The 72,089-nt window shown below is 48.2% G+C and overlaps 4 protein-coding genes across 4 annotated transcripts in view; all 4 read right to left on the bottom strand.

The window, feature by feature from the left end:
- LOC136463666 (heavy metal-associated isoprenylated plant protein 47-like) overlaps positions 1-551 on the bottom strand; it is a 582-nt gene extending 31 nt beyond the window's left edge. Inside the window, exons 1-2 of the mRNA XM_066462644.1 lie at positions 458-551; positions 1-351 (exon numbers count right to left, since the gene is read on the bottom strand). The exon at positions 1-351 is cut by the window's left edge and continues 31 nt beyond it. Coding sequence (XP_066318741.1) covers positions 1-351; positions 458-463 — 357 coding nt within the window. The 5' untranslated portion in view covers positions 464-551. The remainder of the gene's footprint in view (positions 352-457) is intronic.
- Positions 552-25,092: 24,541 nt separating this feature from the next.
- LOC136465794 (uncharacterized) lies at positions 25,093-26,847 on the bottom strand. The gene is made up of 5 exons (XM_066464390.1): positions 26,581-26,847; positions 25,936-26,047; positions 25,614-25,676; positions 25,397-25,535; positions 25,093-25,252 (listed from the first exon to the last, which is right to left on the bottom strand). The coding sequence occupies exons 1-5, from the start codon at positions 26,845-26,847 to the stop codon at positions 25,093-25,095; spliced, it is 741 nt and encodes a 246-aa protein (XP_066320487.1).
- Positions 26,848-27,170: 323 nt separating this feature from the next.
- Positions 27,171-27,512, bottom strand: LOC136465795 (predicted GPI-anchored protein 58). The gene has a single exon (XM_066464391.1). It carries the CDS (start codon positions 27,510-27,512, stop codon positions 27,171-27,173), a length of 342 nt encoding a protein of 113 aa, XP_066320488.1.
- A 21,738-nt stretch (positions 27,513-49,250) lies between these two features.
- On the bottom strand, positions 49,251-50,058 carry LOC136463667 (heavy metal-associated isoprenylated plant protein 46-like). Its single transcript, XM_066462645.1, has 2 exons — positions 49,956-50,058; positions 49,251-49,833 (listed from the first exon to the last, which is right to left on the bottom strand). Exons 1-2 carry the CDS (start codon positions 49,959-49,961, stop codon positions 49,423-49,425), a joined length of 417 nt encoding a protein of 138 aa, XP_066318742.1. The 5' UTR covers positions 49,962-50,058; the 3' UTR covers positions 49,251-49,422.
- Between the last annotated feature and the right edge of the window lie 22,031 nt (positions 50,059-72,089).

A 72,089-nucleotide genomic window follows, 5' to 3' on the forward strand; every position in this document is an offset into this window, starting at 1 on the left:
GCCGTAGCAGTAGCACCGGTAGCCGACAGGGTGGCAGCAGTGGTGGTAGAACATAGTGACCGGCTGCGGCTGCGGGTTGGATGGCGCCGCGGCGGCCGCCGCCGCCGCCGGCGGCTTCTTGTCGTCCTTCTTGATCACCTCGCCGACGTGCAGGAGGTCCGCGTGCCCCACCTTCTTGCGCAGCGCGCTGGTGAGCTTGATGGAGTCGACGCCCTCGCCCATGACGACGACCTTGTCCCTGCCTTCGCCGTCGAGCGCCATGGAGTCGACGCCGCCCGTGGCCGCCGCCAGCGCCATGGCCTTGGACCGGCACTTGTCGCAGCACATGCACACCCTGATCACGATCTTTTGCTGCGCGGATCGACGACGACGTTAGCGTTTGAGCCAAAGAACAGATCAGATCAATACCTGCTGCAAATGCCAAACAATCGGTGCGGTGCGGCTATGGTATGCGTACCTTCATTTTGCTGAGCTCAAGGTAATCGAGGATTTCTTGTGAGACCTGTACCTACGTTGCTGCACGTAGAAAGAGACCTGAGAGCAGGAGTCTGCTGTGCTGCGACCTGAGAGCAGAGCCCGTGCTGTGGTGTAGTACTATTATATAGTACTCCAGCAGTAGTCCAGCTGTGTAATGTAACGCTGGGTGACTTATCTCGGCATTGTTGAGTTCTTTTCCATCGAATATTTGATATATGTACGAAGTATCAAATATAGAAAAAAAACTAATTATATAGTTTGTGATTAATTTACGAGATAAATCTTTAAGCCTAATTAGTCCATGATTTGATAATATGGTGCTACCGTAACACATGTGCTAATAATGGATTAATTAGGCTTAATAGATTCGTCTCGCGGATTACTGACGGATACTGTAATTTATAATATCCGAATACCCCATACAACACCTCCATGTGACACCGATGTGATACCTAAAACTGCTCGATTTACATAAGTCCCTAATTTGTCTGGGTGCGATGCTGGAGAGGTTAAATCGTACGGTGGGGCAGGGGCATCTTTGACGTGACCTGAGTCCGCGGCGAGGCGAGTACGCATGCACGTGGCTCATAGAGTGAAGACACGCTTCTTCCTCCGATCCGGCGAACGGCGAAACCACATGTTCCTTTCCTTCCTTCCTTCCTCTGGAACGCGAATGATCATCTGCTAATCCTCAAACTCCGCTGTGTGAGTGCTTAGTTTTTCTCTAATGCTAGCTCTCAGAACTCTATATATCTCAAGTCGTAATTCTGTTAGTAGTAATCACGTCTTAGGTCAGTACTCAGTAGCCGGACGATCGACGACCTGCTTGCTAATGCTAAACTCTCCTGACGTATCTACGTTTCTTGTTCAACAGCTGGTGGGATGGGATGGGATGCCTCTCTGGCTTGCGGATACTACCAAGGTCGTCCTGTGCTCCTTTTCCAGATGATTTGTCTGTGGTTGGTGCCCGCTTGGTGGCCTTATTATTATCAGTGCTTTTCAATGATTCATGAGGGCGGTCGTTGGTCCACAGATTGTACTCTCTTTGTTCCTCTCGATCTGAATAATTAATGTTACTACGTGGGAGCTGACCTGAGCTTGACCTGGCTCCAAGTCAAGTCAACCATTGGATTGATTTCATTTAGCGCGTGGGCTGTTAGGAAATACAGTAAGTGACATGTTCATCTTCCTATTAGTTGTCCTAAACTAAAAACACCTGCGTCTGGCTTTGCCGCGCCAATGTCGAGCTAGCCATGTATATATACAGAGGGTTAACTAAAATCCGTTGAATTTTCCACCTTTGGATTCAACATCGCGGCATCTTTCTACCATGGTCAGCGGCACATCTTCGCTAACAAGTTGACCATGAACTCTAGGTTCAAACAAGGTTTCAGGTTCAAATTATTAGGAGTGAGGGGTTTTGTGGGGAACTTTTGGTTCAAATTAAGGCTATAGAGCAATGGTCGAGGGAGGCCACCGACCGAGTCGCAGGGGCACTGGCCTAGTGAATAACATGGTGGTGGAAGCCACCAAGGCCAAATTTGAAAGCAATGGGGGAGCAAAACCAAAGGACCAAAAATGTGTTATGAAAATTTAAGGTGTTAACTAAAACGGTAATGCTTGGTTGACGGCGTCCGGACCGACCCCACGTGTGTTACGCTCAATAAAAAAAGGACGAGGCGGGGTCCCGCACCTTGGGAGTGCATGCGGCTACTCATTCGGGGTGTATGCGGCACATGGGGCTGTGCATGCACGTGGAGGATTGGCTGCCTGCTGTGTCCGCTGTTGGCTGGACTAGCCGGTCAAACCTAGGGCCGGCCCTGAGGGCGGGCAAGCGGGGCAACCGCCCTAACCCCCGCCCCAGGTGTATACACTCAGTACATAGTTGTATCGGTTTATGGCTTGGTTGGCTCGTTAAGGCCTATGACAGCCTAGCAAGGAAGAGCTGGAGATTGGCGTTCCCAATTTGTCGACTCTATGACTGCGACTCCTCGATGCCTACGGTCCACGCGAGCGACGCCGATGGAACCCTCGCGAGTCATGACTCGTCATCTCGGAACCAACTCGGCAAATCCCCGAACGCGATGCAGCAAATGCTTCGTGCAGTGTGAGAAAAGAATTATTTGAGATCTACAATGTCTCAAGAGAGGTTCAACGTTACAAATTGCATTCATCAGTGTGATCAACAATACAGAGCAATTATTTTCTAAAGATTTTAGCAAAATTTATTGGGGTCGGTGGACCTCGTAAAAGAGGCCGAGCTCTGTCTTGATCAGAAGAAATTTTTAGGTAATTTAATATATATGAGTTGTTTTTTATGAATATTTAAGTGTTTAGTAGTAACATTTTGTCGTTCATGGTCTCAAAACAAAACATTTCGTGTTCATGTATTTTTTTTCTCGAATATGCAAAAGAGTTTCATCGTTCATGTATATATAAGGGCCCCGAATCTTGGGTTCGCCCCGGGCCCTGAAAACTCAAGAATGACCCTGGTTGCAAGTGTATGTTTTAAATGTTTCAACTGTTTTAAACGTATATTGCAAGTATTTTATCTAAATGTTGCATATCTTGCACTTACATGTATGTTGCAAGTATATGTTTTAAATGTTTCAGCTGTTTCAAACGTATGTTGCAAGTGTTTTATCTGGATGTTGCAGTGGCCATACACATATATTGCAAGCGTATGTTTGTAAATACTTTAGTTGTTTCGGACATATATTGTAGCAAATGCTTTATGTTGCAAGTGTTGCATGACCAAGCGCGGAAAGTGGGAGCAGGTGGAGGTGGTCCTCTCGTGCGTGTGGGAAGCGAAGCGGGTGCGGCGGCCCCCACATGCATGCACAGGTGCACGCGTACCGTAGTAGCAGACGAGGCCAGACCGGTAGGCGCAGCAGCGCGCGGACAGGTGCGGCAGCAGCATGTCGACGGGCAAGCAGGAACTGCATGTATGCGCTATGGGGCCTGCCCAGGCAAAGTGGGAGGCGGAGGCGCATGTCCCTTCCGTTGGCCGCATGCATCTAGGTAAGTGCGTCTCCTGTGTCATTTCCTGCCGCATGTAGAGGGAGCGCGTCAGGTGCGTGGGCTGGCAGTAGGCGAGGGCATCCGGATGTCCGAGCGCTAGTTATTCTTTTTTATTGCCTTCAAGATTCCTATGGAATTGTTGGAGTTAAATTTGTCTCGATTTTGTTGCCTTTTTCTCAGAGGAAAAATGTGATCGTAATGTAAACTTGGCGGCAATACAAAAAAAGGACCAGAATACATGATGGAATTTGGCCCATTAAGCTAGTGGCTACAAACAAAAATAAAGCCCATCTGACTCTATATTCATCGTCGGCTCCTCGCCAAGAAACCACGTCCACGTCGCCCAAAATAGCCACGACCGTCCGATCTTCCATCGTGTGGCCCGGATTGCTTGCGGCCGCTTCGTTTAGAATCTGCTTTTTTCCAGCTCCTTGTTGCTCTCAGTGGATTCTACCAGCTTCTATTGTTGAAAGCTCTAGTTTGGTTTTGGTGAATTGATAAAACCCTAAGTGCTAACCTAGTTTATCAAAGTGATTATGAGATAGGTAGCACTACTGTGGGGGTATGGCCCCCAAGACATGGACTGCGCCCCCAGGGGTGGCCCGGCCCACAAGGTTAAGGCGTGCACGGCGCTGCTCGGCGTGCACCGCAAGACATTGTATAGTACCAAATATGCTACTTTACTTGTAACCCTACCTCCTCCAGAGTATATAAGGAGAGGTAGGGGTCCCCTAGCGGATAGGCTACATCAAGCTACTTGGTCATCCAGATCAATACAATACACCAAAGACACATGACGTAGGGTATTACGTCGATCAGACGACCCGAACCTGTCTAAATCGTTGTCTCTGCGCCTTGTGTCACCATCCGGTTCCTGATTACACGCACCCCCACCGACAAATCTACCATCGTGGGATACCCCTTGGTGGACTGCCGAGCGTATTCTGTCGACAATTGGCGTGCTAGGTAGGGGTGTGCACTTGATCCATGGCGAGCCAGATGGACCTCAAATCAACAACGCGTTTTCGTCATCAATCTCGTGGAGATCCATGCCGGTCGACGACGATGATTCATCGCTGCTACACCAGCCTCCGCGACAGCAGATCCGATCTTAGAACCACCTCCGAGGTCGCCTTCACCAACAACTCACCGCCCACCGGGTGTTCACCGTCAACGCCGACCAGATAACGCCATATGCCGCCGACCAGATGCTCCGTCCAAAGCTAAGTCACGCTTTAATATTCTCCTAAATATTCTCCAATCTCCGTATATCGCCATGATGTTTCTTCGAACGGTTTTCTCCATGTTTGCTCTCCAAACGATTTTCTGAACCCTCTAACAGTCATGTTGATGCTCGGATGCCTCTAGAAACGGCCCTGTCTCCGGCTCCTCCCTACACGTGCTATGGGCTCCACGCTCTGCGTTATGGGTGGTCGGCAGCGGCTCCTTGGTCACGCTTGTTCCTCCTACACGTGCACGGTCTCCGCACTCGACGTTATGGACTATGGGCTAGCTAGGGCTGGAGACTCAGCTACACACTAACTGTTCGGGCGGTTTATATTAAACATAAATATATTTTCACGCCAACTGATCGCCGAACTGCATAAGCCGTTTCATCATCATTGCTGATTTTTCTCCGGAGTTTATTTATTTGTACATCATGTACTACCCGTTCTAAATGTTTGTATTGCAGGATCATCGTCTAGGTGATCGGACCACCTGGTGCTCGGACTTCTCCACCGATCAACTGGTTGGCTCACTTGGTTCATGGACTCCGTCGCCGACCAGTTGATCGGACTGTTCGTCGATCGTTTCTACTCAATGTTCACTTCGCCGCCGACTAGTCGACCAGACTATTCATCGCTCGTGCTTCATCGCTAGCGACGCCAGTTACTCCTCGGCCCTCGGATTCTTCGTGCTCGAGGACTAAGTGGGCACACTTCACCGCACGGACGTCGTCAGCTACGTCGGTGCTCAGACCTCACCGCCTATGCCGGGCACTCCTCGGTGCTCGGACCTCGCCGCCTACGCCAAGGACTCCTTGGTGCTCGGACATCGCCGCCTACGCCGGGGACTCCTCGGTGCTTGGACCTCGCCGCCTACGCTGGAGACTCCTCGCTCCTCGGTGCTCGGACATCGCCAGCGATGCCGGGGACTTCTCACTCCTTGATGCTCGGTCATCGCCAGCGACGCCGAGGACTCCTTGCTCCTCGGTGCTCGGTCATCGCCAGCGACATCGGGGACACCTCGCTCCTCGGTGCTTGAACATCACCAGCGACGCCGAGGACTCCTCGCTCCTCGATGCTCGGTCATCGCCAACGACGCCGGGGACTCCTTGCTCCTCGGTGCTCGGTCATCACCAGCGACGCCGGGGACTCCTTGCTCCTCGGTGCTCGGTCATTGCCGCCTACGCCGGGGACTCCTCGCTCCTCGGTGCTCGGTCATCGCTGCCGACGCCGGGGACTCCTCGCTCCTCGGTGCTCGGTCATAGCCGCCTACGCTGGGGACTCCTCGCTCCTCGCTCCTCAGTGCTCGGTCATCACCGCCGACGTCGGGGACTCCTCACTCCTCGATGCTCGGTCATCGCCACCTACGCCGGGGACTCCTCGCTCCTCGCTCCTTGGTGCTCGGTCATCCCCGCCTATGCCAGGGACTCCTCGGTGCTCGGTCATCGCTAGTGATGTCGGGGACTTCTCGCTCCTTGGTGCTCGGTCATCGCCGCCTATGCTGGGGACTCCTCGGTGCTCGGTCATCGTCAGCGATGCCGAAGACTCCTCGCTCCTCGGTGCTTGGTCATCGCCGCCTACGCCAGGGACTCCTCGCTCCTTGGTGCTCGGTCATCGCCGGCTATGCCGGGGACTCCTTGCTCCTCGCTCCTCGGTGCTCGGTCATCGCCAGCTACGCCGGGGACTCCTCGCTCCTCGGTGCTCGGTCATCGCTGCCGACGCCAGGGAGTCCTCGCTCCTCTGTGCTCGGTCATCGCCGCCTACGTTGGGGACTCCTCGCTCCTCGCTCATCAGTGCTCGGTCATCGCCGTTGACGTCGGGGACTGCTCGCTCCTCGATGCTTGGTCATCGCCACCTATGCCGGGGACTCCTTGCTCCTCGGTGCTCGGTCATCACCGCCTACGCCGGGGACTCCTCGGTGCTCGGTCATCGCCAGCGACGTCGGGGACTCCTCGCTTCTCAGTGCTCGGTCATCGCCGCCTACGCTGGGGACTCCTCATTCCTCGCTCCTCGGTGCTCGGTCATCACCGCCTATGCCGGGGACTCCTCAGTGCTCGGTCATCGCCAGCGACGTCGGAGACTCCTCGCTCCTCGGTGCTCGGTCATCACCGCCTACGCCAGGGACTCCTCACTCCTCGGTGCTCAGTCATCGCCGCCTAAGCTAGGGACTCCTCGCTCCTCGGTTCTCGATCATCGCCAGCTACGCCGGGAACTCCTTGGTTGGTCGGACATCGCCGGCTATGCCGGGGACTCCTCGGTGCTCGGATCTTGTTACGTCTCATAGGTGTGCTATCAAGCTGCTCCATGCTGTTCGGATCAGGGTGCTGATCTTGGGTAGCACGTCTGGGGTCTTGATACGCACATGTCGGATGATGTTGGCAAGCTTTTAGACTTCTTTTTCTTTGACCCTATTACAAGATTCATTCTTCATCTTCTAGCAGGCTCAGGGACTAAGTGGGCACACTTCACCTTGTGGTGAATGTGCTTGTTCTCATCTCGAGGCTATGCCCGAGGACTGGTTGCCTACTCGGCTGGTTTTCTACTTTCTGACCCTGGCACCACGTGACTACGTCACCTACTGTCAGGCTCAGGGACTAGCTGTGGGGGTATGGCCCCCAAGACATGGGCTGCGGCCCTAGGGGTGGCCCATCCCACAAGGTTAAGGCATGCACGGCGCTGCTCGGTGTTCACCACAAGACATTGTATAGTACCAAATAGGCTACTTTACTTGTAACCCTACCTCCTCCAGAGTATATAAGGAGAGGTAGGGGTCCCCTAGCGAATAGGCTACATCAAGCTACTTGGTCATCCAGATCAATACAATACACCAAAGACACAGGACGTAGGGTATTATGTCAATCAGATGGCCCGAACCTGTCTAAATCGCTATCTCTGCGCCTTGTGTCACCATTCGGTTCCTAATTACGCGCACCCCCACCGACAAATCTACCATCGTGGGATACCCCTCGGTGGACTGCTGAGCATATTCTGTCGACAACTACTCCAAGTGATGAAGCAAATAAAGATCATGACATGATGATGGTGATGGCATGGTGATGATCAAATGCTTGGACTTGGAAAAGAAGAAGGAAAAACAAAAACCACAAGGCAAAGGTGAAATTAATAGAAGCTTTTCGGTTTAGTGATTGAGACACTTAGAGAGTGTGATCACATTTAAGATCGACAGCCATACTATTAAGAGGAGTGAAACTTGTATCAAAATGCGGTTATCAAAGTGCCACTAGATGCTCTAACTCATTGCATATACATTTAAGATCTAGTGGAGTGCTAACACCCTTGAAAATATTTATGAAAATATGCTAACACATGTGCACAAGGTGATACACTTGGTGATTGGCACATTTGATCAAGGGTGGTGAAGTTACGGGTCAAAAGGAGCTATTTCATATTGACCGGACTCTGCCTTAGGCAGTGACCAGACTCTGACCCTGTGTCTGGTTAGTGGCGTGCAGTGAATGCTACCCTCGGTCCCTTGACCGGACGTTGAAGATATAGAAGGACCGAAAGCACAGGAGGTGCGTCCGGTCACCTAGTGACGTATGCTGACGCAAGCAACATAGAGAGGCTGAGTTGACCGAACGCTGGCCTAGGTCCGATCATGAGCCACCAGATGCATACGGTCGTAAAAAAGTCTCTGGAACCTTACTGGAAACGACCAGACTCCAGTGATGGAGCGTCCATTGAACCTAAGAAGGTAGATCTAAATTGGCATCATTTTGTGAACATTTCTCATTTGTGTCATCCATTGAACCTAAGAAGATAGATGAAGCTTTGAAGGATGTTGATTGGGTCAATGCTATGCATGAAGAACTAAACAACTTCAAGAGAAATAAAGTATGAGAGTTAGTTGAGAGGCCTATGGATCATAATGTAATTGGAACCAAGTGGGTCTTTTGGAACAAGCAAGATCAAAATGGGATAGTAATAAAGAACAAAGCAAGATTAGTGGCTCAATGTTACACTCAAGTTGAAGGTCTTGACTTTGGAGAAATATATGCCCCGGTTGCAAGATTGGAAGTAGTTAGGATCTTGTTAGCCTATGCTTGTGCCCACAACATCAAGTTGTACTAAATGGATGTCAAGAGTGCATGGTTACATCAATGAAGAAGTATATGTTAAGCAACCTCCCGGTTTTAAAGATGACAAGAAGCCCAACCATGTGTACAAGTTGAGAAAGGCTTTATATGAATTGAAATAAGCACCAAGAGCATGGTATGAGAGATTAAGGGATTTCCTACTCTCTAAGGAATTCAAGATGGGTAAGGTTGACACTACTCTCTTCACCAAGAAGCTTGGAAATGACTTGTTTGTATTGCAAATCTATGTTGATGATATCATATTTGGGTCAACAAATCAAGATTTTTGTGAGGAGTTTGGCAAAATGATAGAAAGTGAGTTTGAGATGTCCATGATTGGAGAGCTTAGTTACTTTCTTGGTCTTCCAATCAAGCAAATGAAGAATGGCACATTTGTGAGTCAAGGCAAGTACATCAAAGATAAGCTCAAGAAGTTTGGAATGGATGATGTTAAAGCTATTAGTACACCAATGGGGACAAATGGAAGCTTGGATAGTGATACTAATGGCAACATGGTAGATCAAAAGATGTATCGGTCTATGATTGGAAGCCTACTCTATGTGACCGCATCAAGGCTGGATGTGATGTTTAATGTATGCATGTGTGCTAGATTTCAAGCCTTACCAAGAGAGTCATTTGAAGGCAACAAAGAGAATATTAAGGTACTTGAAGTATACACAAAATATTGGATTATGGTATCCCAAAGGAGCAAGATTTGAGTTGATTGGATATTCAGACTCCAATTATGTGAGATGCAAAGTTGAGAGAAAGAGCACATCGGGCACATATCAACTATTGGAAAGATCACTTGTGTCTTGGCCATCAAAGAAGAAAAATAGTGTAGCTCTTTCAACCGCCGAAGCGGAGTACATTTCGACCGATAGTTGTTGTGCTCAATTACTTTGGATGAAGGCTACCTTGAGTGACTTTGGAATCAAATTCAAGCAAGTGCCATTGCTATGTGACAATGAGAGTGCCATAAAGCTCACCAACAACCCGTTTCAACATTCAAGAACAAAGCATATAGATGTCCGCCATCATTTCATAAGAAATCACCAACAAAAAGGCAACACTTGATGAGAAGAGGTTTTACAAGCTAATGAATGAATTGAACATACTTGACTTTTCCAATATGTATTGATGCACCCCCATTATATGACATGCCTCTCCTTCGAGCAAAGCAAGGTAAAGGTGATTGACATGTCATTCATCCATTACTAAGGACTTGTTTAGTGCATCTAGTCATTCATATCATGTCTTAGGCTCATTCATGAAAATCAAATGAATTTGATGCGTGTATGGTACCACTATTGCTTGTATGCTTAAAATGATCTAGTGGTAGCATATGACATGTTTGTGGGCTTGTAAACCTAGCGCTTAATGTAGAAAATGAGCTATAAGTGTTTAACTTAACATGGTGCATGATAACCCTCTTTTGGAGGTGTGATGATCAAACCGAGTTAAATATCTTTTGCAAGTAATCTAGATTGAACTAAATTGAGAAAATGATCCTCACTTCACATGGTTTCACCTCAACCTAACTAAAATTTGAGCTCGCCTTTTGTGCTAATTGTTAACAAAGAGGGAGAGAAATTCACAAAGATAGTAAGATTAGGGGGATAGCAAGATTAGGGGGAGCAAACAAATGAAATGATATTGTAAGGGAATCAATCAAAATTGTACACAAGTAGGGGGAGCAAGCTCATAAATATGTATGTTACATTTGAATGTGCATTTCATATATTTTCTTGCATGGCACAAGTTTTAAATTTCAATATCCATGCTTGTGTGGTGTATGCTAGTTGTAGGTTTGAATGATAAAATGAAAAACTAGCATGCATAGATTAAGTAACTAGATTTATGTTCATTTTATGGAAACTATACCCTTGCTTCTAATGTTGATCTCATGGGGTTTTCTAGTTTTTGTGTATATCTAGTTACTAATGGTGCTAAGGATGGTATATTGGTGCACTCCGATAGGTATCACGCTTCAAAGGTCCATCTTTTATACCGTTGCATCATTTGGTAGATATTGTCTCCTATATTTCCTATCTAAGCATATGTGCAAGCTACAATCCAAACTCCTAGCACATATGTAGGGGGAGCAATTGCTACCATTTGGGATTCATGAAACTTGTCCATATCTTTTTACACATGGTAAATATGCTTGGGAAAGCAACATGGATTCAATTGAATTTTAATTCATATCTTTGTGAAAGGGTTGTCATCAATTACCAAAAAGAGGGAGATTGAAAGCTCTAGTTTGGTTTTAGTAAACTAATGAAACCCTAAGTGCTAACCTAGTTTATCAAAGTGATTATGAGATAGGTAGCACTACTCCAGGTGATGAAGCAAATAAAGATCATGACATGATGATGGTGACGGCATGGTGATGATCAAATGCTTGGACTTGGAAAATAAGAAAGAAAAACAAAAAGCTCAAGGCAAATGTGAAATTAATAGAAGCTTTTTCGGTTCAGTGATTGAGACACTTAGAGAGTGTGATCACATTTAAGATCGATAGCCGTACTATTAAGAGGGGTGAAACTCATATTAAAATGCGGTTATCAAAGTGCCACTAGATGCTCTAACTCATTGCATATGCATTTAGGATCTAGTGGAGTGCTAACACCCTTGAAAACATTTGTGAAAATATACTAACAAATGTGGACAAGGTGATACACTTGGTGGTTGGCACATTTGATCAAGGGTGGTGAAGTTATGGGTCAAAAGGAGCTATTTCGTATTGACTGAACTCTACCTTGGGCAGTGACCAGACTCTGACCCTGCGTCTGGTCAGTGGCGCATAGTGAATGTCGCCCTCGGTCCCTTGAACGAACGCTGAAGATATAGAGGGACCGAACGCGCAGGAGGTGCGTCCGGTCACCTAGTGACATACGTTGACGCAAGCAACAAAGAGAGGCTGAGTTGACCGGACGCTAGCCTAGGTCCGGCCATGAGCCACCGGACGCGTCCGGTCGCGAAAAACTGTCTTTGGAACCTTATTGGAAATGACCGGACTCCAGTGATGGAGCGTCCGATCACTTTGAGCAGCGGGTCCGGTCGTAACTTAACACGTGGTGTGAAGCAGACTAGCCGTTAAGATCGAGCGCTCAGCATTTGAAGTTGATGACACGTTGAAAGCTCTAGTTTGGTTTTGGTAAATTGATGAAACCCTAAGTGCTAACCTCGTTTATCAAGTGATCATGAGATAGGTAGCACATTCTAAGTGGTGAAGCAAATGAAGATCATGACATGATGATGGTGATGCCATGGTGATGATCAAGTGCTTGGACTTGAAAAGAAGAAGGAGAAAAACAAAAGGCTCAAGGCAAAGGTATAAATAGTAGGAGCTATTTTGTTTTGGTGATCAAGACACTTAGAGAGTGTGATCACATTTAGGTTCGATAGCTGTACTATTAAGAGGGGTGAAACTCATATCGGAATGTGGTTATCAAAGTGCCACTAGATGCTCTAACTCATTGCATATACATTTAGGATCTAGTGGAGTGCTAACACCCTGGAGAATGTTTGTGAAAATATGCTAACACATATGCACAAGGTGATACACTTGGTGGTTGGCACATTTGAGCAAGGGTTAGGAACTTCACCGGTGCCCTAGATAGAAAAGATGGAGGTCACTATAAGTGACCGGACGCTGGTCTCTGAAGGACCAGCGCGTCCGGTCAGTAGCAGCAGAAAAAGCGCAGCGTCGGTCATCGATCGGACGCTGGCGCTGAAACGACCGGACACTGGCTGGCTACGTCCGGTCACACTGACATGGTCGCGCATAAAGGAGTCGCCGAGTGACTGAACACTGGGTGTGTCCGGTCAAGCATGACCGGACGCGTCCAGTCGTGAAAAGTCATCTCTGGATGCTTACTGGAAACGACCGAACGCTAGGGTTCAGCGTCCGGTCACTTTGAGCTGCTGTGTTCGGTCGTCACTTGACCATTGAGATCGGGCAATCAACATTTGAAGAGAGGGGACACGTGGCATGCATCGCATGACCAGACGCTGAGGTCTAGCGTCCTGTCGATATGACCGGAGCGTCCGGTCACCCCGTGTTGTGCCCAGTGAAGGGGTACAACGGCTCTATTTCGTGGGGGCTTCTATTTAAGCCGCATGGCTGGCTTAAGCTCACTCTCTTGGCCATTTGTATTGACATAGAATCCTTTTGAGCTTAGCCAAAGCCCTCCCACTCATCTCCATCATTGATTCATCATCTTTGTGAGATTGGGAGAGAATCCAAGTGCATTGCTTGAGTGTTTGCATCTAGAGGCACTTGGTGTTCGTGTTTCACTGTGGGATTCACTTGTTACTCTTGGCGGTTGCCGCCACCTAGACGGCTTGGAGCAGCAAGGATCGTCGAGCGGAGGTTGGTGATTGTCTTTGGCTCCGATCGTGGTGATTGTGAGGGGTTCTTGACCTTTCCCCGGTGGAGAGCCAAAAGGTACTCTAGTGGATTGCTCATGGCTTATGTGATCCTCATCTTGTATTGGTTGTGTGGCACCCTATCGAGGGTTTGGCGTGTGATGCTAATTAGCGCGTGAACCTCCAAGTGAGTGAATCGCCACAACGAGGAGTAGCTTGTCGGCAAGCAAGTGAACCTCGGTAAAAAATCATTGTGTTCATCATTTGATTTCGAGGTGATTGGTCTTCATTGGTATTCATTTTGTGATTGATTGGCTCCTTCTTTGACACGATGGTATAAACAAATTGCTCACTCTCTTTACATTACCATAATTTAGTTGTCAAGCTCTTTGGTGTAGCTAGTTGTGAGAGCTTGTTAGTTTGGTTAGTGTGGCTCTTTAGTTAGCTTTTGAGAGCACACTAACTTAGTGTAGTGTCATAGCTATTGTGTGGATAGAAACTATATAAACTAGAATTATGGTAGGTGGCTTGCATTTTTAATAGGCTAGCGCAACACTTGCTTCGCCTCATAATTGTCTAACCGGTTTGTTAAGTGTTGTTGTAGAAATTTTTTAATAGGCTATTCACCACCCTCTAGCCATTAGGACCTTCCACACATGACAATCATCAGAGGACTAGATGCTGGGGTCCTGTGTCAGGTCAATTCGACCAGTGCATCCGGTCGTCCCAACTTTTCGGGAATAGAGAGCCAACGGCTCTATTCGTGGGGGCTCTCTATTTAAGCCCCATTGTCGGCTCTAACTCACTCTCTTGGCCATTTGCATTGACATAACAACCTTGTGAGCTTAGCCAAAGCCCTCCCACTCATCTCCATTATTGATTCATTATCTTTGTGAGATTGGGAGAGAATCTAAGTGCATTGCTTGAGTGATAGCATCTAGAGGCACTTGGTGTTCGTGTTTCGCTATGGGATTCACTTGTTACTCTTGGTGGTTGCTGCCACCTAGATGGCTTGGAGCAGCGAGGATCGTCGAGCTGAAGTTGGTGATTGTCTTCGGCTCTGATTGCGGTGATTGTGAGGGTTCTTGTGCCTTCTCCGGCGGAGCGCCGAAAGGTAACTTTAGTGGATTGCTCGTGTCATTGAGTTACCTCACTTGTGGGTAGGTTCTTGTGGTGTACAATTGTTTGGACGAGGTTCGTGCAACACCTCTTAGCCACCAAACAACCAAGTGTTGGTCAACACAACAGGGACTAGTGTGCCGGCAAGCACGTGAACCTCGGGAGAAAAATTGGTTATCTCTTGCCCTTTGGTATTCATCTTGTGATTGGTTCACTCCTTTACATGGCGGTATAATCATCCTACTCACTTATTTACATTCTTGCAAACTAGATATAACAAGCTCTTTAGTGTAGCTAGAATTGAGAGCTTGCTGTGTAGTTTAAGTTCATCTAGTGGAGCTCTTTAGTGTAGCATGTGTGAGAGCTCTTAGTGAGTAGTGACTTAGCAAATTGTGTGTTTAGTGATCATAGTAACTAGAATTATTGGATAGGTGGCTTGCAACCCTTGTAGAGCTAGAGCAAGTTTGCATTTCGCTATTTGTCAAACTAATCAAATTGCTCTAGTTGGTTTATAGATTTTTCAATAGGTTATTCACCCCCCTCTAGCCATATTAGGACCTTTCAGCTGCTTCTCGTCTGAATCCGGTAGGGCAAATATATACTCTGGCTTCTGCTTCTCCTTTAGGAAACTTCTCTCCCCTTGTCTCTCTCTCTCGATCTCTCCTCTTCGCTTGCTCGCTCCCTCCCCTCCCGACGCGATCGAGCGGCGGCGTGAGGCTAGCTTGGCGGTGGCCGACTGAAAGTGCATTTGCCCCCTATGTGGGTTTTGGATGGTCATCGTGCTGATGGGAAGACTGTTTTGATGAAGCCCTACTACTATGTGCTAAACAACACCCTCCATCAGATCTTATACCACAAGATAAGTGACTCTATCAATATCCATGAGGATTCATAGGTTGTACTTGATTGCTTTGGCGACGAGTTCACCAAGTTCTCCATCAGCCGTTATATTTGGGATAAGATCTTCATCGCTAGTGAGGATGTGGTGAAGCACTACCCTTATGGTCCATTCATCATGCATATTATTGAGTATGTGTCCGGCATTCACTTCCCTTCTGATGTCCCTCACAAAGTCCTCAAGCTGTCCAATAAGACGTCACTTCAGGCAAAGTAGGAATTAGCGGACCTCACTAAGGGCAAAGGCAAAGGTGTCTCGGGCTCCTCCTCATGAGCTTCTCCACCACGTGCTTTGTGCTCTCACCGTGCTCATAGTGAGGAGCCTCAGTCCTCCTCATCCTCCGGTGGTAAGCCCCCTAGCAAGTTCTAGTTCTTCATGAAATATATGTTTGGAGTTTGTTGTGCTAGTGCTGAGCGTGAACAAGAGATGCTAGTGAGGATGCATCGTATTGAGCAGAAGCTTGACATTCCCTCTGCTCTGCCTTGGGCCTTGGAGCCACTTCGTGATCCTTTCGAGCTTTATGATGAGGCTTGCAAGGAATACTATGGAGAGTCATCCAATCAGCCCCGCCCCATGGTAAGTCACAAATGGATGTCGATGAAGAGGAGTACCGAGAGGAAGATGATGATGATGACGATGACAATGATGATGATGGTGGTGGTGACCAAGACGATGATGAGGACTACGATGAGGAGTAGTCATTTCTTTCACGCGGCCTACCCCTTTTGACACTTGTTGACAAAGGGGAAGTGTTAGGCTTTGATCTTATTGTAATAAGTTAGTTGGTCGCTTAGAGCTTGTGAGACTTCAAAACTTTTAGCTTATATGAACTATGTCGTGTGGTGGTACTATGTGATGGACAACTATATTTGTGTGATAGATGATTATAGGACAAGCAATGTTTATCTACATATCTGTTTGTCTTTACATGTGAATGGTGGATGTTATTTTGGATGGCCATGTGTTGTTTCAAGTTGTTACTTTGAGATCTTGGCCATCATATTTTCTTTTACTTATTGTATAACATGTCATATTGCATCTCCCTTTTTCATGGATATTCACTTGTTCACATACACTCGTTGTACCCCATGGATTGTAAAATTTAGGGGGAGTTTCTATCTTAATATATGCAAGTGATGTGTTGATGATCATCATTAAAATTCAAATTCAATGTATATATTAGGGGGGAGCTCTCTATAAATTTTGGGGTTCAAAAGCTTTAAATTCTTACATTTTTATAAAAGACTAAGTTGGTTATCATCAATTACCAAAAAGGGGGAGATTGAAAGTGCATTTGCCCTCTATGTGGATTTTGGTGTATTGATGACATCCAAATTAGGGAATAATGAGATCTTAATGAGATATATTGCAGCTTTAGTCCCTTGAAAGTTTCAAAGAGTTGATTTAAGATGAAATGGTATCCCTCAATTCTTTAAGTGCAAAAGGCGAACAAACCCAAAGCGCGCTTCAAGTATTTTTAATTTTGTTTTGGGTTTAGGTATTGTCGGGTACCTCAGAATGGGGTACCCCAAGCAAACATCGAAAGGGTCGCTAAAGTCCCATCTAAAAAATAAAATAAAAACTAGAAGGTAAGTCGTGGGTCCCTCATTCACCACGACCGAGCCCACTGGGTCCTCCACCTCCTCGCCTCGAGCCTCGAACAGGAGGTCTCAGCATCCTCACGCAAACTCCGCTTCGTGCGAGGCTCCCCAGGAAGGCCTCGGCAGGAAACACCGTCTTCGCCTCGCCCGAGGCTCTCCACAGAAGGCCTCGGCAGGAGGTGCATTCTCCGTATCACGCGAGGCCTCTTGCGCGAGGCCTCGGTAAGGAGCCTGATCTCCGTCTCGCGCGAGGCCTCATTCTCTGTGTCGCTCGAGGCCGGCTCATCCGCAGCCCGTCGCCCCCCACCTCGGTCAACCTCCCGACAGCACGTCACGTCTCATTAATACTTCAACCACTCCTGCAATCTTAGCCGGACAGTGGCTCAACGCCACAGAATGGCCGACGCGACCCGAGGTCGCATCCGCGCCATACCGGCTGGGACAGGGAACGACGGGGATTACCGGCCACTGTGTCCTAACACTGTGTCCACGATCCGCGCCATACCAGCTGGGACAGGGAACGATGGGGATTACCGGCCACTGTGTCCTAACGCTGTACCCACGATCAACCGCCCGCTCAAGGCCTCGGCACTGTACACCAGGGCCTCGGCGATCTTGGGGTTCGTGCCTGCCGAGACCTCCCCACTATAGTGCAAGCCTCAGCACCAACTAAGTCCCGGTCTCGTGCACAGTCCGTCCACAGTGGCTTGAACGTTCGCCGCCGCGTCCACTCCGAGGCATTCCCGGGGCTCCCACGACGCACAGGATCTGATAGGACAACCACGCCGCCCCAGTACTCCAAGGACGGACCACTCCTACGACCACGCCGCCACAGGAACAGGCCACAGGGCTCGGACGTGCCACCCCTATTGGCACGACGCCGCATAGTAATGCATGTACGGTCCGTGTCCTCCCTTCAACTATAAAAGGAGAGGACTTGGGCCACTTAGAGAAAGGGGGGCGGGGTAACACACGCGCACATATTCCAGCCGCTTGAGAGCAACGTCTCAGACGGCCCACACGACACCCTGCTAAGACCTGGGACTAGCTCCTTCTCTCCCTTAGCTTGTAACCCCCTACTACGAGCACTTCGGTGCGAGGAATACAAGTTCGATCTCTCAGACTGGACGTAGGGCACCGATTGCCCGAACCAGTATAAATCTTGTGTCTCTTTGCATCACCATCCGGAATCGGGAGCACGCAGAACAAATTCACTAGTCGGTTGAGGACCCCCCGGTCCAAAACACCGACAGTTGGCGCGCCAGGTAGGGGTCTCTGCGTGTTAGTTTCGTCATCCCAGCAGGTTCCGGATGGCAGACCCCGTACGACCATTGCGTCTCGGCACCATAGTTTGGTTCGGGAGCCTAGAGTTCATGTCTCTAGGGCATGAGTACGACATGGTACTCCTCACACCTCGAGCCCCACCGTCCGACGATGAAGTTACGCACCGGCAGCCCATGCGCAGGCGGCACCCGGGCGGCCGCTCTCGCCGTGCTCACCAGGCACGACGCGAGCAAGGCCACCCCGGCGTTACGTGAACCCGGGGCGGCGCGCCACTCCCCACCGATATCCTATGACCAGCTGTTGGCACAGAGTCCCTGGCTGGGGACCTGTCTAGCCTGAGCTTGGACAAAGGAAAATCACCGGTGACGCGCGGCGATGCCCAGTCATCAAGCCCCGCTCCACCACTCCCTGAAGAACCGACCCCGGCGGAGCAGAATCTGGCGACGGCACCATCCCCATACCCCTTTGGGTTGAGAAATGCCGCCGCCTCTTACGCCTACGCTTATGCTGCCGCTCACGAGGATCCCTCAGAACGTCGCCAGCGCTTCGCTCTTGACCTGAGCACCCACGCCGACCCCTCGGATGAGGACAAGGCATGGCTCAGAGTGGATTTCTCTGGACTCCACGACCCTGGGGCTTTGCGCCAGTTCTTGGCCGCAAGCGACTACTGCCTCGGCTACTCCAACTCCGACGACGAAGGCACTTACGACCCACTCGCGAGTGTTTTCACGTCGGGCTTGGGATGCCGAGGGCCGGCGAAGAGGATGAGGGGGCAGGTAGCCGTTCCCCGCTTTGTCTAGGGGCGGGCGCCGCCACGCCCCCACGCATTGCCCTGCCGGCCGCACGAAATGAGAACGTTGCTCTTGCATGACCTCAGCGCCTAGACCTAGAGCAGCTCCGTGAGCTCCAGGCCAAGGTCGAACAAGACCAACTCCTTCTACAGCAGCTTCGAGACTCTCTCGAACAAGAACAGCGAGGCCACGACGAAGGCGGGGGAGCCCGACGGAGGGCCCGCGATGTGCATCACCGCATCCACGACGACGAAGGGAGTGAGCAACCCCCAGTCTTCAATCGCGCTAGCCAGAACGTTACGGCTGCGGCAATGCTGGTCCACGCAATGCCCGAGCCTTCTACCACGGAGGGGCGGCGGGTCCGCGGTGAGCTTCGCGATCTCCTAGAGACCGCTGCGGTTCAGTAGGCCGAGAGTTCCGCCTCCCGACGGCACGGGGGCGCCTCGAACCTACCCACGGCGCCGCCTCGGCAGGAGAGGGAAGCCCCGGCTCGTCCCGAGCCCGACCGAGCACCAATAGCCCACAGGGTCCCCATGCTTCTGGACCGCCTCGGCAATCGACGCGAGGTGCAGGGAGACCATGAGGTGGTTAGCAGGCGACGACGCCACGACAACGAGGGGCCCGCTTGGGGCTACCACCCACACCGAGGCGGTCGCTACGACAGCGAGGAGGACCACAGTCCTTCCCCTGAACCGCTAGGCCCTCGGGTCTTCAGTAGGGCCATCCGCGCTGCTCTTTTCCCCACCCGGTTCCGGCAGCCGGCCAATCTTGTGAGGTACAGCAGCGAGACCAACCCGGAGCTCTGGCTTGCCGATTACCGCCTGGCCTGCTAGCTGGGTGGCACGGACGATGACCTACTCATCATCCGCAATCTCCCCTTGCTCCTGTCGGACTCGGCGCGAGCTTGGCTCGAGCACCTTCCTCCCTCGCAAATCCACGACTGGCGCGACTTGGTTAGGATCTTCGTCGGGAACTTCCAGGGCACATACGTGTGCCCTAGGAACTCTTGGGATCTTAAGAACTATCGCCAGAAGCCGGACAAGTCTCTCCGAGACTTCATCTGGCGCTTCTCCAAACAATGCACCGAGTTGCCCAACGTCGGTGATTCGGAGATCGTCCAAGCTTTCCTCTCCGGCACCACTTATCGGGACTTGGTTCGAGAGTTAGGTCGGAATGTGCCGCGCTCTGCTGCCGCACTTCTCGACATCGCCACCAGCTTCGCCTCGGGTGAAGAGGCTATCGGAGCCATCTTCCCCGACACCGACACCAAGGGTAAGCGGAGGGACGAGGCCCCCGAGGCCTCAGCCTCCCACCTCCCTAAGAGAAAGAAAAAGGGGCGCCTGGGGAAGCAGGAGGTCCTGGAGGCTGATCTGGTCGCAGCCGCAGAACGCAAGAACCCCCGAGGCTTCAAAGGCCCCAGGCCCTTCGACGACATGCTCAAGAAACCCTGCCCTTACCACCAGGGCCCGGTCAAGCATGCTCTCGAGGATTGCACCATGCTGCGGCGTTACTATGCCAAGCTCGGGCTCCCCGACGATGACGCCAAGCAGAAGGGCGCCGGCGGCCGGGACAAAGACAAGGACGATGGGTTCCCCGAGGTACGCAACGCCTTCATGATCTTCGGTGGGCCCTCAGCCTGCCTTACGGCACGGCAGCGCAAGAGGGAACGCCGAGAAGTCTTCTCGGTCAAGGTGGCCACCCCCCAGTACCTCGACTGGTCTCGAGAGGCAATCACCTTCGATCGAGATGACCACCCTGACCATATTCCGAATCCCGGGAAGTACCCACTGGTCGTCGACCTGATCATTGGCAACACCCGACTCTCCAAAGTGTTGATGGACAGAGGCAGTGGCCTCAACATCCTCTACGCCAATACCCTGGAGCTCTTGGAGATCGATCGGTCGAGGCTCTGAGGCGACGTCGCACCCTTCCATGGCATCGTGCCAGGGAAGCGCACGCGACCCCTCGGGCGCATCGACCTTCCTGTCTGCTTCGGTACCCCCTCCAACTACCGCAAGGAAGTCCTCACCTTCGAGGTAGTCGAGTTTGGGGGAGCCTACCACGCCATTCTGGGGCAGCCGTGCTACGCCAAGTTCATGGCAGTGCCCAACTATACCTACCTCAAGCTTAAGATGCCAGGCCCTAGCAGTGTCATCACGATTGAGTCCACGTATGAACATGCATACGACTGCGACGTTGAATGCATCGAGTACGCCGAGGCTCTTGCAGAGGCCGAGACCCTCATCACCCACCTCGACCAACTCAGTAGCAAGGTGCCTAACTCCAAGCGATGCGCAGGGGCGTTCGAGCCCGCTGAAACCATCAAACTCATCCCGGTCGACCCCGCCTGCCCCGACGACCGAGCGCTGAGGGTCAGCGCCACCCTCGACATCAAATAGGAAGCTGTGCTCGTCGACTTTCTCCGTGCGAACGCCGACATATTCGCATGGAGTCCCTCGGACATGCCGGGCATACCAAGGGAGGTCACCGAGCACGCCCTAGACATCTGGGCTGGATCTAGACCGGTGAGGCAATGCCTGCACCGCTTCGACGAGGAAAAGCGTAGGGCTATCGGTGAGGAGATACAGAAACTCTTGGCGGCCGGGTTCATCAAAGAAGTGTCCCACCCAGAGTGGTTGGCTAACCCCATGTTAGTCAAGAAGAAAAATGGGAAATGGAGGATGTGCGTAGACTACACCGGTTTGAACAAAGCCTGTCCAAAGGTCCCTTTCCCATTACCTCGAATCGATCAAATCGTTGATTCCACCGTAGGGTGCGAGACCTTGTCTTTCCTCGATGCATATTCTGGTTACCATCAGATCAAGATCCGACCAGCTCGCGACGTCTTTCATCACACCCTTTGGCATGTACTGCTACGTGACGATGCCCTTCGGCCTCAGAAACGCAGGTGCCACATACCAACGATGCATGACCCAGGTCTTTGGCGACAACATTGGGCAGACCGTCGAGGCCTACGTAGACGACATCGTGGTCAAGACCAGAAAAGCCGAGGATCTCGTTGATGACTTAAGAATAACCTTCAAATGCCTTAGAGAGAAGGGCATCAAGCTCAATCCTGAGAAGTGTGTGTTCGGGGTCCCCCGAGGCATGCTCTTGGGATTCATAGTCTTGGAACGCGGTATTGAAGCCAACCCAGAGAAGGTCTCGGCCATAACCAGCATGGGACCAATCAGAGACCTCAAGGGAGTGCAGAGGGTCATGGGATGCCTTGCGGCCCTGAGCCGCTTCATCTCACGCCTCGGCGAAAAAGGGTTGCCTCTGTACCGACTCTTGAGAAAGTCCGAGCGTTTTTCTTGGACCCCCGAGGCCGAGGAAGCCCTCGACAGACTCAAGAGGCTGCTCACCAATCCTCCCGTCCTGATACCCCCGGCCATGGACGAGGCCCTCTTACTCTACGTTGCCGCAACGACCCAAGTGGTCAGCGCCACCGTAGTGGTAGAGAGGCAGGAAGAAGGGCATACTCTGCCCACCCAACGACCTATTTATTTCATCAGCGAGGTGCTCTCCGAGACCAAAGCACGCTACCCCCACATCCAAAAGCTGGTCTACGCCATGGTCCTGGCCCGGCGCAAACTACGCCACTACTTCGAGTCGCACCCAGTGACTGTGGTATCATCCTTCCCCCTGGGCAAGATAGTTCATAACCGGGAGGCCTCGGGCAGGATAGCCAAGTGGGCTGTCGAGCTTATGGGGGAAACCTTGACCTTTGCGCCTCGAAAAGTGATCAAGTCTCAGGTCTTGGCCGATTTCGTGGCTGAATGGACAGATACCCAACTGCCACCCGCTCAAATTTAGACGGAGTGCTGGACCCTGTACTTCGACGGATCCCTGATGAAGATCGGGGCAGGCGCGGGCCTGCTTTTCATTTCGCCCCTCGGAGTACACATGCGCTACATGGTGCGGCTCCACTTCACCGCCTCTAACAATGTGGCCGAATACAAGGCCCTCATCAGCGGCTTACAAGTCGCCATCGAACTTGGGGCACGGCGCCTCGACGTCCGAGGCGACTCGCGGCTCATCATAGATCAAGTGATGAAGGAGTCAAACTACCTCGACCCCAAAATGGAGGCTTACTGCAAGCTAGTATGACGCCTAGAAGACAGGTTCGACGGTCTCGAACTAAATCACGTCGCGCGAAAGTACAACGAGGCCGCTGACGAGCTGGCAAAGATGGCCTCGGCACGGGCCCCGGTCCCTCCGAACATCTTCGCCAGAGACCTCCACAAACCATCCATTGGCTACACCTCGGCAACAGAGGAGGGTCCACCTGTGGAACCCACGGCAAAGCTCGACGCTCCCTCTGCTGCCGAGACCCCCTCGACCGAGCCCGAGGTCATGGAAGTCAACGCCGAGCCTCCGCAGACTGATCAAAACGCGGATTGGCGAGTCCCATTCCTCGATTGGCTTGATCGAGGGGAGCTTCCTGACGACAGAACCAAGGCACGACGGCTTGCGCGCCGAGCCAAGACCTATGCCCTCTACAATGATGAATTATACAGGCGAAGTCCCTTAGGTGTCCTCCAACGGTGTATCAGTACCGAGGCGGGCCAAGCCCTACTTTGGGATTTACACGCAGGCGCTTGCGGGCACCATGCGGTGCCTCGGACGCTCGTAGGGAACGCTTTCCGCCAAGGATTCTACTAGCCAACGGCGGTCGCCGACGCTACGAAGCTAGTATGCTCCTGCGAGGGATGCCAGTACTATGCCTGGCAGACACATCTCCCAGCCCTGGCCCTGCAAACCATCCCCATCACATGGCCGTTCGCCGTGTGGGGGCTCGACATGGTCGGGCCTCTACAAAAGGCCCCCAGGGGCTACACCCATCTACTGGTATCAATCGACAAGTTCTCCAAATGGATCGAGGCTCGTCCAATCAATCGAATCAAATCCGAGCAGGCGGTGCTGTTCTTCACTGACATTATCCACAGGTTTGGGGTCCCCAACACTATCATCACCGACAACGGGACGCAGTTCACCGGCAAAAAGTTCCTGACGTTTTGCGACGACCACCACATTCGAGTGGCCTGGTCGGCCGTAGGACACCCAAGGACCAACGACCAAGTGGAGCGTGCCAACGGCATGATCCTACAAGGCCTCAAGCCAAGGATTCACAATCGGTTGAAAAAGTTTGGCAAGAAATGGCTCGCCGAACTCCCGTCGGTCATCTGGAGCCCGAGGAACACTCCAAGCCGAGCCACAGGATTCACGCCTTTCTTCCTAGTCTATGGGGCCGAGGCCATCCTCCCCACTGACCTGGAATATGGTTCCCCGAGGCTACAAGCCTATAACGAACAAAGTAACCGCACCACCCGAGAGGACGCCCTTGATCAGCTGGAGGAAGCCCGAGACGTCGCGCTACTACACTCGGCCAAATACCAGCAGAGCCTGCGGCGCTATCAGGCTGGACATGTCCGAGGCCGAGACTTGAAGGTAGGCGACCTAGTGTTGAGGCTAGCACAGAGCAACAAGGGTCGCCACAAGCTGACCCCGCCATGGGAAGGACCGTACATCATCGCCCAAGTACTAAAGCCCGGGACCTACAAGCTGGCCAACGAGAAGGGCGAAATCTTCACCAACGCTTGGAACATAGAACAGCTACGTCACTTTTATCCCTAAATTTCCAAGCATTGTATATGTCATTTCCTGAAATACAATTAAAAAGCGTTCTTTAGTTGGTCTTATTTTTCGAGAAACCCCCCGAGCCCATCGTAGGTCTCGGCAATACAATCAACACGACAAGGGAGACTCGGCTCTACCTTGGCAGAACCAAGCCTCCCTCGAGGGTTAGATGGGGGACTCCCCCTAGGTCCCACGCACCATTCTTTAGTTGTTTTTCGCAAAAATTCCTACGCCAAGACTCTAGCAGGCTCTAACGAATCATTTGTAAAGACTCCTCGGACCAAGGTCTGTTTCCTAAGCAAGAGGCCAGTAGAGTCGCGAGACGGCCTACTCCCCCGGGCTACGGCACTCCCTCACTACCTCTCGCTCAAGGGACGGCTTAGGCCCCAAAGGGGTATTTTGCAAACGAAATCTGACCAGAAGCAACAGAGGACAAAGGCTCGGAAGCATGAGAAAAACAACTAAGAAACACAAATACTTCATAAACAAGGTCCTCGACGGCCACAAACATTATGATACAAAAATAACCCCTGTTCTATCTTTACATAGCCCCCGGGGCCCAGATTAAGGCTCGGGGCCTTCAGCACCGGCAGATGGTAGGGGAGGAACCACCTCCTCTTCGAAGAGCGTCGCCAGCACTGCGCCAGGGCCCTCCGCCACCTCCATCAGCTTCGCGACCGCCGCGTTGGCCTCCTCGTCATCATCAGGCAGAACATAGCCATCACTGATGGCCGGGAGGTCGACGCCAAGGTAGTGAGAGGAGATGACGGCCATCGCCCGCTTGACACCCGTGTGCATCGCCCCTCGGAGTCGCTCGCGCACCTGGCTGCTCAGCGCAATCAAGCGACTCCCAAGGGAGCTGCCTGACTGAACCCCCTCGACCTCCAAGGCCTCACAGGTGAAAAGGGTGGCACGTTTCAGTGCCTCGTGCTCCTCGATCTCGGTGTCGAGCACTGTCTGCACCGCGTTGGAAGCCTCGGCGGCCCGAGCGAACTCCGCCTCTGACTCTGCACCGTGGAAAATGGAACGAGGTTGAGCCAGAGAAAAAACAACCCAAGTTAGGGACGGAAGCCCACGGAACTCACCCTTGGCCTTCTGCTCCCAGCGTCGGGTCTCGGCCGCCGCCCTGGAAGCTTCACTCCCCAGCTCTGCGTCATACAAAGAAGTTAAGGAGCGAACATAAGGAGAAGGAAACGAAACAAGGGGACTGGAACTCACCCTCGACCGTCCCCCTCAAAACCACAGCCTCGATTTGCGAGGCCTCAACCGAAGCAAGGGCCTCGTTCAAAGCGCCTTTGGTCAGCCGGTGCGCACTCTCCTCTACCCCTAGCTGCCCAGCGAGGGCCTTGCCTGAGGCCGTCGCTTCTTCAGCCCGGGATCTGAAGGCATCCCGATCGCTGATGGCACGGGTAAGCTCCTCCTCTAGCTCCTTGATCTGCGCCGCCAAGGGGGTGAGCTGCGTCTGGGCTGTGGCCGCCTCGACCTTCACGTCGGCATAGCGAAGGCGGAGGTCCTCCACCTCCACGCTTCATGTCGACAGAAGCTCGTTAGCATCGGTAAGAAGGCCCCTCTACCGCTGAAGCTGGTCCCAAATTCCCCTCTCCCGCCGGAGGAAGACCGACTTCCCGAGGGACCGGGTCTCGAGCTCCTGAGGAGGCAGAGCAGAGGTCGTCGATTGCGACAAAACCGAGAAAAGAACAACGTCACGCGAGAAAGGAAAACACGAACCTGGGCGACTCCAGGCAGTTCGTCGGCCACCACGGACAGCGTCGTCTGTAGCGACCGCTCCGCCAGCTCGCGGTACTGCTCGAAGGTACTCCAGCGCCCGCCCTCGGCCGTGTCCTCGAGGGCGAACAGAGGCTCCCCCTCAGGGTCGTCCTGGCTCCGCCACAGTACCCGCAGGTGATCCCACCCGCGGGGCTCGGGTCGCACCCGCACGAGGGCCGAGCTTCCCTTGTCCAAGAGCGGCGCCGGCTGCTCCATGGCATCGGTCTCCTCGGCGTCGACCACCTCCCGCACCCGAGAAGTATCGTCGGAGGAGATCGGATAGACCTCCGTCTCCCAGGCGCTCTCCCGCAACAACGGCGGGCCCTGAGCCAAGGGCACGGTCGAGGCCTCCGCTGCCTGCATCTCCGCCTCCTGCACAGACGGCCTCGCCACCATCACGACAGCCGTGGTGACCTCGGGGGCTCCGGCCTCTGCAATCACGGCCTCGGCGGTCTCGGGGGCTCCGGCCTCCGCCATTGTGGCCTCGGTAGACGCAGAAACGCCGACCGCGGACACTGCGGTCTCGGCGGTCGTGGGCGCCAGGGCCTCCATCGCCTCAGCCTCGGAGGCCCCGGGAGCCTCGGCAACAAAGGGCACAATGGCCCCATCCGACCGTGTAGGGGCCACCTCGGCAACCCCTCCTTGGGCGGCCGGTTCCTTTGGGTCGACCCTCGCCGACGCCGCGCCACGTTGGATGGCGGCTTGTGCCTCCGCCACCCAGTGGGTGGAGGAGCCGGGGCTCGCCTTAAGCGCCTTGAGGGGCGCCAAGGGGAGGTCATCCGCAGGCCGCTTCCGACTAAAGAAAATTAACCTACAGGGTCAGCGCGAGACCAAAAAAGTGAACGGAAGACACTACGACCCTGCCAAAAATACACTTACTTAGAATGGGGCGGCCCCCGCTTCACCACAGCAAACCTCATCCGCAACGGCGGAGGCGGCGGCAGTGGCGTCGCATCCATATCCATTGGCGCCGGTCGATCCTCAGCGGACCCCGGTGCCCCTTCGGTCCTCTGCGGGGGCGGTGGCGTTGCCTCCACCGCCACCTGCTCCGCCACGGCCACCGAGCCTACCGGGCTGATGGCGCGTTTGCCTAACGCCCGCGCCTCGGGCGTATCGGCCTCGGCCCCGGAGCGGGCAACCGCCGGCCCTGGGTCCGCTTCTCCTCCCCTTCCCGGGGGTGCCGGGCTGCTTGCCGACGCCCCGGGCGCCACCTCCATGACATCAAAAAGGTGGTCTAGGGGACCTCGCCCTCCCTCGCCCTTGTCGTTCCCGTCCGAAGCCTCCGTCGACAACGACGTCGACGGGGATTCCTCCAACGGGAGACCATCCTTCCATTGCTGACGGCGGCGCTTATCCAATGCCTCGCGCGTAAGGATGTGCTTCGTGCGCTTCGCCGCCTTAGCGTCCTTTTGCTTCTTCTGCGCGTCGACGTAAGCGCGGTTGGTCGCCCGCCGCCCCACGTCCTCGGGAACGGGCGGCGGAGAGGAACGCATGTCCCTCATCCCCTGAAGGAACGACAAATGCGCATAAGGAAACAAGGGATAAGGGAAGATTGAGGAGGCTCAGAGGCTACAATGGCACTCGACTTACCAGCGAAAGGAACCCCCGCGATGGTCGCATCGCGAAGGGGGTCAGGTTGCCGCCCCTCAACTTCGCATCTACCGTCTCCCCCACTCGACGGAGAATTTCCTCGTCGGAGAGGGTGGAGGAAGACATCCGGGTGCCTTCCACGGGCCCACCCGGCCTCATCTCGAACAGCCACCGCCGTCGAGCCATCAGCGGCAGCACCCTCCGGCGGTGGAAGGCGGCCACGACCACAGCGACGGTGAGGCCATGGCCCCGCAGCCTCGCCAGCCCCTCCAGGAGTGGCTCCAGCTTGGGCTGGTCGACCTTCGGGACACCCCACTTCCATTTCTCTGGGCAACTCTCCACAATCCGCCCAGTATAGGGAGGGAGTCCTCCATCGTCGTTGCGGAGGTAAAACCAACTCGTGTACCACCGGCGGTTGGAGGACGCGAGTTGGGCTAGGATGTAGAGGTGCAGGCAGTCCTGACGCACTTGGAGGGTGCAGCCTCCGGCCCTCGATGCCTTCCTCTTACCCGACGTGCCCGTCGGCTTGGTAGTGTGCCCCGCCTGGAATAGGTGGAGCCACAACTCCCAATGGGGAGCGATCCCCAAATACCCCTCGCAGACGGCAACGAAGATAGCCGCCTGAGCGATGGAGTTGGGATTAAAATTGTGGAGCTCCACGCCGTAGTAGTGCGGGAGCGCCTGCATGAACCGGTCCGCCGGGACACCGAGGCCACGCTCGTGGAAGGAAACGAAGCTCACAACGTAGCCGTCGCGGGGCCTCGGCTCCAGCTCGCCGTACGGAGCAATCCACTCTGGCCTACTAGGGTCTGTCACCGGGCGGAGGAGTCCACCGTCGACAAGCGACTGGAGCATCTCCTCGGTGACGTCCGACGGATCCCAAGGGTCTGCCTCGACAACGACGATGTTGCCGGCCATGGGTGCGACGGAGGAATCGGGTGTGGTGGTGAGTTTTTTTCTCTCTCCCTCCTATGCTCTCGCTTTTTTCTCGCTTTCTCCCTAGGCTCGCTCTCCTCTCCTCTTCTTCCCGGCACTCGCTGCTCTGGCGACGACTCGACGGAGGTGGTGCTAATACGAGCAAGGTAAGACGAGGAGGGACGAGATTCCTCGGGTATTTATGTAGGGAGGAGGCGAAACGAACGGGCGATGAAATCAGGGAGGTTTTCCCCCGTCCGGCGTGGTTAACCATGAGCCGATTTCGATGGCCCACGTGCCCACGTCTCCCGCATTAAATGCGAGGACAGTTACGTCCCGTCCATCATGTCATGCTCGGCCACTACGGCAGCAGGCGTTGTTTCGCCTCCCCATGAAACCGCCTCAAAAGGCGCGCCACCTATTGCCGAGCCAATAGGGAAGATATTCCCCGCGGCATGTTCCTTTCATAGGAAGGAACCGGGCTCTGAGCCTATTACGATCCAAGGGTTCGAAGACTGGACCCCAAAGGGTTTCGACAGCCGCCCTAGGATAACAGAGTCAGGGGCGACTGCGGGCGAGCCTATACGGGGCCGAGGCCCAAGCGAGCGAAACGCTTGGAATGCCCAAAGTCGTGTCCGAGACCGGCAGGAAAGTATCCGAATGGGATCCCACCGTAGGGAGGCACCGAGCCACCGAGGCCCAACGAACGACCTCGGCACCCACTAGAGAAATCCTCTGGTACTCTTGGAGTGTGTCTCTAGACCGCTAGCCGTCCCCTAATGAACGGGGTTCGGGCCTCCACTCGGACTACCCGATAACAGCTCACCGGAAGTGCCACCGCTCATGCCCATCGAGGGTAGCGAGGCACATTCCACCCCTCCTTCCGAGCGAAAAGGAAGCGCGAGGGTCGCATAAAAAGTCAGGGGAACCCCCGACGGCCTTCTCGCCCTATGCAGAGGCTAGGGGGCTCCTCCTGCAAATATGCCGAGACCCCACGACCCAGGCTCGCGTCCAAAGGGGCCTCGGCAAACAAACCCTCACGCGCGAGGGGCGTATAAAAAGTCAGGAGAACTCCCGACGGCCCTCTCACGCAGAGGCTAGGGGCTCTTCCTGCAACCTTGCCGAGACCAGAATGGGCTCGACAAACTAACCCTCTGTCCGAATGAAAAGGACATGTGAAGATCAGATGAAAGGGCCAGAACACCCAAGACGAAGACAAAATAGTCCAAAACCGCGCTAGAGGTTTCGCTACAAACACGATAAAGGGCACCAAGCCCGTTACGGTCTAGGGGTTCGAAGGCTGGGCCTCCAAAAGGTTTCGACAGCCGCCCCAGGGCAACAAAGTCAGGGACGACATCGGGGCGAGCCTACGAATGGCCCAGGCCCGAGTGAACGGTCGCTCGGGGTGTCCTAAGTCGTGTCCGAGACCGGCGGGGAAGTATCCGAATGGGATCCCACCGTAGGGAGGCACCGAGCCACCGAGGCCCGCGAATGGCCTCGGCACCCACTAGAGAAACCCCCTGGTACTCTTGGAGTGCATCTCTGGACCACTAGCCGTCCCCCAGCGAACGGGGCTCGGGCCTCCACTCGGACTACCCGCTAACAGCTCACCGGAAGTGTCCATGCTCGTGCCCATCGAGGGTAGCGTAGCACATTCCACCCCTCCTTCCGAGCGAAAGGAAGCGGGAGGATCATACCCAAAGTCAGGGGACCCCTGACAAACCTCTCGCCCCGTGCGGAGGCTAGAGGGCTTTTTCCTGCAGCCTCGCCGAGACCCCCGCAACCCGAACTTGCGCTTGGGGGCTCGGCAAATGCAACAAGAACCACTCGTTTAGACGCAAAAATGAAGAAAGCCCCTGGAGGAGTAACTCCACTCCTCCAGGGGCTCGGGGGCTACACCCGGCGGGTGCGCTCGCGCGCACCCACCGGAACCTCAAAAAACAAACCCCAATTCCTACAAGGCAGGTATAAAACAAGCCTCAGCAAGCCCTCAGGGGGAGTGCACGCACTCCCCCCGAGGCTCGGGGGCTACTGTCGGGTACCTCAGAACGGGGTACCCCAAGCAAACATCGAAAGGGTCGCTAAAGTCCCATCTAAAAAATAAAATAAAAACTAGAAGGTAAGTCGTGGGTCCCTCATCCGCCACGACCGAGCCCACTGGGTCCTCCACCTCCTCGCCTCGAGCCTCGAACAGGAGGTCTCAGCATCCTCACGCAAACTCCGCTTTGTGCGAGGCTCCCCAGGAAGGCCTCGGCAGGAAACACCGTCTTCGCCTCGCCCGAGGCTCTCCACAGAAGGCCTCGGCAGGAGGTGCATTCTCCGTATCGCACGAGGCCTCTCGCGCGAGGCCTCGGTAAGGAGCCTGATCTCCGTCTCGCGCGAGGCCTCATTCTCCGTGTCGCTCGAGGCCAGCTCGTCCGCAGGCTGTCGCCCCCTGCCTCGGTCAACCTCCCGACAGCACGTCACGTCTCATTAATACTTCAACCACTCCCGCAATCTCAGCCGGACGGTGGCTCAACGCCACAGAATGGCCGACGTGACCCGAGGTCGCATCCGCGCCATACCGGCTGGGACAGGGAACGATGGGGATTACCGGCCACTGTGTCCTAACACTGTGTCCATGATCCGCGCCATACCAGCTGGGACAGGGAACAACGGGGATTACCAGCCACTGTGTCCTAACGCTGTACCCACGATCAACCGCCCGCTCAAGGCCTCGGCATTGTACACCAGGGCCTCGGCGATCTTGGGGTTCGTGCCTGCCGAGACCTCCCCACTGCAGTGCAAGCCTCGGCACCAACTAAGTCCCGGTCTCGCGCACAGTCCGTCCACAGTGGCTTGCACGTTCACCGCCGCGTCCACTATGAGGCATTCCCAGGGCTCCCACGACGCACAGGATCTGATGGGACAACCACGCCGCCCCAGTACTCCAAGGATGGACCACTCCTACGACCATGCCGCCACAGGAACAGGCCACAGGGCTTGGACGTGCCACCCCTATTGGCACGACGCCGCATAGTAATGCATGTACGGTCCATGTCCTCCCTTCAACTATAAAAGGAGAGGACTTGGGCCACTTAGAGAAAGGGGGGCGGGGTAACACACGCGCACATATTCCAGCTGCTTGAGAGCAACGTCTCAGACGGCCCACATGACACCCTGCTGAGACCTGGGACTAGCTCCTTCTCTCCCTTAGCTTGTAACCCCCTACTACAAGCACTTCGGTGCGAGGAATACAAGTTTGATCTCTCAGACTGGACGTAGGGCACCGATTGCCCGAACCAGTATAAATCTTGTGTCTCTTTGCATCACCATCCGGAATCGGGAGCACGTAGAACAAATTCACTAGTCGGTTGAGGACCCCCCGGTTCGAAACACCGACAGGTATGTCATACTATAAAGAGGGATGCAAGTTTAGGTGGTCTGAGGAAGATAGAGTGCTCAAGCATAAAAATAAAATCAAAAGAGAGACGCAAAATCACCTCATGAACACTTAGATATAGTTCTTGGACTTTTAGTAGTTAGGCCATCGGAAATTCCGGCATTTGGTGTCGGAAGTTCCAACACTTTAGGACTTAGCCGTTAGCACGCCTGCGCTCGCTCGCCCGTCGGAAGTCCCGACGTGAGTCAGGAGTTCTGGGTGCCAAAAATTCCGGCTCCCACCAGAAGTCCCGACGCTTTGGGACTTAGCCTCCTGGCTTGGCTCTGGGTCGGGAGTTCCGACGTGAGTCGGAAGTCCCGACTGCTGAAAGTTCCAGCATTCCACCGGAAGTTCCGACTCCAGCTGTGTTGACCACCTTTGACTGTGCCTTGAACAGTGTTTTACGAAGGGCCGGAAGTTCCGACGATCTGTGTCGAAACTTCCGACCCAAATCTGAATGGTTGGATTTCACTATGATTATAAATAGCTCTCTCCTCTCTTCTAACTGTGAACCAATTATTCATTGCTCACCAACCTTCATCCAAAACAGCTCCTAAGCATTCAAGGCACCCCTCTCCTCTCCCCTTTGCTCCAATCTTTGATTCCCCTAGGGTTTTGAGTGAAAGGAGAGTGGATTGAGTGAGAGAATCACTTTGGCAAGCTTGAGCACTTGATTTTTTCGTCAAGTCGGTTGGATTTGCGTCTATTACTCTTGGGTTCTTGGAACCCTAGCCGGCTAGGCGTCGCCCAAGAGCTTCGATCTTGTGGAAGAGCCTTGGGAAGTTTGTATTACCCTTGATTTCTTAGTGAAAAAACTCAAGTAACCTTTGTGGTTGCTTTGAGAGAGGCAAGGAGGTGGAAGAGACTCTGACCTTGGTGGTGACCTCAACAACGAGGACGTAGGAGCTCCTTTGTGGGGTTGCCGAACCTCAGGATAAATTCTTGTCCCGCGTGCTTGTTGTTGTTGTGATTTATTCTATCATATTTGTTCTTGTTGGTTTGTCTTTCTCTCCAACTCTCCTCTTAGGGTTTGGACTCGATCTATGGAGTGGTGACCTTCTGGCGTCAAAGGAGCAACCCCAACACTTCACTTTACCACTACGGAGTGGGGTTGTAAGATATCTTTCACTCAAAATTTATTTTAGCACTTGTAGTGAATTTCACGTAGGTGTTGGAACTCCCGGCTGTTTGCGTCGGAACTTCCGGCTGCCGGAAGTTCTGGCCCAAACAGTCGGAACTTCCGACTGACATTGATATTTGACTTTGAGTTTACGCAGAAATTTTTAGATACGCCTATTCACCCCCTTGTAGGCATTGTTTAGATCCTTTCAATTGGAGCGAGGTCTTCTTTTAGCGCTTCACCACGTAAGAAGAAACAATGTCGGAGACCGACAAGATGCAAGCCGACACCACTGAGATGGCCAAGAAGATAGTTGAAGAGTTGATGGTTGCTCAAGTCAAGTTCTTTCAAGATAAAATAAAAAAGATGCAAGATGAGATGAGCAAGATGAAGAAAGAATTGAGCAAGAAGGTTGATGATGCAACAAGTGGCAAGAATGATGCAACAAGTGACAAGAATGAAGCAAACAAAGATGCTGCTAGTGATATTGGAGCCGGTGAGCATGCTCATGGAAAGGGAATATATTCAAACATGAACTTCGACTATGGACAACTCATCAAAGGTTCACCTCTACATACCCCTTCAGTCAACATTGACAAGCCACCTCACTTTGATGGAACGAGATACACCGATTGGTCCTACCGATGAAGATAGAGAGATAGCTCCGGAAGAAGTGCACAATCTCCATCAAAATGCACAAGCCGTAGCTTTGCTTGTATCAAGCTTAAGTCCGAATGAGTTTAGAAAGGTAAATGGAATGGAAAGTACAAAGTAAATTTGGGATACTTTGAAAGTGTCATTTGAAGGAGATAAGAGTGTGAGAAAAGTTAACATTAAATTGCTTCATGGTAAATTGGAAAGATCTGTGTTTTTGCAAAATGAAACTACACAATCCCTGTTCCCCCTGGAAATCATATGCTATATGGTCCTCCATATCTTAGTTCTGGTTCCACCATCTTCCTATCGCAAGAATTTGTTTTCACCATGCGAAAGCCATTATGAGGTTCATTTGTTGCCTCATCCTAAATAAGCTTTCATGTCTTACAATGTTGGAGCACAGATCTTACTATTTGTGTTCGCACAGAGACGCTTCTTAGAAAGCCTCTCCCCATGCTTTGCTTCTTTGCCATAACATCTGTGCAGGTGAGTCCCTGTTCCCCCTGTGGTGTTGTTCGCATAATCGCGTGCAACCGGCATTATTTTTGCAGTGAGGTTATTCTTGTGGTGACCTGCAGGTACCTATTTCCCTGTGGTCTGAGGGTTCTTTCAGTTTTAAGCAAGATATTTAACTAAAAAAGTAATTGCAAGCAACTGACTGCCTACAGGCCAAGCTTTTCTAAAATCATTGCTCTTCGGGTAGTACTTGGTGATGCATCCGATTTTCTTCTTCCATATAATTTTCCTTGCATACGTTACCTAATCTAAAATATTTGGTTCATTGTAGGCTATAAAGCTTCCACTCACCTGACTTGCTCCAAAGGTGCCGCTCAAAAACGAATATTTGTATGTTTTCATGCTTGTATACAGGTACACCATTTCTTGAGATGCTAATGGCTTGCCCCAGGGAAACTGCATTGCTTTACTCATGTGAATCCTATATTTTAGATCACTCTATGCCTTCCAAACCGTGTTAGAAATTATTCAGTGCTGTCAAAATTTATGACATGCCTCTCTTTTTTCTGAGTTGATCTATCCAACGTGTCTGCAGGAGATGCACATTTCAGCACAGCACTGAACCTCCTCTTTCCACGAATGACACATTAAAGGTTGTGGGGTTAGTAAAATTTTCATTCTCATTGATCTTGGTTCTTTTAAAATTCCAATTTAGATTGCACTCCCTATTGTTGAATTCCTTTCATTACGTGTTTGCTGAGGGAGACACTAAAATTGCTCCTTGTGTAATACATGCCTGTTCCTTTTGGGGCTATTCTCGTAATCATATTATTATTCTGGTTGTACTGTCCTTATGCGGAACATACAGCGGGGGATTCTCTGCAAAGGTCTGAGGCCATTGGTCTTTGCTACGTACATTTGCACAGGTATCAGAAAAAGAAAGACATGCTCTTTCAGTAGCAGGTGAACCGTTGCTTTTTAGCTTCCAGCATGGTCAGTAGTAGTACTCCAGTAGTAAACCTGCAACGGCTGCTCGCTCACTCGCTTTCAAGTTTCAAAAGAAGACAACTTTCAGTGCACCTGCTCCCTATGTCAGAGGTTTATCCTAATTTGCGTATACTGATCCTATTCATTTGTGCAGCTCTGTGCAATTGGAATTTGTTTGCTGGATAAAGGTGAGTGAGATACTAATTTTCCTGATACTAATTTGGTATCGTTTTGGATTTATGGTAAATTTTGGGTCCATTTTCAGCCAGTCCTCTCATTATCTGCTATTGTGTAAGCTTTTTTCACATGCTTCTTCGCCATTTGCTTTATTCTTGCCAATGAGGTCAGGCTCATACCTTGTTGCCTTTTATGTTTCCCTATGCAAGTTGTGCTCAACTGTAGCAGAACCGCCTAATCTAATGCCTCACAGGAGTGTTTGTCTTCCATTAGACACTAAGCATTCAAGGGAGAACACTAAATTACTTGGTTCCGTCGGGCACACCCCAGGGGAGAACCCGAAAATCCACATTTTTGCCATCAGGATCACAAATGAGAGAACAAAGCTTACATCATTCTTAACCATTTCATACATCCCTTTTAGTACAACATCAGAGTATAATAGTTATGGTATAACAGCGGAATGTAATCATATTATCAGAGTTATAAATAAATTAATGTACAGCGGAATTTAAACATGTGATCAGAATTATAGCGGAAATAAACATCTATTAATGATATGATGAAGTATTGATATATAAACTACTACAACAGATTATGAAACTTTCATTTATAAAAACATTTGGTGAGAGTTATAAATAAAAACTACGATCGCGACGTAAAGGAATCCTCGCTGAGCCCACTAGGAGGAATCCACACACAAAGGTCAGCTCTAGCATCAACCTGTCACCTGCAACAGGGGGAATAAAACCCTGAGTACTCAATTGTACTCAGCAAGACTTACCCGACAGGAGAAAAGAAAAGACTCCAAGGATATGCAAGGCTATCTGGCTTGTGGGTTGCATTTGCAGGAAGCATTACTAAGCGTGCGTCCTTATATTCGATTTTTAATAAAAGCCGCATTGGTTCATTAACTAACCATTCTATGTAAGCACCTGTGCTACTTTCAAGCAGGTGGTAAGCAATCAGATTTCCTTTTCCATCTTTCATCTTTCATCTTCAGTTCTTACTACGATGCTAAACCGCAGACAAGCCGTACCGGATAGCCCGGCGATTCGCGAATCAATGCCCCCAGCTGGGTACCCCGAAAACACACGCCCCGCTTGTACCCCAGGCACAAGCAGGACCAACCCATCACTCTCCTATCCCGGGTGTCCAGGTCCCCGTCCAAACTGGGACTCCAAGCCCCCGCCCCTGAGTCCCAGACTCAGTGCGGTGCAAGGACCTCCTCCACCAAAACAAACCCTAACAGTCGGTCCGGAAAGAGCCGGATCCGCGACAAGAGAGCAACAAGTCTTCCAAGCGCCCATACACAAGTATGTGCTCGGGATAATAAGTCTGTGACCTGCCTAGAGTCATATGCAATGATCGGTCCTTAACCGACCAGACAGGGAAAAATAGTGTAACCAAGCTATGCCCCGTGTCCACGGCGACATAACTCCTTACACTCACCAATACCCAAACCATATCCCTGCCCGGTCACCATTTTTCTTTCCACCATTTTGATATTTTCCAAGTGATAATCATATAGTAACATATTTCCTGTATCTCGCGAGTGACAGACAATCACTCGACTTCTACCGGAGTCCTGTAGCATAGCAATCTACACGATCCTGTCATACTAGTAAGACTCATAGGAATAAAGATATATATGCAAGTGGGTTTCATTCAACTCCTTAAACTTAATGCACAAATATAATTTAAACTGCAGAAAAGTAGAGGTTATGCACCGGGGCTTGCCTGGGTAAACATCATTATAACTAAGTTAGCATTTCCATCCGCGGGGTGTGGTCACCATCACACCTTCTTTTGGTTACTCCAGTTAATCCACCATCGCACCTAAATGGTATACATCGTTGCAATATGCTTATCTAAGCGAAGCATACATAAACAAGATATTTAAAAGACAAAAGAGATAAGTTGGAGCTTAGCCAGGGCAACAGGTCGGCAGTGCGGGCGTCGCTATGCCGCGGGCGGGCGGAGGCAACCAGAGCGTGGTCACGCCGGTGTGCTGCGGCAGTAGCATGAGCGCGCTGGGATACCGGGCACGGACGCCGGGGTGCCGGCCGCACTTGGAGACGAGAAACAAGGGTCTACTGCAGCTTGGACTGCTCAGCCGCCCTGGTGCTGCAAAGAGCGCACTCTCTACTCGGCTGCTGGTACTCCCTTTAAAAGATGTGTTGGCTGCTAGTGCTAGTGTCATGTACGAACCCTGCATGCCTGCCTCCTCTCTCAATTGCTCGGTCCAAAAAAAAAATGGACGCCCTGCACACGGTCCATCTCTCTCATGATCGGCAGCCACATGCGACTGGAAACATAGAAAAACGCTAGCATCGCATTAACTCTCTGCTGGCCGTCTCGTCAAAAATTTCCACCAAGACAACAGGCTGAGTCACCTGGCGTGTCAGCCGGTTCTTGACTTCGTGCTACAGTAATTTTCACGGCTACAGTGCTTTTCCACGGTGCTACAGTGCCCCCGACGTGCAAGACATGCAAGACGCAGTGAACCGTGTTTTGATTTTTGGTGATGGACTTGAGTGGTCTTTGGTCTTTCGACGTGTCAACTGGGTTAGTTGATCAGAGTAGTCTGGAATTGTCCATGCTCGACGAACACTACACTTAAATACTGCCACTTGACCAGCATGTCATTTTCATCAGTGCACTGATCATCATTCGCACAGACAACAAGCAAATAATTGAAGCTATTCAAAACTCCTTTTGCATCCGTTCATGACTTTGGAAGTCTTGTGCTGAGTCGTATTATTAGCTCCATTGTTGCACTTCACTTAGACATACCGAGCCATAGGCCACATCCTATAGTTGATTCATGATGGACTTGAACTTCAGTGTGTCTTTGTCGTGACAACGGGGCTGATCAGCAATAAAGAGTGTATGTGCTAATTAAATTAAGAAGGGAGAATGAGAAGATCATTCGCAGACTAGCTACCTCAGCTGACTAATGCAGCTCGGGAGAAATCGATAGACGCAACTTTCACGGTCAAAAACAGAGAAACTTGATTTGAGAGAAGCAAGTGAGCAGCGGAGCGAAATAGCTCGGCGTATCCTTTTAAAGACAGGAGACGCAGGAATAGAGAAGCAAAGACGCGACAGCGACAGCGACGCGTCGTAAGATTAGTGGCTAAACTAGCTTGCTTAAAGGTAATAAAGCGCCGCGGAAATGACATGATGATGCGGATGAACAGTGTTTTCTGCGAGCTACAGTGTCGACGTATGGAAAATCTTCACTGCTCCAATTCTGACGTGAGGAAAATCTTCACTGCTTCAGTCTGCCGTGAGGAATGGGTGCCTGAGAAGTGGAGTGTCCGAAGGGCAGGTCTTGACTACAGAGGTGACATGACCATTGGCGGACCCAGGCCTGGGGCCAGTAGGGCCATGGCCCTAGTCGTGGTTCACCGTGCACATGATCTGCACAAGAGGGCTATAGCAGTACAAGCACAAGAGAAGATCGGCTGGACGTTCTAGCCTTCCAGGGAGGAAGATGCATGCACTGACTGACCGTGACTGCATGTGCGTTCATGTATGTACGTATTCGAATTCTGATTAGATAGATGTATATGTTTCAATCCATAACGTAGTATTGGTTGCACTCCACGCCTGGATTGGCTTCGATTCCAATATATATGCATACATACATACATACATATATATATATATATATATATATATATATATATATATATATATATATATATATATATATATATATATATATATATATATACACACATACATATATATATAACGGTTTACTACTTTAGTCAATCTGCAACGTCTAGGCACATGAAAATTTTAGCAAGCTCGAATTTGATTCAAAAGCTATATATATATATGTATATCATTCTATTTATTAATAGATTTTATTTTATTTATAAAAGTTGTTTTTCATGCTTAATCTAATAGAACGAGCCGTTTGCTATCGATTGGCCAGAATTGTCATTCGACATTCCTAAATATTTATATGCCCGGCGTGATTTAACTTGAGCGTTTACTTGAGTCCGCAAAACTAAGTCACACAGGATTCGCTTATCGCATCAAGTACGTTTTAAATTAAAAATTCCGCGGAACTCGTTCTGGAAATTTTACTTAGGCCTAAATCACGATGCTAAACGAACTCATAACACCAGGGGTGTTACAACCAACCCCCCTAAAAAAAATCTCGTCCCGAGATTCGAAGCAAGAACCAGAAGAGGGAAAACGCGAGTACATTTCATAGATCAGAGATTACCCGAAAGATTACACGACTTCAAATACTAATCCACACAGGGATCTAGGGATACATGGTTAAGAGCAACTTGGTACAACCGAGACTTAATCTAGAAGTCGAGATAGACGAGGGCAATGGAGAAACAACAAGATAATGATTATCCAAAACATAGCGTAGCACCAACAGATCCAAAAACAGTCGACTGAGAAGTAAAACATTGCGAACCCTAAGATCGAGCTATCCAAAGGTAGACTTGAACTTCTCCAAAAAACCAGATCCTTTCTTCTCTTCAGATTACACCATCACCTCGGACTCACGAACCTAGCTTCACGCCGTCGACTAGATTTTGTAGCTCTGCGCTGAATGCGAGGGGAATGGGGATGAAGAAGAAGAATAAGGACCAAGGGTATTTTATAGAGGCGAACAGAGGTGAGGCGTATCACAACGGAAGCGGATGCGGCGGGGATGGGATACATAGACGGTTCATGCTGTGAAGATAAGATCGAACATGGTGCGCTTCCTGCGCGAGCGGTAGAGTGGGAAATAAAGGAGAGGAGAGGGGGTCCGCTCGAGGAGGTAGGAGTGCGGCGGTCGTGTCACCAAAAGAAGAGAGAAAGGAGAGGGAAGGGGAAATGAGGGGGGGGGGTCCGGTACGGGAAACGACGGTGCGGGGTAGAGAGCCGATCGGACGACAGGAAAAGGAAAAGTGCACAGTGCACAAGGACAGCGAGTGCGGCACAAAGCTGCGGCCACGCGAGAAAAGGAAGCTAAAGGGCCTGACACAGACGGCGTTTACAGGGCATGCAATGAAATAACCCGGCATACATAGCGTGGTCAACTAAACACAGGGCTTGGGACATGACATCCACTCAGGCTTTTACAAGCACTCCCTACTACTCGAGACTATCCTTCCTTACTACTCTTCTTTTCCTTCCTTTACTCGACCACGTCCGTCTTTCATGTAGACTAAGACCATGTCATACTTTCTTCCTCCAAAACCATCTCCTCTTGTTTACTTTGAGAGAACACTTTTGCATCAACCCGTTGTGGATTTCCTGTTTAAACACCTGAACATTTTCAAGAAAATTATTTGTAGCAAAAGTGGTATGGCGGTGTAACTTAGTAAAGGTACTTGGTTAACAACCTCGATACCAGCGCGTGCCGAGCAGCGTCACCATGTGGCAGCTGTTCCATAGGGAGCCCTCAGTTTCGTCGCGGCACCATAAGCTTTTAACCAGGCAACTATTACCAACTTACACGCCATGAAGGCGGTGGGGTCATAGACCACAGAGTAAGGGGAGTATTGCAAGGGAAAAATTTAAACAACAAAGGTTCCCTCCACAACAAGGGACAAGGAATACAAATCCAACGACGGATTTGTTTTAAAGAGATTCAAGTGTTTTGCTGGGACATCCACAATTAGTCGATACAGTGTCCTATGTTCATGGCTAATCTGCTGGCATCTGAATGTCAACTTCTCTTGCAACCCGCTTAATTTCGCCCATGAAAACTCTTAAGCACACCTAACGACCTTAAGGTAGATGAACGCAATAAACACAGTGAACTAAATAAAATGCATGTTCCAACGGTCTTATATGGGTACATCATACAGACATTCAGGCTCCCATTCACGATACAGCATTCACCTTCCCTACTACCGGACGATCTCAATAACTACGGACGAACAACAACGGCACGAACACAATACCGAAGGATAGCAACGAAAAACACTACTACTACGGGTACAGCATCCCAAGGCCACTAATCTATATCTTCTCGTGGTAATGGCTGAGTGAGAGGAATCAAGGGCTCTACTTCTGACACTTCTGAGGGTGGAGGTGCTGGTGGTGCTGCATCACCGGTTCTCCTTCCTTCAGGCGAGTGGATAGGGATCCCTTTCAAGATCGGGGCATCCTGCCTTTCAGCAGCCAGCGTCCTTCGCTTGGCCCTAGTGACAAGATAGGCCTCGCGCAGCTGATGGACATGCCGGTCTTCAGCCTCCTTCAGAGCTTCCGACATGGCAGTCTCCCGGCTCTCAGTAGCTGCAGCACTGGCATGCGCTTCAGCGAGCTGCACCTCGAGCATTCGGGTGAAGATCTCGGCTTCCTCGGCTCGACGGAGGCAGATCCTCAGTTCCAAGGCTTGCCGATCGTACTGTTCATCTAGAGCAAGCAGGTACGTGGTCAAGTGCACCACGGTGGGACTATCCTCTTGCGCATCCCGCCCTTGCAAGGCCTCCATGCGAGCCCTCCATGCCCGCCGATTCCTGTCCAAAGGTGGAAAGAACCGCATGGGGGTACGGGCAATGGGCTCCTCATAGATCTGGCAGAGGTACCGCAAGGCTTTGCGGGCCACAACCTGGTAGGTGTCGGTGAAGCGAAACCCGGTTGCGGTCACACTCCAGGCTTCAGTGAGGTCGGGGAACTCCTCACTCTTCCCGATGTAGATGGTAACCTCACACCGCTCGGTGCCATGCTCCTCATACTCACGGCCCTCATACTCGGGACGATCTTTGACTCCGAGCTTTTGTAGGGTGGTATGCAGGATTTTGGGAAAACCCTCAACGTTTAGGCAGTAGGTACTAACGCAGGCTCCTGCCATCTTTGGTGGTGGTTGCAAGGAAGGCTAAGCGGAAAGCTAGCTCAAAGGAAAAGCTAAGCGAGCTAAAATGCGCCGAGTGGTGATACCAATAGCTAAGTCAGGCTCTGCTTATAAAGGCGGAGCGCTCAGTGGTCCTGGCGCGGTTCACCAGGGTTCCCGCGCGAGATCACTACGATGAATCGACCAAATTCCGCGTGTTCGAGGCGAGCGATGTTCGAGGCCTATTACTGACTAGTACGACTGCAGGGCAAGGGTCCGACAAGAGCACATAAAAGGGGTACGGGGGACATGGGTCACGACAGGCGTGAAACCATGAGCGAACACAGAACATAGAGCCACAGTGTAGACCTAACTATGGAACAGGAACGAGTCAATCGTGACACCTATGGAGGGTGTAACTACAAGCAATACGAGCGCTACAATGCACAAACAGGATATGCATGAATGCACGTCCTATACGTCCTTCCACTGTTGCCAGCATATAGGGCAACCGTTCTCAGATTTTTGGCACATCGTTCTCTCCTTGTAGCTAGTCGATACTATCGAACTATGCTCGAGTCAGTGTACCTGCAGAAAACTTGATTAAGCCTATCTAAGTCAGCAGAGTGCCATCTATCCTGGATACATAACTATAGTAATAGGGCTACTTATATAACTTCACATATAAACGTCCTAACTTTTTGTAAAAACAGGTTGTCAAATTTTAGCTTAGAAAAGGTTTTGAAAGCTTTATTTCCTCATTTATGCTCTGATACCACCTGTAGCAGAACCGCCTAATCTAATGCCTCACAGGAGTGCTTGTCTTCCATTAGACACTAAGCACTCAAGGGAGAACACTAAATTACTCGGTTCCGTCGGGCACACCCCAGGGGAGAACCCGAAAATCCACATTTTTGCCATCAGGATCACAAATGAGAGAACAAAGCTTACATCATTCTTAACCATTTCATACATCCCTTTTAGTACAACATCAGAGTATAATAGTTATGGTATAACAGCGGAATGTAATCATATTATCAGAGTTATAAATAAATTAATGTACAGCGGAATTTAAACATGTGATCAGAATTATAGCGGAAATAAACATCTATTAATGATATGATGAAGTATTGATATATAAACTACTACAACAGATTATGAAACTTTCATTTATAAAAACATTTGGTGAGAGTTATAAATAAAAACTACGATCGCGACGTAAAGGAATCCTCGCTGAGCCCACTAGGAGGAATCCACACACAAAGGTCAGCTCTAGCATCAACCTGTCACCTGCAACAGGGGGAATAAAACCCTGAGTACTCAATTGTACTCAGCAAGACTTACCCGACAGGAGAAAAGAAAAGACTCCAAGGATATGCAAGGCTATCTAGCTTGTGGGTTGCATTTGCAGGAAGCATTACTAAGCGTGCGTCCTTATATTCGATTTTTAATAAAAGCCGCATTGGTTCATTAACTAACCATTCTATGTAAGCACCTGTGCTACTTTCAAGCAGGTGGTAAGCAATCAGATTTCCTTTTCCATCTTTCATCTTTCATCTTCAGTTCTTACTACGATGCTAAACCGCAGACAAGCCGTACCGGATAGCCCGGCGATTCGCGAATCAATGCCCCCAGCTGGGTACCCCGAAAACACACGCCCCGCTTGTACCCCAGGCACAAGCAGGACCAACCCATCACTCTCCTATCCCGGGTGTCCAGGTCCCCGTCCAAACTGGGACTCCAAGCCCCCGCCCCTGAGTCCCAGACTCAGTGCGGTGCAAGGACCTCCTCCACCAAAACAAACCCTAACAGTCGGTCCGGAAAGAGCCGGATCCGCGACAAGAGAGCAACAAGTCTTCCAAGCGCCCATACACAAGTATGTGCTCGGGATAATAAGTCTGTGACCTGCCTAGAGTCATATGCAACGATCGGTCCTTAACCGACCAGACAGGGAAAAATAGTGTAACCAAGCTATGCCCCGTGTCCACGGCGACATAACTCCTTACACTCACCAATACCCAAACCATATCCCTGCCCGGTCACCATTTTTCTTTCCACCATTTTGATATTTTCCAAGTGATAATCATATAGTAACATATTTCCTGTATCTCGCGAGTGACAGACAATCACTCGACTTCTACCGGAGTCCTGTAGCATAGCAATCTACACGATCCTGTCATACTAGTAAGACTCATAGGAATAAAGATATATATGCAAGTGGGTTTCATTCAACTCCTTAAACTTAATGCACAAATATAATTTAAACTGCAGAAAAGTAGAGGTTATGCACCGGGGCTTGCCTGGGTAAACATCATTATAACTAAGTTAGCATTTCCATCCGCGGGGTGTGGTCACCATCACACCTTCTTTTGGTTACTCCAGTTAATCCACCATCGCACCTAAATGGTATACATCGTTGCAATATGCTTATCTAAGCGAAGCATACATAAACAAGATATTTAAAAGACAAAAGAGATAAGTTGGAGCTTAGCCAGGGCAACAGGTCGGCAGTGCGGGCGTCGCTATGCCGCGGGCGGGCGGAGGCAACCAGAGCGTGGTCACGCCGGTGTGCTGCGGCAGTAGCATGAGCGCGCTGGGATACCGGGCACGGACGCCGGGGTGCCGGCCGCACTTGGAGACGAGAAACAAGGGTCTACTGCAGCTTGGACTGCTCAGCCGCCCTGGTGCTGCAAAGAGCGCACTCTCTACTCGGCTGCTGGTACTCCCTTTAAAAGATGTGTTGGCTGCTAGTGCTAGTGTCATGTACGAACCCTGCATGCCTGCCTCCTCTCTCAATTGCTCGGTCCAAAAAAAAAATGGACGCCCTGCACACGGTCCATCTCTCTCATGATCGGCAGCCACATGCGACTGGAAACATAGAAAAACGCTAGCATCGCATTAACTCTCTGCTGGCCGTCTCGTCAAAAATTTCCACCAAGACAACAGGCTGAGTCACCTGGCGTGTCAGCCGGTTCTTGACTTCGTGCTACAGTAATTTTCACGGCTACAGTGCTTTTCCACGGTGCTACAGTGCCCCCGACGTGCAAGACATGCAAGACGCAGTGAACCGTGTTTTGATTTTTGGTGATGGACTTGAGTGGTCTTTGGTCTTTCGACGTGTCAACTGGGTTAGTTGATCAGAGTAGTCTGGAATTGTCCATGCTCGACGAACACTACACTTAAATACTGCCACTTGACCAGCATGTCATTTTCATCAGTGCACTGATCATCATTCGCACAGACAACAAGCAAATAATTGAAGCTATTCAAAACTCCTTTTGCATCCGTCCATGACTTTGGAAGTCTTGTGCTGAGTCGTATTATTAGCTCCATTGTTGCACTTCACTTAGACATACCGAGCCATAGGCCACATCCTATAGTTGATTCATGATGGACTTGAACTTCAGTGTGTCTTTGTCGTGACAACGGGGCTGATCAGCAATAAAGAGTGTATGTGCTAATTAAATTAAGAAGGGAGAATGAGAAGATCATTCGCAGACTAGCTACCTCAGCTGACTAATGCAGCTCGGGAGAAATCGATAGACGCAACTTTCACGGTCAAGAACAGAGAAACTTGATTTGAGAGAAGCAAGTGAGCAGCGGAGCGAAATAGCTCGGCGTATCCTTTTAAAGACAGGAGACGCAGGAATAGAGAAGCAAAGACGCGACAGCGACAGCGACGCGTCGTAAGATTAGTGGCTAAACTAGCTTGCTTAAAGGTAATAAAGCGCCGCGGAAATGACATGATGATGCGGATGAACAGTGTTTTCTACGAGCTACAGTGTCGACGTATGGAAAATCTTCACTGCTCCAATTCTGACGTGAGGAAAATCTTCACTGCTTCAGTCTGCCGTGAGGAAAGGGTGCCTGAGAAGTGGAGTGTCCGAAGGGCAGGTCTTGACTACAGAGGTGACATGACCATTGGCGGACCTAGGCCTGGGGCCAGTAGGGCCGTGGCCCTAGTCGTGGTTCACCGTGCACATGATCTGCACAAGAGGGCTATAGCAGTACAAGCACAAGAGAAGATCGGCTGGACGTTCTAGCCTTCCAGGGAGGAAGATGCATGCACTGACTGACCGTGACTGCATGTGCGTTCATGTATGTACGTATTCGAATTCTGATTAGATAGATGTATATGTTTCAATCCATAACGTAGTATTGGTTGCACTCCACGCCTGGATTGGCTTCGATTCCAATATATATGCATACATACATATATATATATATATATATATATACACACACACATACATATATATATATAACGGTTTACTACTTTAGTCAATCTGCAACGTCTAGGCACATGAAAATTTTAGCAAGCTCGAATTTGATTCAAAAGCTATATATATATATGTATATCATTCTATTTATTAATAGATTTTATTTTATTTATAAAAGTTGTTTTTCATGCTTAATCTAATAGAACGAGCCGTTTGCTATCGATTGGCCAGAATTGTCATTCGACATTCCTAAATATTTATACGCCCGGCGTGATTTAACTTGAGCGTTTACTTGAGTCCGCGAAACTAAGTCACACAGGATTCGCTTATCGCATCAAGTACGTTTTAAATTAAAAATTCCGCGGAACTCGTTCTGGAAATTTTACTTAGGCCTAAATCACGATGCTAAACGAACTCATAACACCGGGGGTGTTACATCAACAGTGAAATGATAAGTGTTGTGCCATTCATGGTTATACACCATGAATCAGTGGCCAACACAGATTTACAGATTGCTAGATGAAAGTGATTTTTCGTGTTACCTGAATGTCAGCTAATGAAGATTTATTCCACTGATTTCCTTTCCTATCCTCAGCGTTTTGCGGCTATGAATAAATGTGATTTGGTAACTTATTCTAGATATATGTAACAAAAAAAAGCAGCCTCTGCATGCGCAGCACCAGGTTCCATCGCCATTTAGGTCTCCCAATTTTACTTTTGATGTCAAGCTACAATTGCCTTTCATGCTTAGATTTATTTATTTTTCCCCATTGCTTTACGTTTATTAAGATGCGATCCAGTCCTCTTATTAGGCCTCTGAATCTCATGTGCTAAGCTGTAATTTCAACAACATAGCTCTGTTGTTCATTTTATCTCAGGTTCATTTTTTTTATTTTTCACTGTCCCTTCCTTCCTGTTATCTCCTTGCTCTGCCAGTCCTTTAAGAGATCTTGCGATTCCACCTTTCTTGGCTCGCTGTTGATTTTATAGTATAAAGAAACCTACCTGTGCTTCTATTCTATACAGATTATATTAACCTGTTTGTTCGAAGCGTGGTTCATTTTTTTTTTTGCATAAAGAAACCTTATGTTCTATTTAAATCTATTATTTCCAAATTGCTACAGAGAAATGTTATGTATGCTGAAATTCCTAAAACATAGATACATGACAGAGCCCGCTCTTAAGCGCTGAGAAAGTATATACTACCCCTAGGTTCGAAGTTAAAAGTGCTAAATCCGCTTACTTGCCTGTTCCTGGACGTTACATGACTGAATTCACCTGTTCCGACGTTCACGGTTTGTAGGACCTGTGCAAATCGCTTGCATTTTTCCCAATTTTGTCTATTATACTGCACTGGATGCATTGTTTATGACCTATGAGTTTGATTTTTTAATATGCTGAACAAAAAAACAGGGACTGGCTACATGAACATCACATTATTTTCCAAGCTTTCAAATTCGTGCTGAGTACTATATGCATGCCAAACCTATTGTTTTTTTTCTGATGCCTCATGTAGTGATCATGCTTCGTATCTATATGTCTCTGACAACAAAGCACATGTGATTGATTCTTTCATTTTATTTCTCCCTACCCCTTGTCTTGTATTATAGTTTTTCCCTGCATTTAGCCTGTTTAACAAAGACAGTGGCCTCACCGACTACTAAAATTGTGTATAATAAGTCCAAACCATATAATAATTCTTGTACTATAGGGAATAATTCTGCCTTTTCAAAACAATGAAAGGACTATTTTTTAGTTTATTGTTGTATGATGCCCCAGATGCTTTGTGTAGTTTAAGATGGATGATTCTGTGCTTTGGGCATTACCATCGAAGGCTGCCAGCCGCTGGATTCATAGACCTACTTTGTTGTTCTTGCCAGGCTTATCGCTGCTGCCTCGTCCAAATGTGATCCTATGCCTCGAAGAGGCACTACAATGCCAAGATATTTGTTAGCTGCATGCTTACAAAAATATTCAGTAAGACCTTATTTCTTGAGAATATTTTACATTACATTTTCCTTATTTATAGATATAAAAAAAACTATACTCTCCTCGTATTACACAGGCGAGGGTAAGGCTTGCCACTAACACCCTTCCCCAGACCCCGCACAGAGCGGGAGCTCTCTGCACTGGGTACGTCCTTTATACATGGACCAATGTCATTCTCGGTAAATTACAGATACACTCTATGTCAGTGGTGGCACCGCCTTTTCTTACTATTTGAATCCCAAAATCGAAGAGGCCCAACCATTTTACTCCAGGTAAGCCCTATGCAGCACTATGCTAAGAACTCATAAAATTAATTTGCACATTATTATATCTCTGTTACCTCGGTCTAAAAATACCAGCTTCAGACTATATGATCCATGCTCATGGAAATTTAATGAGCTCATGAAACAGGTTCAAAGATCAGCTCGTTTACATAGAACGACCTCCACCATCTGAGAAACAGCCACCTAGGCAGATACAAGTTACTCCGCTACAACACAAACATGTTGCAGAGCTAAATAGCATAGACCCAATTGATTTTGCGGTGCCCCCCTCCTTCCCTTCCCCCTCCTTCCCCCTCATCCATTATATTCCCGCAGATATGTATGCAAATGAGCCCTACCTTTATAAACCTGAATTTATGCACCTACCGGCGCGCGGCCTTCACTAGTACAGATACAAAGATTGTGCGGGAAAGACTACCTATCACCGATCACGGATCAACAAACAAAAGCCCAAAGAAAAAATCAAGTGAAGTCAATCCCTCCATGGAAGAACCCGGCTCTCTACACTACATTATGGAGCAGATGCTGTCAGTCCGCGTCTGGTACCCGTACGCGCACGCGTACCCCTCCGCGGGATGTTCGTACACCACGGCCGTCGGCTGCGGGTACTGCTGGTAGTACCACGGGCTCGACGCGACGAACTCGGGCAGCGCGGTGGCGGTGGCGGCCGGAGGATTGTCGCCGCCGCCCCCCTCCTTCTTGGCTTCGGTGACCTGCACGATCTCTGCAGGTCCGACCTTCCTGCGCAGTGCGTTGGTGAGCTTGACGGAGTCGACGTCGTCGCCCACGACGACGACCTGGTCCCTGCCGTCGCCCGCGAGCGACACGGAGTCCACCCCGCCCGTGGCCGCCACCAGCGCCAGCGCCTTGGACCGGCACCTGTCGCACTCCATCTGCACCCTGATCACGATCTTTTGCTGCGGCAAGGACGGAGAGCATGCATGTATGCCCAGTTCAGTACCACTGTAGTAAAAGAGGAAAGACGATGGCGATGGAGACATGCATTTCAGGAAGAGGAAAGTGATGATTCGGCATTCACCTTCATCGCCGGTTCTCCTGATCGCCGAGCGGATTGCGCTCCAAGCCTCGGAATTGAACGAAGTGCCGTCTAGGGTGGAGAGCTTAGCAATTGCTTGCCCTGGTGGGTGGTGGGTGCCTGACTGGGTGTAAAGTGATACTGGTAGCAGCACTTGTACTCCGGTGATGGCAAACTCTGTCTGGGAGTTGTTAGCCCGCACCACATGTGATTAGTTTTCTAGTTCATGACTTGACCTTGCATTAATTGCCGCTAACGCGCTGCGGCAGTGGAAACTGGAAACCGTGTTTCAGAGCACACGCACACCCATGGTGTGATGGCTGATGATAGATAGTACTACAAGTCAGCGGCCAGGAAGCATGCTGCCTATATAACATCCGTTTCTGCATGCAACGATGTTAAAATAGTGAAATGGTTGAGGAAAATGCGATTTTATTCGACCAAGAAAAGACATGAAAAACTATGGGTTCGCCTGTGCTTCATTTCATTGCTAGCGGCTGGCGCGAGCATGAAAACCGGCGGTGCTAGCTTTGCATTGCATTGTTCAACAAAGATTTTGTGCTCCCTGAGGTTGGTGGCCAAGGGCGCAAATGGGTCAGGTACTGATGATAGCACGTCGCTATGTACCTCCTCTATTGCTTGTTCCGATCCGGCCAGCTCCCCTCTCTTGGGAGCAATTGCCTTTTTTTTCCTCACGAATAGGCAAAAGATTTGCGTATGATTGTAATTAAGAAGAAGAGTTTAACCGTATAAATGACACGCTTTTGATGAGCACGCACTTGTACTCCGGTGATGGCAAACTCTGTCTGGGGCCTTGTTTAGATTGCAAATTTTTGCAATCTGGACACTGTAGCATGTTTTGTTTGTATTTAACAAACTTTGTCCAATCATGGACTAACTAGGCTCAAAAGATTCGTCTCGTGATTTACAATCAAACTGTGCAATTATTTATTTTTTTTACCTACATTTAATGTTCCACAAGAGCGAAGTCTTCTGCTATGGTGCTGCTAAAGAGATGGAATCCTTTTATACTAGTCTCTTTGGATGCAATGCAGGGGAATACCCCTTCAGATATCTAGGGATCCCAATGCACCATAGACAACTCCTGAACTCTGAATGGAGAAAGGTGGAAGATCGTTTCAAACAGAAACTCTCTTGTTGGAAAGCAAAATACCTATCATATGGGGGTAGACTAGTTCTGCTTAATTCAGTCTTAAGCAGCCTACCTATGTTTATGATGTCCTTCTTTGAGATCCCTAAGGGGGTCATTAAAAACCTAGATCATTATAGATCAAGGTTCTTCTGGCAAGGCTCCTCAGATAAACATAGATATCGCCTTGCCAGATGGGACATCCTTTGTCGTCCAAAGGACCAAGGAGGATTAGGTATCCTAAATTTATAATTGCAAAATAAATGCCTTCTAGCCAAATGGCTGGTTAATCTTCTAAACACAGAAGGCATATAACAATCTCTTTTACGGAATAAATACCTAACCTCCAAGAGCCTAACTCAGGTGGCAGCCAAACCCAATGACTCTCATTTTTGGAGAGGCCTCATGCATATCAAAGATGAGGTGCTGGCTAATGGTTCATTCGATATTAAAGATGGAACCAACACTAGGTTTTGGGACGACACATGGGTAGGAGATAAGCCTCTGAAAGTTAAATATCCATCTTTATATAATATAGTGCGGGAACCTCATGCAACAGTCTCAAAAGTGGTGACTACTAGCCCACTAAACATCTCTTTTAGAAGGGCTCTGGTGGATAATAAACTTACAGAATGGCTTAGTTTAGTAGCATGGATCTCAAATGTCGCATTGGTGGAAGGTTCGGATTACTTCAGATGGAGTTTAACCAAATCAGGTTTGTTCTCTGTCCGCTCAATGTATCTCTATCTTATAGATACACAAACACCTTTTCGTCATAGGAAGATCTGGAAGATAAAAATTCCTCTAAAAATTAAAATCTTTCTTTGGTTCTTGCAAAGGGGTGTCGTCTTAACCAAAGACAACCTCGCTAAGAAAAATCGGAAGGGGAGTCAAAAGTGCATCTGCTGTAATGGGAATGAAACTATCCAACATTTGTTCCTAGACTGTCCCCTTACCAAAATGATTTGGAGGATCATCTTTTTTGCTACTAGTTTGACCCAACCAAGATCAATCAGCCACATGTTTGGTAGTTGGCTGACTAATCAAAATAAAAGGATTAGAAATTTGATTTGGGTGGGGGTGGCTGCCATGTTTTGGGCTATCTGGAGATGCCGTAATGATGTTGTTTTTAATCAAATGAAATCTAACTCTATTATGCAGGTAATTTTCAGAGGAGCGTACTGGTTACGCTCTTGGGCCCAGCTGCAGCGTGATGAGACAGCCAAGGACGCGCTCTCAACGATGAGCAAGAAATTGGAAATTATTGCTTTAGAGATATCCAATAAAGGATGGAAATATTTATATTGTTTGAACTAGCGTCCTGATCGATCTATAAGACTATGGCTTTCTCATTTTTTTTTCATCCAAAACTTTGTAATAATGGGCTGTGTACATCCTTGGATGTAGAGGCCGGATATTTGTTTTATCTATTATCTAAAAAATGCGTCCAAAAATTAATGTGATGGAGAGAGAGTAAAAAAACTTGGAATTTGGAGGTGATCTAAACAAGCCTGGGAGTTGTTAGCCCGCACCACATGTGATTAGTTTTCTAGTTCATGACTTGACCTTGCATTAATTGCCGCTAACGCGCTGCGGCAGTGGAAACTGGCAACCGTGTTTCAGAGCACACGGACACCCATGGTGTGATGGCTGATGATAGATAGTACTACAAGTCAGCGGCCAGGAAGCACGCTGCCTATATAACATCCGTTTCTGCATGCAACGATGTTAAAATAGTGAAATGGTTGGGGAAAATGCGATTTTATTCGACCAAGAAAAGACATGAAAAACTATGGGTTCGCCTGTGCTTCATTGCTGGCGGATGGCGCGAGCATGAAAACCGGCGGTGCTAGCTTTTGCATTGCATTGTTCAACAAAGATTTTGTGCTCCCTGAGGTTGGTGGCCAAGGGCGCAAATGGGTCAGGTACTGATGATAGCACGTCGCTATGTACCTCCTCTATTGCTTGTTCCGATCCGGCCAGCTCCTCTCTCTTGGGAGCAATTGTCCCAACTAATCATGGTCTTTTTTTTCTCGAATTGACAAAAGATTTACGTATCATTGTAAATAAGAAGAGTTTAACCGTACAAATGACACGCTTCTGATGAGCGCGCTAGGCGTTTCATTGAATAGTCCATCCAACCCTGCTTCCACTAGGGCAAAAATTTTAAAAGACATAAGCATGAGATGTTCATGTTTAATACTTAGGGAAAGCATCTAGGCCCCTAGTTAGGTTTCGGTGATTAATGATAATACAAGATTACTATGTCCAACGTGTGTTTTGCAGAGGCAATTTAGTTAGGTCATGGTAATAGAGATCGATTGGACAATCATGATGGTCATGCCCCTACGATGGAAATCGTTTCGGTTTTCAAAGGATGGACGACAAGGTTAAGGATGGACTAGTTCTAAGTATCGATTGAAGTTGGAGAGACACTTAGAATAGTTTAGGACTTTGTTTTTCCTTTGGCCATACTATTAAGGGGGGTATGGACGGGTAGCTTGACCTAGGTGAGTCTAGTGAGTTAGGTGTGGTGCACACTTGTTAAAACTAGCACTAGGTAGCTCTCAAACAGCCCTTAGATCCAATGGAGAAAACTTCATTCACATATGATCGAGAGTTGGAAGTGAATGGAGGGTCAAATACTGATCGGACGCTTCGTCTCACAATTTCCAACCAAACTGTGCAATTAGTTTTTTTTTCGTCTACATTTAATGCTCCATGCATGTATCGCAAGATTCGATGTGATGGCTACTGTATCACTTTTTTGAAATTTGAGGTGGGAACTAAACACGCGCTGGGTGTAAAGTGATACTGGTAGCAGCACTTGGACTCCAGCTAGTGATGGCAAACTCTGTCTGGGAGTTGTTAGCCCGCACCACATGTGATTAGTTTTATAGCTTATGACTTGACCTTGCATTAATTGCCGCCAACGCGCTGCGGCAGTGGAAACTGGAAACCGTGTTTCAGAGCACACGCACACCCATGGTGTGATGGCTGATGATAGTACTACAAGTCAGCGGCCAGGAAGCACGCTGCCTATAACAACCGTTTCTGCATCAACGATGTTAAACTAATGAAATGGTTGGGGAAAATGCGATTTTATTCAACCAAGAAAAGACATGAAAAACTATGGGTTCGCCTGTGCTTCATTTCATTGCTGGCGGCTGGCGCGAGCATGAAAACCGGCGGTGCTAGCTTTGCATTGCATTGTTCAACAAAGATTTTGTGCTCCCTGAGGTTGGTGGCCAAGGGCGCAAATGGGTCAGGTACTGATGATAGCACGTCGCTATGTACCTCCTCTATTGCTTGTTCCGATCCGGCCAGCTCCCCTCTCTTGGGAGCAATTGCCTTTTTTTTTTCCTCCCGAATAGGCAAAAGATTTGCGTATGATTGTAATTAAGAAGAAGAGTTTAACCGTATAAATGACACGCTTTTGATGAGCGCGCTAGGCGTTTCATTGAATAGTCCATCCAACCCTGCTTCCACAAGGGCAAAAATTTGAAAAGACATAAGCATGAGATGTTCATGTTTAATACTTAGAAGTAAAAAAATGACTTATATTAATTTGCATGTTTTTTTACTTTCTAACACAAGTTGCATATAAATATTATGAAATATCTATACAATTATGATAAATTTGTCAATTATTGTTTTAAATGTTTTTTTCACCCATAAGACCACATCCAAGGTTTTTCCCCTATGCAATGGCACCTCCACATATCTTCAATAAGCATTTAGTTGAAACCTTAGTGTAATTTATGGTGATTTTTGTTGAAGCCTATGTCTCATGACATTATGAATCTATATTTAAATTTTCAAACTTTGATCTGATTAGTTGCTATAAATTTTTATCGCCAAGTTAAATTGAATGCTTATTATATCTTTAATTAACTCTCCTTTTGTATTTTTATTAAAAATAAAAATTTTAGAATGCAGTCTTAACTCTTAAGTATACTAAAATTGGTGGTAGAGCTTGCAGTAAGATTTAGGATGGTGTACGAATGCTAACCTCAACAATATGCCATTGATATTAATGTATTTTAATTTTTTTTGTAAAGCATATAATAGTATAACTTAGATATAGACCTGAGAGGATACTTAAGTTTTTAAATAATACCAGAAGTGGTAATTTAAATACAATATAAGAGTTTACTTAGATTATACAATAATAGTACGTGGATAATAATTAGATATAGATTTAAGAGATTATATTTTGGCTGCAATAAGCTCAAGTTTGGTCCCATATTTGCATGGAGCCACGTACTCCCTCCGTCTTAAAATAAACAACTTTCTAAGATTTAAAATTTGTTTCAAAATAAATAACGTTATGCACAAAAATGGAACGCTGCCTCTCAATATGGAAGCTAATCATGGGTGGATGCAGATGATAATTGTCAAATCCAAGAGATATCCTTTGGGAAAGAAAATAAGTCGAGGATACATGCGTCTTTTGCCAACATCGTTAGTCTGTCTAAAAAATTATAGAAACTTATTTATTCTGGGAGTGATACAGGGGATTTGGGTTCGGCCCAACAAAATGCCTCATGGCTTCACTCGAAGATTCATCATAGGCACGTCACGTGTCAGCGTGCCGTCGTGCCCTAGGTTTAGAATTTTGGCCGAGTTGCGCTGATTTTCAGCATTTTTCGATTTTAGGTTCCATTTCATTCAGCCTTTTTTAACCAAAATTTCATAAAGACATGGAAATTTTGCTCGGAAATTCCAGTCGAGGGATTGACGTGCTGAAATCTATATAAAACTTTAAATGTGTGTCCATTCACTGTTTATCCAGCTCTCCCCAAGACGCATATCCCTGTAGATCAACAGTATCGGGTACTGGATCCGCGACGAACAGTATCCAACCTGATAAGAAAACAGTACAAACCCGGTAAGGAACAGTATAAACCCGATACGGAACAGTACATGCTCGTTATGGAACAGCACGCACCCGTTTCATCTTTTTTTTTTCTTTTTTTTCCGCCCTCCTTCCCACGCGAAGTGTGGGCACCCACACTAGTATACTATGTTTTGAAATACGAGTGACATCATTCTTTTAATTAAGACCTTGTCTGGCACGGCTCTAAACAGTTTTGTCTCCTTAATACAGCGCGAGGAGCCAAAACCGATAAAACAAAAAAAATAGTGGCTTCATGAGTTTCTAATTTAATTTTAATTAAGAGGAGAGAGAAGAATCACTCTTTGCTACGTTGCATGAAGTGGCTAGAGTCAAAGCCGCTCAAAGCTCTACCGAGGGTCTAAGCTGGGCTCCACTTGGTACTCAAAAGAGGTGTGTTTGTCTTGAAGCTTTGCTCCGATTGTTCTCAAGTTCGAATGATTGGTTATTTGTTTAAAATGCGAGATTTTTTTTTTCGAATCTGTATTGAAAATATGCTGTCCAGTTTAATCCCGTACACGGAAATCCAGAAGTTATACAGTGCAGAGTAATGCTTTTCTATACCCAATATTACATTATAGGACTTTAAATTTATTTCATTTAGCTCAAAACAAAGTTGAGCCTAACAAAATTAAATGTAACCAATATTTTTTTTCGACAAACAATGTAACCAAAATATCTACTCCGCTGCTATCCGTAGGTACGCATGCATGGATGGTCTGTTGTCTACTTGTCTCTGCGTTGTGGAGCAGGTGGTGTCTCGCTCTGCCATTCTGTGCCTAGTTGCCGTACGTGCCACTGGCACGAGTAGCCGGCAGGGTGGTAGTGGACGATATTGGTGACCGGCTCGGCGGGACGGAGGGCACGGCGGCCGGCGGGTTGGCCTCGCCGACCTGCAGCAGGTCCGCGGCCCCCACCTTCTTGCGCAGCGCACATGCAGGTGAGCTTCACGGGATCGATGCCCTCGCCCACGACGACGACCTTGTCCCTGCCTTGGCCGTCGAGCGCCATGGAGTCGACCCCGCCCGTGGCCGCCACCACCACCACCGCCATCGCCTTGGACCGGCACGGGTCGGACTTCGGCCCTGTTCGCTTGGCTGATAACCCAACAAGTCAGTATTGTGAGGAGGGAAGACGACGGCAATGGCATGCAGGAACATGTTGTGACGATGATTCGTCGCTCACCTTCATTGCTGATTCCCCCGATCGGCTTTGAAGTTGAAATGCCGCCTACGGTGACTGATGTGCGTGGCAAGAGGCACCGGAGAGCTCAGCAATTGCTTGCCCTGCGTGGAGCTATATATATAGATAGATAGATAGATATAACACTGCTGCACTGGTGTGTAAAGCCCCAGTGGCATTTTTTGTTTATGACTTGGCTTTGCGTTAACTGCGACCCTAAGACCGGCCACAATGTGCTGCTTGAGTGACGCCTAAAAGAGAGAGAGAAAATTATAGAGTTACTGCTGCCATTGTGGCCAGTGATGCTTAAAACGAGTGATGCCAGAAAAAACGCGGAGCGAAGCACGTAGTCGCGCTGCTGCCGGGCGATGCTTGAAAAATAAACAAAGATTTTCTTGCTGGCTGCTGACCTCGGTTGATGCAAAGAAAGTTAGAAAGAAGATTTTTTTTTTCTCTCAGAGAAGGAACTGCTAGACTCAGAGACCATGGGTCCCATCGGATTTATGGCTTCGGTGCCAATATTTGAAACACTGCAGCTCTTCAGGCACCACTGCCCAATACTTGATGTGGGACCCGTTTAATTTGGAGCATCACTAGCACATTGTGGCCGGCCTAACGCGGTGCGGCAGTGCCGCAGTGAAAACCGTGTTACGGTCCACAACCATAGTCCTGGTGTGTCAGCGGCCAGGAAGCCATGTGCTTGCAGACTTTTCTCCAAGTTGGCTACCAAGCATGAACGATTCTAATAAAGCCGTGAAAATACACTTGTATAATTATTCGGCACAGACCGGGGATGCTAGCTTTGCATTGCATCAAGATTCGGTGCTCTGTCTCGACTGTCCTGGTAGCTTCCTGAGTGAGGGTTGGTGGCCATGAGCTAGCGCAAATGGTCAGATACTGGTGATAGCACGTCGCTGCGTACCTCTGCTCCTTGCTGCAAATTCATTTGAGCCAGCTAATTGTTAAATAATTAGACAATTTTATGGTTGATTCTAAAACATAAATCATAACAAACGTAGATACTAGCATGTAAATCTCTAACGTACGATATGCGAGCTAGCCACATCAACTTGAACACTTGCAATAGGCACCTTCTTTTTTCAGCCGGAACAGTGTTTTTCTCTCACAACAATTCAGCCGGAACAGTGTTTTTCAGCCAGTTTCAGCTAAGTTTCAGACCAGCGAACCTAAGATAAAATGAACAACAGAGCTATGTTGTTGAAATTACAGCTTAGCACATGAGATTTATTTATTTTTCCCCATTGCTTTACGTTTATTAAGATGCGATCCAGTCCTCTTATTAGGCCTCTGAATCTCATGTGCTAAGCTGTAATTTCAACAACATAGCTCTGTTGTTCATTTTATCTCAGGTTCATTTTTTTTATTTTTCACTGTCCCTTCCTTCCTGTTATCTCCTTGCTCTGCCAGTCCTTTAAGAGATCTTGCGATTCCACCTTTCTTGGCTCGCTGTTGATTTTATAGTATAAAGAAACCTACCTGTGCTTCTATTCTATACAGATTATATTAACCTGTTTGTTCGAAGCGTGGTTCATTTTTTTTTTTGCATAAAGAAACCTTATGTTCTATTTAAATCTATTATTTCCAAATTGCTACAGAGAAATGTTATGTATGCTGAAATTCCTAAAACATAGATACATGACAGAGCCCTTGTATGCACATACAAATAACCCTTTGAGATTTATTTGGAGTAATTAAAAAAAATCTTTATGAGGCCAAGGCCATGCATATATTCCAACACTAATCAGGGTTCACAATGATTTTTGGAGCTTTCCAGAGCTGCTTCAGTAGGAACTTGGAAGACGGGCTTGGGTGGTCAACACGAGATGGTCGTTCGCACTGCTGCACTCAGTGACTGGCTGCACTACAGGGTTAGAGTGCCACACCTGGCGTACTGTTGTACACTCCCGATCGAACGTGGTTGACGGGTTCACTGCCACATGCAATTCCCACGTTTCACATGCATCGTCGCCACCAAGACATCCAACAGGAACCCAACAAGTGGAGAAACGGGCTGTACTTCCGGTTCTCAACCGTCTTCAGTCCCGATTTTGAAACCGGGAGTACAAAATTGGGACTAAAGGTCCCCTCTTTTAGTCCCGGTTTCGCGCCCAGGACTAAAGGTGTACCTTTAGTCACCTTTAGTCCCGGTTGGTAAGACCAACCAGGACTAAAAGGCCTCTCGGCCTGGCCACGTGGGGCGGCCCTTTAGTCCCGGTTGATATTACCAACCGGGACTAAAGGTTTCCTTTTTTTTTTCTATTTTCAATTGATGATTCGTTTTGGTTTTCGAATAAGTTTTCGAATACGTATTCTACGCTGCTAATAATATACGTATTCTACACGTTTATAATGTTCGAACATTTTGTACAAACTAAAGTATATATTACATGCATATACATATATTGTACGTTATTTTATGTACATATAATATGTATGTATGTGTGTGTGTATATATATATATATTACAAATAAGGGTTGCATTGTATATTTTATCATATCCTTGGGATAACAAAATCACTCCATCTAGTTTGGCTTCCATGTTTCGTTGACGTCATTGTAGAACTCGTCGGCGGGGTTGAGGACCTGGTCATTAAGAAATCCTGTTATGGTCTCTTGAATTGCTTTCAGTTGGTCACGTCGAATGACTTTTTCCTTCAACCATAAAGTCTTCAATAAAAGTTAAAGGAAAAGTATATATATATATATATATATATATATATATATATATATATATATATGTGTGTGTGTGTGTGTGTGTTGGTCACTTGATTACTTATATATATGAGCAACAAAAGAAATTGTGAATATATGAATATATTTATATAACATACTTTGAGGATCTCTTCAGGAGTTCTTTTTGTGTACGCCTCGATAAACTCGCAAATATAGTATCCACAATAGTTGTTCCCTTGTTCTTGCCTCAGAACCCACTTTTATGAGAAAAAAGATCTGATGAATTGAAAGCATGCATGGTGTTAATTGAATTATATATATATATATATATATATATATATATATATATATATATATATATATATATATATATATATATATATATATAGTACTTACTTTGTGTGCGATTACATCCAGTGGCGCTTTGCAATGTTTCATGTGGTGATTCTCAATGAAACTTTTCCAAACACTGTGCTTCAAAAAAAATAAAACATTAATTTGGTCTTTAATAATTATTGCAGTTAAGAGATCGGGGTATATATAGTTGCTAGAGAGACCATATTACCCTTGGATAATATCTATCATGTCTTGGTACTCTGTTTGCTCTTTTCTTAACGAGTCTAAGATTCTCAACCGACTATTGGCCATATCGATGACCATCAATATCCAGTGATTGCTGCATATGTTTTTATACACAAATATGATCGACATTAACTAGAGTTAACATATATGTATATATATGGGAGATAGCTTAGCTAGTAAGCAAATAATTGAACAAATGTCCATATGATCGACATTAATTATTTAACACTCACTTGAAGTTGTAGGGGAAGAGTATGTCCTTGTTTTGTTGGTTCACTAAGAACCTCATGAGATTTTTCTCGAGTTCAGCTTTCCATTGAGGCAGGGGATTAGGGTGTTTGAATACGACATTTGGATCAACGTGTTGGAGATATGCCCTAGAGGCAATCATAGAGATGATGATATTTCATTGTATCCATGTTTCATATTGTGTTCCTTGAATATCCATTAAAGGCTACTTGAATTGATTTGCAATTATGTGAATTGTATGTGAAACTCTTTACTTGTATGGTTATTCTAAAGTTGTCCCTAGTCGGAGTTCATGTGAGGACACACATGAATATTAGACTAGTACATGTATTAGCTGATGACTATGTTTCATAAGTCATGGACATGAAGATGTCAAACTAATAATGTGGGCACGTGTACAGACATGTGCTAGGACCGACCCAACACGAGATATAGTTACATAGTTCTCTTTACACAACGTGTACGCTTTGTCCTTAGACCTGAGATTGTTGCATGCACTCAAGATGTGAATTGACTTACTTAGGGGCTGTCAAACGCTACTCTGTAACTGGGTAGTTATAAAGGTAGCTTTCGGGTTTGTCAGGAAGCATGCTGTGAGGCATGATCAATCAAGATGGAATTTGCCCCTCTCTACTTGAGAGAGATATCTCTGGGTCCCTCGAGTGATCGAATCCGGAAATGCATGGCCATGCTACGTGAGGTTAGAGTTAACCTAGAAAGGGATTTTGAATCACAGGATCGAGAAAGAGAGGTCGGCTTGGAGCTAGACCAAATATCATGAGGCAAAGGGAATAGCATGTACATGATGTTGTGATGGTTCGTCTGATATGATCTTCGTGTGCGTATAGGAGTTGGCATGTCTTGCTAGAGGCCGCTACCAACTATTGGCCGAGTAGAAGTACTCATGTCATGTCTATACGTATGTGAACCTATAGGGTCGCACACTTAAGGGGCTGGAAGCCCAATGAGGATCTGATCTGAATTGGACCAAGTTTAGAAGTACTAATGGGCCTCAGACCTAGAGGCCTATCAGGGACCTCTATATATTGAGGGGTGGGGGCGGCTTAGGGTTTGGACCCTTTTGGCATAGCAGTTGCTGCTCCATCTTCCACACCCAGCAGCTGTTCATCTCCCAAGCCCTCACCGAGTTGCACTCGCGGATCTAGCAGTCCGGCTTGCGACGCTTCCGCCCTGCACGTGTGGATACTTTGGATGTGTTGCATCTACAACACTTGGACGAGCCGATGCACGAGGAGGACACCGCTGAACGTTTGACGTGGAGGCGATGATCGACTACTCTACTTCGACGCGGTGATCGACTACACTGCCCCGACGCGCCTCATCAACTTCCGCATCTATGCGTCTAGTGGTAATCCCGTGATCTATAACAACAGTGTTCCTATTTTACGCGGTAGAAATAATTTTTGTGCTAGCGTAGCCTACCTCGTATTCCTACACAACGAAACCAACATCATTATCCTTTCTCTTTCTGAGTTCTGTCATCTCATATCTGTATATATAAAAATATAGTGTGAGGATATATAATGTATATATATATACATGTAGCTTTATATATACACACTTTAATAATAGAAAATAATCACACTTACAGACAATAGCAGCTAATGAGACTTTTGTCGAGAGAGTCCTGGTGGCATAGTTGGTGTAATTCTTCAAACTCGACATATATAACGTCATCGACATGGAAGTAATGTTGGTTTCTAACTCTGACAGTAACAAAGGCCTCTCCCCATTCACACGCCGCCATATACCACTTGTTTAGCAGGTACATTTGCATACCCAGTTCACCTAAGGCCTCAGGGTTGTATAGACTCTTTCCATGTTCAAATTTCTTCCAAGGATCCACTTTCGGAGCAAATGGTCCTTCAGCGAGCACTTGGGCAAGGTCCAAACCAGTTTACTCGTAAAACCGAGCCAGCTCCTCAAAATCAACGTCTAAGTCTAAGTTCGAACCATATTCATTACGAACGACAAGAGAGGGGACTGATTGTTGTGATTGTTGTACGAGTTGTGCAACACCTTTCCCTGGCCTAGTCTTTTTCTGTGCCGCCTCAAATGACTTGGTGAGAGAGCGGTCGTAGTCCAATTTTGGCCGGGACTTTTGAGATTCCCGCTTTTTCTGGTCCAACTTCTTTCTTAGAGGATCTGGAGGTAGGTAGAAGTATGATTTCTTCGGGTTCTCCCTCTCTTCTCGTTGCTTTTTTATTTTTTCGAAGAAACTGTCCACATCTTTTTTTACTGCAGCTTTTAATTCCTTTTCACTTTTCTCGAAAGACAGTTTTTGGGGAATAACTAGATTAGATGAGGCTTTCTTCTTTGCCGGCTGGTGGGACAACGACTTTGTTTGCGGGGCAGACCTCTTAGGAGCTGGCTTCCTCTTAGTCATCAAGGGAGGCGGGGCAACCGTTGGAGGCGTTGCCACCTGATTGCTCGGAGCACTATGATGATCTAGAGATTGAATAATTGGACTTAGGTTGGTGGAGGCCCTGCTGTGTGATTACAAAAAAGAATAATTTGGTATAAGAAATTGTTATTATTAATCATGCATGTCAATAGAAAGTTTGTGAAAAAAATTGTTTCGTTCACTTTTGTCCGCACCTATTGTCTGGCAGTTGAGGAAGCGGCGGTGAACTAGAGACCCCGGGAATAATGATGTAGCGCTTGCGCCATAGTATGAATGTTTTCTCTGCTTCTCCTAGAGTCTTCTCCCCATCACCTCTTGTAATGTCAAGAGGCAGGTCACTAAAACCTTTGTTAACTCTATCAACTAAGACGCTAACATATCCATGTGGTATTATTGCCCTATGGATTCTTGGTGTCTTGGTAGGATCTGGAGGAGAAAAACACCGAGAGCCACCATGATTGTGGCATTCTCTTTTGGAATATGTAGCTCACATGATGTAAACAGTGCAGTGATGTCATCCACGGGGAAACGTAGCATTGCGTCATCTTGATTTGGCAACTCCGTGGAAGCGCAACTGCTTTTCAACTGATCAGGGGGCTAATATTAATGTTCATTCCTGGATCTAATGCTTGCCTCTGGGCACTCATTGCTATTTGCACTTGCTTTATGATTTCGTCATGCATTCTAGCTTGCATGTCTTTTTCGCGCTCTTGTGCTTGAAGCAACGCCTCCAGTGACTCACGAACCAATTCCTCCAACTTGCTGATTCGCGTTGCATCCTCATCCTTCCTTCTCTGCTAGCTTCTATAGGTATCTCTGTCGTTAGGGAAACCATGCTCCCAAGAAATATTCTATCCTAAACCTCTCGTTCGGCCACTGTGTTCAGTGGTCCCGAGGGCATACGTCAGTTCATCCTTCTCTCTATTGGGCCTGAACGCACCAATAGTTTTAGCTTGTAGAGCATAAGATAATCTTTGTGTTGCTCTTTCGAGTTTTGAGCCATGAACCAGCTTCCCGGTCTCTAGGTTCAGTCTTTCCCCATGAGCGAAAAACCAATTCTTCGCGTGTTTGGGCCAATTGAGTGTTTCTGGTGTGATACCCTTGGCAAGAATGTCCACTTCCATTTTTCCCACTTGGGAATGGCAGTCGCGTAGCCACCAGATCCCATGCCATGGTGGTATACCTTCTGTCGGGCATTCTCTTGATTCCTTCTCACCCGTTCCTCACCCTCTTCTGATGTCTTGTACTGTACAAAATCATTCTAGTAGGGCCTCAACTTCACGAGCGGGCCACTAGTATTGAAATTGGGCGTTATGTTCTTCTTGACATATTTTGTGTATAGGGATTTCTTCCAAGTCTGAAATTGTGTGGCCATCTTCTTCATAGCCCAATTTCAAACTAGTTCATTCAATTCATCATCGTTGATAGCATCATAATCATCCGCTTGCAACGTGAAATGTTGAAGAATATCATCCCAAATTAAATTCTTATCAAGATCAGAGACAAAACTAACATGAGGCTCGTTGATCTTTTACTTCCATTCATGGGCACTGATCGGAAGTCTGTCCCTTATAAGGCACCCATAGTGTTGCATGAATTTCCTTGCGTGTGGACCAAGTGGTTCGCCTGTCTCGATATTGAATTCCGATATTATGTAGCGCCCCTCCAATGGCTTTTTTGGGCCTCGAATTTTTTTGCTTTTCACCATTGTTGTCATTGATCCAGAGGGCTACGTATAATAGATGATAGATATTCAAATATATATATATATATATAATATTCAAATATATATATAAATATATAAACCTCGCCTATATTTTCTTGCACAATATTTTCTTGGTTATCTTCAAGAGCCAGGTATTGACTCCTGTCATCTACATCCTGCTGGTCACCATTGGCAAATTGAGTGCCGGTGTTGATAATATTCATCATTTCTTCATCCATGTTGTCTCTCGGGGCAGCCATCTAGCTTTTACACCACTAGATATATCTATAAAAAATAAAAACTATATCTATAAAACAAACTCCTACAAGACGTGCCACCTCAAGGATAGTAACATTTGTAAAAATCATTTCTGTATCTGTACTAGTGATAGAATCTAGCATAAGCCTTTTTTAAGTGCCTAGCTTGTTTGAAGGGGAAATCTTAACTGACAAAGTTTAAAGGTTTCCAGAGCGTTTAACACTACTCTGCTTGCCGAGAAAGTTGCTAGTGTTGTGTCGTTGGCATTTTTCATGGCCGTGGCCATGGTCATTGTGTTCTCGTCTTTTACTACGGCAGGTAAGTAATTCACATGATATTTCCGCAAATTAATAGAAGAATGGGAGTGTACACACATAACAATCGATTATCGTTTATATTTATATATATACTACGTTTGGGTACGGTGATTGACAGACTACTGTGATGATATCGGGACGTGTGAATAAATAACCATCCGTACTAGTTGACCTTGCTTACATGATCATCTCAGTGAGCATTTCTCCACCAGACGGCACCGTACTTGGCCACGGAAGAGCTCCGATTCTACGAGGAAGGGAACATGGTCTTCCACGACCGTTGCCGCTCTCCCTCGTAGAATCAAAGCTCCTCCTTGACGTTCGTTACTACTCAGTAGAGAACATGCTCGCCGAGCTGAACACGGTCCGCAAGTTCAACTAGTACGTATTTTCTACAATTTTCTAACTAGTCGTCATAAGCTATTGCGCAAAAAGGAGGAAACGACGAGACACCGGGCACACCCGTGCTCCACTGAGCTCGATGGCTCAGCGCAAAATCGCATTACAAGATTGCCGGCACGAGGGCTCGGCAAACGCATCCATCCTATTAAATTTTGTTAGATTCCTAAATTCATGATCTATCTATTAGTGTAATTAGTTCGTATAGTTCAGTGATACCAGAAGGTGACTGAGTTCATGGAGCTGCGTTAGGGGAGCAGGACGGTAATGGAGTATGTGACCTAGTTTAACCACTTGGCTCAGTATGCTGGTAGTTAGGTGGACACGGATGACAAGAAGAGGGATCGCTTCTTTTGCGGTCTCACTCCTGCTCTTCAGGAGAAACTGTACCTGGGGAACTATCTGACCTTTGGGGCTTTGATGAACGCTGCCATTGCTCTTGAGGGTTTTTAGCGGGCATCCTAGGCGGATTGGAAGCGGAAGCGGGTGGCAGCTAGATCCTCCAGCCATCCCCATACTTAGAAGGTGCAGATTGTTAGGCGGGGGCCCTATCAACCATCCAGTGGGCCTCCGTACCGGTCACCCCAGCAGACATCACAGACTTCTGCTACTCAGTACAAGGCACCTCAGCAGCAGGTGCAGCCCCAGCAGACTCAGGGACAGCAGGTCCCACCTCGTCAGGGATTCGAGAACAAGCCTGGTGCTTGTTTCAAGTGTGGCAAGGATGGCCACTATGCCAGGGAGTGTCCTCAGCAGTAGACAGCTCAGCCGTCTCAACCGTCTGCAAATTCCAGGCTGATTAAGAGGACTTTCATCAAGAGGAAGGTGCCCAGCAGATCTGGTCAGGTGCACTTCACGGATGCTCAGCAAGCTGTGCAATAGGAGACAGTTATGGCTAGTATGTTTACCATCGAATCCCATCTAGCTTTGGTGTTGTTTGATTCCAGCGCATCGCATTCCTTTATGAGCATGGGGTTTGTAGAGCGGCACAACTTATCACTATTGGCTATACCGTATGCCTATAAGATCCATACTGCGGGTTCTCAGATGTTCATCAATACCCGCACGGATACAGTAAGTTTGGTATTAGCCACCCACACTTACCGTCTATAGTTCATGATAATGCCTGGGCAAGGCATTGATGTTATTCTAGAATGAACTGGTTGCGGGTGTATGGGGTAGTATTGGATATGAAGAGAAGAAGTATAGAGTTACGGCTTCCGTTTTCTGAGGATAGGCTGTCTCTCATCATACCCTCAGAACCGGTCTTACCTATTGCTGCCCATGCTGAAGCCATTCCTAATCTTACCTCCATTCCATTAGTATGTGAGTTTCCAGATGTTTTCCCTGAAGATCTTCCTGGATTGCCACCGGACCGTGAGGTAGAATTCTCCATTGAGCTTGAGCCTGGTACTGCTCCTATCTCCAGGCATCCGTACTGCATGGCTCCGAGAGAACTGGTAGAAATGAAGAAGCAACTGGAGGGGTTGATGGACAAGGGTTTCATCCGCCCAAGTTCTTCGCCATGGGGTTGTCCAGCGATTTTCGTGAAGAAGAAGGATGGTACTCTACGGATGTGTGTGGATTACCGCCCCCTCAATGCGGTAACAGTTAAGAACAAGTATCCTTTGCCCCGCATAGATACTTTGTTTGATCAGTTAGCTGGTGCCAAGGTGTTCTCAAAGATAGATCTCCGATCGGGCTACCATCAGATCAAGATCAGGCCACAGGATATACCAAGGATAGCTTTCTCTACTAGGTATGGGTTGTATGAGTACCTAGTGATGTCTTTCGGTCTCACCAATGCCCCGGCTTTCTTCATGTACCTGATGAACTCAGTCTTCATGCCGGAGTTGGATAAGTTTGTGGTAGTGTTCATTGATGACATTTTGATCTACTCCAAGAATGATGAAGAGCATACCTGTCACCTTCGGATAGTCCTGACTCGACTCAGAGAGCACCAGCTGTATGCTAAATTCAGCAAGTGCGAGTTTTGGCTAGATCGAGTGTAGTTTTTGGGACATGTGTTGACACCTGAGGGCGTTTCTGTAGATCCCAGCAAGGTGCAAGATGTGTTAGATTGGAAGTCTCCTTGGTCTGTGCACCAGATCTGTCAGTTCCTTGGGCTAGCTGGATACTATCGACGTTTCATCCCCAATTTCTCCAAGATAGCCCAGCCCATGACTAAGCTGCTCCAGAAAGAAGCTAAGTTTGTTTGGGGTCCACCTTGTGAAGAAGCTTTTCAGTGCCTGAAGACTTTTCTGACCACTGCTCCTGTATTGGCTCAACCTAATATTGAGAGGCCCTTTGATGTTTACTGTGATGCCTCGAAGACGGGATTGGGGTGTGTGCTTATGCAAGAAGGGCGTGTGATAGCTTATGCTTCGCGCCAACTGAAGAAGCATGAGGTGAACTACCCTACCCATGATTTAGAGCTAGCTGCTGTAGTTCACTCTCTGAAGATTTGGAGGCATTATTTGTTGGGCAACAAAGTGCATATCTTCACTGACCACAAGAGCCTTAAGTATATTTTCACTCAGTCTGAGTTGAACATGAGGCAAAGGAGATGGTTAGAGTTGATCAAGGATTATAATTTGGAAGTCCACTATCATCCAGGAAAAGCCAATGTGGTAGCTGATGCCTTAAGTCGTAAGTCACATCAGGTTGAGGATATACCCTTGTCACTTCACCACACAGAGGTGCTAGCTCAGATTGCTTTGACCTCAGAGCTGCTGGAGCAAATTATTCAGGAACAAAAGGAAGACCCCGAAGAGATTCCTCACATCAAGAAGTTGCTAGCTGAAGGACGTGGACCTCATTTTAGCATTGATGAGCTGGGAGTCATGAGATACAAGGATAGGCTGGTGGTTCCATCCAATGAAGAGCTGAAAAGAAAGATTTTAAAAGAAGCCCATCATTCCAAGCTATCTATCCACCCTGGTAGCAACAAGATGTACCATGATCTGCGCCAACTGTACTGGTGGTCTTACATGAAGCAAGATATCACCTAGTTCGTTGCGGAGTGTGACACTTGTGGTAGAGTCAAGGCAGATCATATGCGTACTCCTGGATATCTGCAGCCCTTGCCCATTCCTGTTTGGAAATGGGAGGATATTTCCCTGGATTTCATTGTGGGTTTACCCCGCACCTCCTCGGGCTTTGATTCTATTTGGGTCATTGTGGACCGTCTCACCAAGTCTGCCCACTTCCTTCTAGTGGACACTAGATATAATGCCAAGAAGTATGCGGAGTTATACTTTGATCGGATTGTGACCCTACATGGAGTTCCTCTCACCATCATCTCTGATAGAGGGTCAGTTTTTGTCTCTCATTTCTGGGAGAAACTCCAGGAGTGTTTGGGTACTCGTCTTCTCAGAAGCTCAGCATACCATCCCCAGACTGATGGTCAAACTGAAAGGGTGAACCAAGTGCTCGAGGGCATATGCTGCGGGCTTGTACCATCTCTTTTCCTGAGAAGTGGGATCAGTGTTTGAAGCTGGCCGAATTTTCTTATAATAACAGCTATCAGGAGAGTATCCGTATGGCACCATTTGAAGCTTTATATGGACAAAAGTGTAGGATGCCACTAAACTGGGTTGAGGTAGGAGACCGTGGGTACTTCAGGCCGGATTTCATAAAGGAGGCTCGAGAGAAAGTAAATATAATTCGTGAACACTTGAAGTTAGCTTAGAGTCAACAGAAGGCTTACGCAGACAAACGAAGAAGACCTTTGGAATTTGCAGCTGGAGATTATGTGTATCTCAAGGTATCTCCTTTGAGAGGGGTACATCGGTTTGGTGTCCATGGCAAGTTAGCCCCTCAGTATGTGGGTCCATACAAGGTGTTACAACAGTGTGGTTCCGTTGCTTATCGTCTCCAACTCCCTGAAATTCTCTTGGCAGTTCACAATGTATTTCATGTCTCGCAACTGAAGAAATGCCTACGAGTTCCTGAAGAATCTGTAGAAATAGAAGGACTCCCGCTCCAACCTGATCTGTCTTATGTGGAGCATCCTATAAAAATTTTGGATGAGAAGGAGAGAGTGACCAGGAACAGGGTGATAAAGTTTTACAAGGTACAATGGCAAAACCATTCAAAGGACGAAGCCACCTGGGAGCAAGAGAGCTACTTATCAAAGCATTACCCCCATCTCCTCTCTGGTTCTGATAGTTAGTTGCTGCATCGAAATGTATTTCCTACCTTCTTCTCACACTAGGCACATGAAATCTCGGGTCGAGATTTTGTTTTAAGGGGGTAGATTTGTAACACCCTCGGTGTTACGCCTTAATCAAAATACTAAACCATGTCATGAGCATCATGTTTATGTATTATTGCATGTGGTAAATGAGAAATTAAATTTTATTGTACTAATTCTCAAATTGAGCTCTAATTTATTCCTTGTCCAAGTTGTCCTTCCAGCACGTCATCTCTCTCCACGTGAGAGCTCCATAGCCACAAAGTCAAATGATAAGTTATTGTCATTCACTAATTATTAGCATACCACTTGGCAAGATTTATATCTTCATCAATCTTGTGACGCGCCACTGTCATCTCTCGTTGTTCTAATTATCCCGTCTTTACTTCGCTTGCTAATCACCTTGCAAAATTATCAGTGCACGACGCGCTACCACTGTCATAGTGTGTCGCACACGCTACGCATTAATCTCACTCACAAGTTTGGCCGCTGAGCATGCCGCTCGCTCACTGCTCTGCAAACGTAGTGCACGCACCCTTTCCTCACGCGCACTGTAGCTGTGAAGATTTTCCTCACGCAGCACTGCAGCAGCAGGAGTTTCAACATGTCAGAACGGTACCAGAGTAGATTTGCAACACGACAGACCGTAGCAGCGCAGAATGCACGGTTCACGCGTGGGAAAACACTGTAGCTCCGAAGAAAGCACTGTAGCACCGTGGAAAACACTGTTTGTCCGAGCAAACACGTCGTTCCCGCGGCGTTTTATTACTTTTAAGCAAGCTAGTTAGCCACTAATCTTACGACGTGTCGCTGTCGTGTTTTTGCTTCTCCATTTCCTACGTCTCCTGTCTTTAAAAGGATACGCCGAGCTATTTCGCTCCGCTACTCACTTGCTTCTCTCAAATCAAGTTTCTCTGTTCTTACCCGTGAAAGCTGCGTCTATCGATTTCTCCCCGAGCTATAATTAGCTGAGGTAGCTAGTTTACAATTGATCTTCTTATTCTCTAATGTTTCCTTGACCTGTGGTCTCCTCCTCCATTAATTCCTTGACCTGCATGAATGAACCAGCACCCCACCGCCAATCACGTTCAGCCCAAAGCCCACTCCAGTCCTGACGTGCTCGTAAGTCCAAGACCACTCAAAGTTCATCCTTGAATTAATTCTCTCATGACCAAAGACCACACCACCACACATGGCACGGAGCCAGAGGACAACCCTGCCAACTCGTTTCGTGCTTCCAGACTACCTAGCTTGTCATGACCACCCACAACCAATGCTATATATGGTTCTGCTCCGCTCCACGTAGGGCAAGCAATTGCTAAGCTCCCTGGTGTCTCTCATCTTGCATTGCCTCCGCACATCGATCACCGTAGGAGGCACTTCATTCAATTCCGAGGTAGTTAGCCTACAAGAATTCCTTCATCCTCCTTCTCTATTATTTTCTTGACCCGCGGTCTCATCTAGTATTTCTAGACCCACAGTCATGTGCAAGTCAACAAGTCCAATAGCATGATTATCCTTCTCCAATAATATCATTTTCTTCATCTCTAGAGCTCATTTGAATTTATTTATTTATTACGAAATAAATTTTGTTAGATTCCTAAATTCATGATCTATCTGTTAGTGTAATTAGTTCGTATAGTTCAGTGATACCTTTAGGGTTACTTTATTATTTTGAAATGCTTATTATGGTTATTTAGAGAATGAATTTTTATGATGCATGGTAGCTAGTGCACCTTGCTTTATTATATATATAGTAAATTGATATTAACAATAAGGATGCCTTTAGTTGCTAAGATAATACATGAAATGTTTCATACCTATTTAGTGGGAATAATAGGTAACTTTGCGTATTAGTCATTAGAGTTAGCTTAGTAGCTTGGTAGATGTATTCTTATTTTAAGAGTTGCGGTTGCCTATATATTAATTATTGCATCATCATCACTGCATGCATATAGAGGACGAGCCACTGGAGATCGTGACCTTCGGCGAGCAGGAGTATGACGAAGTCATCGAAGAGTACAAGGAGATCCTCGTGCAGGAGGACATTCCGGAGCCACCCGTCACTGACTTTGCTGACACCG

The sequence above is a fragment of the Miscanthus floridulus genome, chromosome 7 (assembly GCF_019320115.1).
Source record: "Miscanthus floridulus cultivar M001 chromosome 7, ASM1932011v1, whole genome shotgun sequence".
NCBI lineage: Eukaryota > Viridiplantae > Streptophyta > Magnoliopsida > Poales > Poaceae > Miscanthus > Miscanthus floridulus.

Coding starts and splice junctions, on each gene's coding strand:
- LOC136465794 (XM_066464390.1), bottom strand. CDS start 26,847: ATGGAGGCCCTGGCGCCCACGACCGCCGAGACCGCAGTGTCCGCGGTC. Junction 26,048..26,580: donor AGAGCGCCTGGGAGACGGAG/GTCTATCCGATC, acceptor TGAAGCGTGGAG/GTGGAGGACCTCCGCCTTCG. Junction 25,677..25,935: donor GCTAGAGGAGGAGCTTACCC/GTGCCATCAGCG, acceptor TGTATGACGCAG/AGCTGGGGAGTGAAGCTTCC.
- LOC136465795 (XM_066464391.1), bottom strand. CDS start 27,512: ATGGAGGTGGCGCCCGGGGCGTCGGCAAGCAGCCCGGCACCCCCGGGA.